At 43.9% G+C, this 60,687-nt stretch overlaps 1 protein-coding gene across 1 annotated transcript; it reads left to right on the forward strand.

Moving 5' to 3' along the window:
* The first annotated feature begins 21,846 nt into the window (after positions 1-21,846).
* LOC135882439 (calcium-activated chloride channel regulator 1-like) lies at positions 21,847-58,365 on the forward strand. Its single transcript, XM_065409343.1, has 14 exons — positions 21,847-21,996; positions 23,236-23,376; positions 23,845-23,995; positions 25,623-25,740; positions 28,453-28,630; positions 33,710-33,937; positions 36,320-36,544; positions 37,463-37,637; positions 39,403-39,509; positions 44,254-44,484; positions 45,050-45,320; positions 51,261-51,425; positions 54,888-55,124; positions 57,941-58,365. The coding sequence occupies exons 1-14, from the start codon at positions 21,847-21,849 to the stop codon at positions 58,363-58,365; spliced, it is 2,802 nt and encodes a 933-aa protein (XP_065265415.1).
* The last annotated feature ends 2,322 nt before the right edge of the window (positions 58,366-60,687 follow it).

Below are 60,687 nucleotides of genomic sequence, written 5' to 3' on the forward strand. Positions count from 1 at the left end.
CACCCATTTCTATATCTTTTGCATAAGGCAGAAATCCTTTGTCCCTCTCTGGGTTCCCACCCGCTCCTTCTCAATGGAAAGACACCAGGTTAAAGATGGATTCCAGTTCAGGTGACATGATCACATGTCACTGTAAGACTTCAAGCCTTCATTCCTCCCAGCCTGACTCACAAGAAGGCTTGCCTGCAAACAGAGCCATCCTCAGTCAATTGTCCTGGTCAAGATGCCAAACCAGCATTAATGGCTCACTCTTTGCATAATTACAATACGTCCTCAGAGTTATATTTCATATTTCTAGTTTCAGATACAAGAGTGGTACATTTATACAAATAGGATGACCACACTCAGTAGATTATAAGCTTTGTAATGATACCTTACGAGAGAACTTTTGCATTAAGAATATTCCAGTTACATTATATTCACTCATTAGCATATATTTATAAAATCATATAGAGTGCAACGTCACACTCCCCTTCAAATGGAGGGACATGGATAGTGGTCTGTGCTTGTAGTATCAGGCCCCTAATGGCCCATAACTCCAAACTCACATTACTTCTCAGTAATAAGTATTTGCAGGATCAGGCCCTTAAACTGTAAGCTCCTCAGGGCAAGAAACTTGAGCCTGATTCTCCAGGGCCTTCCACCTAGTGCAATCGTTTGCATAATAATATAAATAATAATATAATTAATGGAGATATCCCATCTCCTAGAACTGGAAGGGACCTTGAAAGGTCATCGAGTCCAGCCCCCTGCCTTCACTAGCAGGACCAAGTACTGATTTTTGCCCCAGATCCCTAAGTGGCCCCCTCAAGGATTGAACTCACAACCCTGGGTTTAGCAGGCCAATGCTCAAACCACTGAGCTATCCCTCCCCCCTTCACATGTATGTGAAGTGGATGTAAAACATCACCATTCTGCTTTAGTACCATTCACACCCATTATGCATTTGCTTTGCACTTATTTAAATGATTGTGCAAGGCGCAAGGCAGTGACAAATCAGTCTCTTTGTATTTTGTGAAGTGATGTGTACCTCTGTGCTACACCATATACTGTATATTATAAACAAAATGTTTTCTATGGATAGTTGGTCACTTCATAATTTTTTGACTGACATTTCTATATATTGGAAGGTGATTTATACATTGTGTTCTTTTGTGCAATTATCTAGCATTTACTGCTATGATTAATCTAACCTCAGTTACATCACCACTTATTTAATTTACTCACTGCTGTCCTCTTCAGAGCTAAGGCCTCAGTCAGAATCCAACTGATGTCAGTGGGACTCCATGTGGGAATAAGGGAATTCCTTGTGGGAATTCTCCACGCTTGAGAATTGTTTGCAGATGTGTTTCCTGTTTTCAGCTTCTCCTCTGGACCTTTCTTTACTTATTTCCCTGTCTTCCTCCACACCACCCCCAAGTGTTCCTCAGTGAGGTTAGCTGTTGCTTCAGAAATGACACTGAGCTTCTTGCTTCTGCAGTGTGTGGCAGTTGAATCACTTTCAACAATTTCAAAGCACAATTTCTGAGAGGCGCCCAGGAAGAGTAAAGATTTTAATGTGAGTGGTGCTCTTGACTTGCCATCTGTTATATGCAATACATTCGACTACACTTACTACTGGATTGTACACACATTTGGCTTTCTGACATCTGCGCTGATTTTAATGGTGTATAGCTAGGGAAACAAATGGGCTCTGGGCTGTCTTTTGCATGGCCTTCCAGAACAGGTTGTAACTAGGGTTATATTTGGTTCATAGTTCACATCAAGTCGTCATCTGCCAACAGAGAAGTGCAGCTAATAATTAACAAGGATTCCCATAAATATTTTTCACTGCAACCCTATTACCAGGTGTATATGTGCTTAAAGGAAGGAAGTGTGTGGGAATTAGGAATCTATTCTTTTTCTCATAACCAGTCAGGAAGGAGACACTACAAATTGGCTAAGAAACTGGTTACCTGTGTTTTAATGGAAATGGGTATACTTAGTTAATGAAAAATGTGTTAGGTATAACTGATAGTGTAGCACAGGAGTTTATTGAAGTGTTGGTTGTGGATGAAGATTTAAATGGGGGTAATCTGGGAAATTTCTTGAAAAATATCTATTGTGTGGTGCATTCCAAGGCAAAATGTATGTTCTTTGTGAGACCAAGGGAAAAGTTATCTCCAAAAGTGATGGGTTAGCCGTATACAAAAAGGGAGTATGCGCCATCATACACAGAAAAATCATCCCAACCTCCCTTCAGTTTTTGGCAGAATTTTAATAAAGACCTCACAGAAGCTTCCTTCAGCTGCACAACCATGCCTGCCTGTTGAAAGCATAATACTTGCATCATTGTCTTTTAACTGAGCATTGTGGTTTGACTCTGTGGCCCTTTTCTTACAGTGGTCTGACTTTGGCTCACTTGGCTTTAATAATATAGTTGTATAATCATCCATGCTGGGAAGCAATAGGCCCAGAAAATGAAAATCCCTTAACTCTCCCAGGCTGAGAAATCAGCTGCTCCCTAAGTCAGTATCCCTCTAGGGTATGTCTACACTACGAAATTAGGTCGAATTAATAGAAGCCGGTTTTATAGAAATCGGTTGTATACAGCCGATTGTGTGTGTCCCCACATAAAATGCTCTAAGTGCTCTAGTCGGCGGACCGCGTCCACAGTACCGAGGCTAGCGTCGACTTCCGGAGCATTGCACTATGGGTAGCTATCCCAGAGTTCCCGCAGTCTCCGCCGCCCATTGGAATTCTGGGTTGAGATCCCAATGCCCGAATGATGCAAAACAGTGTCGCGGGGGGTTCTGGGTACATGTCGTCAGGCCCCTCCCCCTCCATCAGAGCAACGGCAGACAATAGATTCGCGCCTTTTTACCTGGGTTACCTGTGCAGACAACATACCACGGCAAGCATGGAGCCCGCTCAGCTCAGCTCACCGTCACCATATGTCATCTGGGTGCCGGCAGATGTGGGACTGCATTGCTACACAGCAGCAGCAGCAGCTAACTGCCTTTTGGCGGTAGATGGTGCAGCATGACTGGTAGCCTTCATCGGCGATCTGGGTGCTGGCAGCCGTGGGGCTGCATTGCACCAGCCCTTGCCTTTTGCCTTTTGGCAGTAGATGGTTTATTACGACTGGTAACCGTCATCGTCGTACAGCAGTGGCTGGAACTCCGTATGTCCCCCAGTCCCCCATCCCCCCAGTCATATTCTGCTGCCTTCACAATGACGATGATGGCTATCAGTCGTAGTATGCCATTTTCTGCCAAGCGCCCATCGCACATTAGCAGAGTCTTCCCTGAGCAGCAGATCGTGCAATAGGCCTGAAGGCCATCATCATCATACAGGAAAAATGTGGCTATAACTGCCAAGCGCCCAGTATTTGCTGCCAAGCACTCAGAAGATGCCGAGGGCTATCAGTCATGCTGCACCGTCGTCTTAAGATGTAAAAAATAGATTTGTTCTGTATTCATTTGCTTCCCCCTCCCTCCGTCAAATCAACGGCCTGCTAAACCCAGGGTTTTGAGTTCAATCTTTGGGGGGGGCCATTCTGTGTGACAGTTGTTTGTGTTTCTCCCTGATGCACAGCCACCTTTGTTGATTTTAATTCCCTGTATCTGTACGCCATGTCGTCACTCGCCCCTCCCTCCCTCCCTCCCTCCCTCCTTCCCCTGGTCCATCAGATACTACTTTCGCACCTTTTTTCAGACCAGACGCCATAGCTAGCACTGGGATCATGGAGCCCGCTCAGATCACCGCGGCAATTATGAGCACTATGAACACCACGCGCATTGTCCTGGAGTATATGCAGAGCCAGGACATGCCAAAGCAAAACCAGGACCAGCCGAGGAGGCGATTGCAGCGCGGCCACGAGAGTGATGAGGAAATTGACATGGACATAGACCTCTCACAAGGCACAGGCCCCAGCAATGTGGAAATCATGGTGTTCCTGGGGCAGGTTGATGCCGTGGAACGCCGATTCTGGGCCCGGGAAACAAGCACAGACTGGTGGGACCGCATCGTGCTGCAGGTGTGGGACGATTCCCAGTGGCTGCGAAACTTTCGCATGCGTAAGGGCACTTTCATGGAACTTTGTGACTTGCTTTCCCCTGCCCTGAAGCGCCAGAATACCAGGATGAGAGCAGCCCTCACAGTTGAGAAGCGAGTGGTGATAGCCCTGTGGAAGCTTGCAACGCCAGACAGCTACCGGTCAGTCGGGAATCAATTTGGAGTGGGCAAATCTACTGTGGGGGCTGCTGTGATCCAAGTTGCCAGGGCAATGAAAGACCTGGTGATATCAAGGGTAGTGACTCTGGGAAACGTGCAGGCCATAGTGGATGGCTTTGCTGCAATGGGATTCCCAAACTGTGGTGGGACGATAGACGGAACCCATATCCCTATCTTGTCACCAGAGCACCAAGCCACCGAGTACATAAACCGCAAGGGGTACTTTTCAATGCTGCTGCAAGCCCTGGTGGATCACAAGGGACGTTTCACCAACATCAACGTGGGATGGCCGGGAAAGGTACATGATGCTCGCGTCTTCAGGCACTCTGCTCTGTTTCGAAAGCTGGAGGAAGGGACTTTCTTCCCAGACCAGAAAATAACCGTTGGGGATGTTGAAATGCCTATCGTGATCCTTGGGGACCCAGCCTACCCCTTAATGCCATGGCTCATGAAGCCGTACACAGGCAGCCTGGACAGGAGTCAGGACCTGTTCAACTACAGGCTGAGCAAGTGCCGAATGGTGGTGGAATGTGCATTTGGACGTTTAAAAGCGCGCTGGCGCAGCTTACTGACTCGCTCAGACCTTAGCGAAAAGAATATCCCCATTGTTATTGCTGCTTGCTATGCGCTCCACAATATCTGTGAGAGTAAGGGGGAGACATTTATGGCGGGGTGGGAGGTTGAGGCAAATCGCCTGGCCGCTGATTACGCGCAGCCAGACACCAGGACGGTTAGAGGAGCACAGCAGGGCGCGGTGCGCATCAGAGAAGCTTTGAAAACGAGTTTTGTGACTGGCCAGGCTACGGTGTGAAACTTCTGTTTGTTTCTCCTTGATGAACCCTCCGCCCCCCCCCACCCGGTTCACTCTACTTCCCTGTAAACCAACCACCCCACCCTCCCCTACCCTCCCCCCTTCGAGCACCACTTGCAGAGGCAATAAAGTCATTGTTACTTCACATTCATGCATTCTTTATTAATTCATCACACAACTAGGGGGATAATTGCCAAGGTAGCCCGGGATGGGTGGGGGAGGAGGGAAGGAAAAGGACACACTGCAGTTTAAAACTTTAACTCTTATTGAAGGCCAGCCTTCTGATGCTAGGGCAATCATCTGGGGTGGAGTGACTGGGTGGCCGGAGTCCCCCCCACCGTGTTCTTGGGCGTCTGGGTGAGGAGGCTATGGAAATTGGGGAGGAGGGCTGTTGGTTACACAGGGGCTGTAGCGGCGGACTCTGCTCCTGCTGCCTTTCCTGCAGCTCAACCATACGCTGGAGCATATCAGTTTGATGCTCCAGCAGCCGGAGCATCGATTCTTGCCTTCTGTCTGCAAGCTGACGCCACCTATCATCTTCAGCCCGCAACTTGCTCTGTTCATCCCGCAATTCAACACGCCACCTCTCCTCTCGTTCATATTGTGCTTTTCTGAAATCAGTCATTGACTGCCTCCACGCATTCTGCTGTGCTCTGTCAGCGTGGGAGGACATCTGTAGTTCTGTAAACATGTCATCACGCATCCTACGCTTTCTCTTTCTAATCTTCACTAGCCTCTGTGAAGGAGAAACATTTGCAGCTGGTGGAGGAGAAGGGAGAGGTGGTTAAAAAAGACACATTTTAGAGAACAATGGGTACACTCTTTCACGTTAAATTTTGCTGTTCACATTACACAGCACATGTGCTTTCGTTACAAGGTCGCATTTTTCCTCTTATATTGAGGGCCTGCCGGTTTGGTGTGAGAGATCACTCACGCAGTGCCAGGCCACAGATTTCAGCTTGCAGGCAGCCATGGTAAGACACAGTCTTTTGGCTTTTTTAACCTTCTTAACATGTGGGAATGGTTTCAAACAGTAGTGCTCTCATTTCCCATACCAAGCACCCGTTGGGCTGGCCATTTAAAATGGGTTTGCAATGTAAAAGGAGGGGCTGCGGTTTCAGTGTTAACATGCAGCACAAACACAACTAACTCCCCTCCCCCACACACCCAATTCTCTGGGATGATCACTTCACCCCTCCCCCCCACCGCGTGGCTAACAGCGGGGAATATTTCTGTTCAGCAGAGCAGGAACGGGCACCTCTGAATGTCCCTTCCCCTTAATAAAATTGCCCCATTTCAACCAGGTGACCGTGAATGATATCACTCTCCTGAGGATAACAAAGAGCGATAAGGAATGGATGTTGTCTGCATGCCAGCAAACACCAGGACCATACGCTGCCATGCTTTGTTATGCAATGATTCCAGACTACGTGCTACTGGCCTGGCGTGGTAAAGTGTCCTACCATGGCAGACGGGATAAGGCAGCCCTCCCCAGAAACCTTTTGCAAAGGCTTTGGGAGAACATGAAGGAGAGCTTTCTGAAGATGTCCCTGGAGGATTTCCGCTCCATCCCCATACACGTTAACAGACTTTTCCAGTAGCTGTACTGGCCGCGATTGCCAGGGCAAATTAATCATTAATCATTAAACACGCTTGCTTTTAAACCATGTGTAATATTTACAAAGGTACACTCACCAGAGGTCCCCTGTGTGCCCTCAGGGTCTTCGGTGAGTTCGGGGGTTACTGGTTCCAGGTCCAGGGTGACAAACATATCCTGGCTGTTGGGGAAACCGGTTTCTCCGCTTCCTTGCGGCTGTGAGCTATCTACATTTTCTCCATCCTCCTCTTCCGAACCCTCTTCCCTGTGTGTTTCTCCAGTGAGCGAGTCATAGCACACGGTTGGGGTAGTGGTGGCTGCACCCCCTAGAATAGCATGCAGCTCCGCGTAGAAACGGCATGTTTGCGGCTCTGCCCCGGACCTTCCGTTTGCTTCTCTGGCTTTGTGGTAGGCTTGCCTTAGCTCCTTAATTTTCACGCGGCACTGCTGTGCGTCCCTGTTATGGCCTCTGTCCTTCATGGCGTTGGAGACCTTTTCTAATATTTTGCCATTTCGTTTACTGCTTCGGAGTTCAGCCAGCACTGATTCATCTCCCCATATGGCGAGCAGATCCCGTACCTCCCGTTCTGTCCATGCTGGAGCTCTTTTGCGATCCTGGGACTCCATCACGGTTACCTGTGCTGATGAGCTCTGCGTGGTCACCTGTGCTCTCCACACTGAGCAAACAGGAAATGAAATTCAAACGTTCGCGGGGCTTTTCCTGTCTACCTGGCCAGTGCATCTGAGTTGAGAGTGCTGTCCAGAGCAGTCACAATGAAGCACTGTGGGATAGCTCCCGGAGGCCAATAACGTCAAATTCCATCCACACTACCCCAATTCCGACCCCCTAAGGCCGATTTTATCGCTAATCCCCTCGTCGGAGGTGGAGTAAAGAAACCGGTTTAAAGGGCCCATTAAGTCGAAAGAAAGGGCTTCGTCGTGTGAAGGTGTCCAGGCTTAATTCGATTTAACGCGGCTAAAGTCGACCTAAACTCGTAGTGTAGACCAGGCCTCAGGGTGATAAGCAAGCTTTCTAGTTTCCGATTTCATTCTCTTGGTCACTTTATAAACAGCCTGGGAAAAATTATTCTCTGATTTTGTATAGCACCAAAGTCAATGGAGTTGCATGGGCTATAAGTCAGAGCAGAATTTGCCTCCATCCCTGCCTTTGAGTTTCTTTCTAACAATGAAGAACTAACTAATGCAGTAATTTCTTTGTGCTAATTCTGTTGTTTTTTATGTCTAGGGTAAGACAGTGTCAAGAATGACGGTCTTACCCTAGACATAAATCCTTACACACGGATTTATGTTCTGCCTATGAAAAAAGCAGATGTTGGAAGTTCTCCTGCCTCTACATCTGTAAAGTGCCATGTACCCCATAGCACTGGAAAATCATAATCAATCATCTTACATTCAGAATTATTACAAAGGTTTAGCAAATGTCAAACACTTACCATTTTATGCTAAGTCCCAAGTACTTCACTTTGATATTATTTTCATTCTCATTAATTCAGTATTCTTGAAGATACAGAGAACATACTATGGAGTGATTCTATGCCCATCTTTAAAAAAGGGAAGAAGGAGGATCTGGGGAACTATAGGCCAGTCAGCCTCACCTCAGTCCCTGGAAAAATCATGGAGCAGGTCCTCAAGGAATCAATCCTGAAGCACTTAGAGGAGAGGAAAGTGATCAGGAACAGTCAGCAAGGATTCACCCAGGGCAAGTCATGCCTGACTAACCTAATTGCCTTCTATGACGAGATAACTGGCTCTGTGGATGAGGAGAAAGCAGTGCGCATGTTATTCCTTGACTTTAGCAAAGATTTTGATATGGTCTCCCACAGTTTTCTTGCCAGCAAGTTAAAGAAGTATGGGCTGGATGAATGGACTATAAGGTGGATAGAAAGCTGGCTAGATCATCGGGCTCAAGGGGTAGTGATCAATGGCTCCAGGTCTAGTTGGCAGCTGGTATCAAGCAGAGTCATTAATGATCTGGAGGATGGCATGGACTGCACTCTCAGCAAGTTTGCAGATGACACGAAACTGGGAGGAGTGGTAAATACGCTAGAGGGTAGGAATAGGATGCAGAGGGACCTAGACAAATTAGAGGATTGGGCCAAAAGAAACCTGATGCGGTTCAACAAGGACAAGTGCAGAGTCCTGCACTTAGGACAGAAGAATCCCATGCACTGCTACAGACTAGGGACCGAATGGCTAGGCAGCAGTTATGCAGAAAAGGACCTAGGCATTACAGTGGATGAGAAGCTGGATATGAGTCGACAGTGTGCCCTTGTTTCCAAGAAGGCTAATGGCATTTTTGGCTGTATAAGTAGGGGCATTGCCAGCAGATCGAGGGACGTGATCATTCCCCTCTATTCGACATTGGTGAGGCCTCATCTGGAGTACTGTGTCCAATTTTGGGCCCCACACTACAAGAAAAATGTGGAAAAATTGGAAAGAGTCCAGCAGAGGGCAACAAAAATGATTAGGGGGCTGGAGCACGTGACTTATGAGGAGAGGCTGAGGGAACTGGGATTGTTCAGTCTGCAGAAGAGAAGAATGAGGGGGGATTTGATAGCTGCTTTCAACTACCTGAAAGGGGGTTCCAAAGAGGATGGATCTAGACTGGTCTCAGTGGTACCAGATGACAGAACAAGGAGTAATGGTCTCAAGTTGCAGTGGGGGAGGATTAGGTTGGATATTAGGAAAAACTTTTTCACTAGGAGGGTGGTGAAGCACTGGAATGGGTTACCTAGGGAGGTGGTGGAATCTCCTTCCTTAGAGGTTTTTAAGGTCAGGCTTGACAAAGCCCTGGCTGGGATGATTTAGTTGGGGATTGGTCCTGTTTTGAGCAGGGGGTTGGACTAGAGGACCTCCTGAGGTCCCTTCAAACCCTGATATTCGATTATTCTGGTCTCTCAACTCCACTGAGTTCAATGGAGTTATTCCTGATTTACAGCAGTATAAGTGAGATCAGAATTGGGGTCACAGTGTTTGCAGAGCTCTGTAATGTGAAAATGTTGAGACAAATCCAGCAGGGTGTGTGTCTGTAGGTAAGATCCAGATGAACCCATCAAGACCCTCAGTTATCAGTAACGAAGATATTCAAACCAGAGTAGGTGGCTTCTGCAGAACAGCCTCAGGAGGCTCCTTCATATTGTCTACAGTTCCTACTAGACCCCAGACTGATGTGTTTCCACCATGTAAAATTATTGATCTTGATTCCAGAACAGCTGACAGTATGATTATTTTATCATGGACAGTATCAGAGGATGATCTTGACCATGGGCAAGGTATGTTTGATGGTTTGTCTGCTTGTCATCTGATTGCAATGAAATTGCACAATGACTGAGGCAAATTTTCACTGGTCCTCCGTAACTGTGCTCACAAAAACTTGCATTTGTACAGAGAATGCACACCTTTTTAAGTGTCAGTACAAGTTTTGCCTGTGCAAACCAACATGCTTCTGAAGTATGAGAGCAAGTGAAGAAACTCTGAAAATTTGACCCAATATTTCTGTTGCTTTAGTATGAATAAAATGTGATTACGAACCAGAGTTGTACCCATAAATAACCTATATGTGCCATTCCTGTCACTCAGCCTGAAACATAGTACACCATACAAGTCCCTGGGGAAATCTGGTTCTATTGAAGTCAATAGGAATTTTGCCATTAACTTCAATGGGGCCAAGATTTCACTCCTGGTTTTGGGGTGATTTTGGACTGACTCGGCCAATGGGTTTTGAAAGAATTGCAGAAGTGGTGCTTGCAATTGTGATGGGAGGCCTTACCTTCACTATACTGTCATATTGCTTGCTGAGCAGCCACAGAAGGGAGCCATGTGGTCTCCAAAGGTGAAGGGAGAGAGTGGAGTGAAGAGTGAAAGCTTTTGACTCAATAATTTTACTTACATTTTTACTTCTTCATTCTAGGCTGAATTCAGTGAAGTTGGTAGGGCTGCGAGGCTTTGGGTGAGGACAGAGTTAGCCCACTCTGGCTATTAATTTCAATGTCGTGAATCTTTGTCTTCCATGAGAATTTGAAGTTCACAAGTGCTTCCTCAAGTCTCCCTCAAGTTAGCAGAGCAAGTGTTCTGTTATGGGATCTGTCCAGCATGCAACCTTCACTGTTCAGATGGTTGAATTGGGTGACTGGAATAGGCGCTCACTTGTGCTGCTAACAAGTTGACTGCTTCTAAAGGAACAGATCAACAGTTTTAATTACAGGGTTAAATACATGCTGTATAATCCCTTACATATTTCCATTTTCAGCTGCAAGTTTCTAAATAAGAACAAGTGAAATTCCTCTGAAAGTAAGAGGCAACTTTGATAATGCTATTCTGGTGCATACCTGCACTCTGACACCTCAGCATGCTGGGTACAAGGAAATATTTATATTTAAACCAGAAGCTTTTGCAACAGAAAATATCACCATCATCTATGTGGCTATACGTGCCATCGATAAAGCCTCCCTGCACTCTGATATATCTAATATAGCACAAACAGTGACACTGGTTCCTGCAATGGATTCTCTCGCTGGTAATATTGAGTACAGTGTTTCAAGGACAGTGTTGCTAGGATTTGGGTTAATAACAGCAGTTTGCCTTATTAAAAGTGCAACCATATGTGCTTAAAGAAAAAGAAGAAAGTGATTATCACAGAAACTGCAACAAATCTACTGTGACTTAAGATGAAACTTGGGATGATGTCCACTTATTTTTCTAGGATTTGTTTAGATGCTTTCAAGAAATACGCAAAAATAATTGCACTAGTACAGAAAATGGGTGAATAAAATAGTTGGAAAGCCGTAATGCAGAACTGTATGAAACTGCTGTGATTTAGCAGCAGTATCATACTGCATGTACACTGCATGCCTGAATGGCCAGGTCAAATTAAAACAACATTATATGTACTGCATATATACACCCTAAACTCATGCCACTTAAAGCTTTATGCCACTTGATTATGTATACAGTATGATGAAAAAACTGTAATTAAATTGAATGAGATAGGGTCTTAAATCTGTATGCAAAAGAAGACGTACAATGAGGTTTCCTGCAGCTGCCAATATGGTGAACATCTTTATAATTCAGCTCTCATGCATGTCATGGCATCCAGAGGAAGCAGCCAGCTAACAGTTGGTTTAGAAGTGCACCCATTTGGAGCATGTGTTGAGGCAGGAAAAAGCTTCATGCTGGTCCTCACCTGATTGCTGGTTCATAGACAGCCAAGTACTGTGTGTGTAGTGGAGACTAAAAAGCGCGAGTGAAAGAAGTTTCCCAGGAATGCTGCAACCCAACGTGCTTCTTCACTCAGAAAATGCAACTGCAAATCTGTTTTCAGCCATTTGGAGTCAAACTCTCATAAAAATACTTCCATGATTTAGGAACCATTGAACCTGCAAGTAAGAAATGATTCTGTTTCAACTCAAACAGTAACTTAAACCTAGTCCACACACCACCTCTTTTTGCCCACTTCTACTATTAATCAAGGTTTATAATTCAAGTGATGAGCTGTTAACTGTATCACTGCATAACTGTAACACCTGTGGTGGAGGGCTGAAGCCATTGAATGTGCATGATTTAAAGGGACAGGCCCCATTAGACACCATGAGGAGAATTATTTTTAATAACTCATTATTTTTAATCATGCAGGTCAAGTGCCTCCAACTTGATTTTGTGCTATCACTGTGAGCCAGTCTGATTGTGTTGGGTAGAGAAGAGATGGGGGAAATACGAGAGACACAGGAAGATGGGATCCAGAGGAAAGAAGAGAAAGATAAAAGGGAACAGAACTGACATAAGGGAGGAGATCAAAACAATTAAGGGGGAGGTGGGGTGAGAGAATGGAAGATGAAAAGTGGGGAGTGGAAGCAATAACTGGAAAATGAAAGCAACCCCATTTTATGCTTAGCAAACTTTTTTTGTTTCTGTATTTCTATCTTGTGGGCATGGTGAGTGTTCAGGTGATCAAGGTACCAAGAATTTTTTGCTAAAGCCACTAGTATACTTACCGTTGATCCTGCTATCTGCGTGAACTTTGTCTCTTAAAATGTCTTTGTAAAAGCATTTTCAGTCTTTCCAAAGTGCAATTAGATTACTGATAAGATATAGCTACATCTGCTAGAATAGTAATATAAGGACTTTGTGCATGCAGGAGTCCACAAGTGAATTGTGTGCAGAGCCATACTTCCTTCTTCCACTGTAATGGAAAATAGCATTCCCCGGGTTTTGTACAGTTGGCTTTATGTGCTGTGCTGCACTAAGATTACTTTCTACCTAGCACTGGATGACATTCTTAAATTCAAATAGGGTGGTGCTTTGATCTGTTTTAGGAGGGGGATGGATTGCTACTTGGTGAACTGTATTACTGCAGTGGAGAGGGAAGTAAGACTGTGGAAATTGGTAGGTGAGGCTGCGCAGCAGGTCAAACATTGTCTACATGGCAATCTCCCCATGACATCGCCACTTCTTCAGATAGATCCATGGCTCAGAAGCAGTGATGGTCTCTGTTACAAGACTGACCATCCCAAAACACCCATTCAAGACCCAGCACTGCAGCACTCTTCCTCAGTTTCCCCACAATGATCTTCAACCTGCTCCAGCCATAGAGGTAACTTGGCCTTCTGGCCAAGCCACTTCAAAGCATTCATTCCCTTCCAGGATAACAGAGTCTCTAAATCCAGTCCATACACCATCAACACAACAGTGCCTTCAGTCCCACGCGGTTCAGCCTTCAACCACCTTCCTAACAGGCAGGTTCCCAGCAGCAACAGCCCTCTCACCATCTAACAGCCAGCTGCTGGGTTCTGGTCAACGCATGTACCCAGGTCAGATCTGCCCTCCTACCAACGGCCTCTGGCAGGCTGCAGTCCTCAGTCAATTTCCAGCTCAAGGTTAGTTTCTTGCCTCACATCAGGAACATCCTGTCCACTCTCCTCCCATCCAGCCCTTAGCTGCTGGGCTTTCCTCCTTAGTCACCAAGTTCTGATCCAGCCCATGAGCTTCTGCCATTTCAGTAAACATGCCTGTATTACAATGTATGTGATTTTTAACCTCTGCAGTGCCACCAGCCTCAACCATGGGGTTTAGGGGAGTGGTGGTCAACGAGGAGAGAGCGGGTGCATAGGAAGGGGATTATGGTTTGGCTGATGGCTGTGGAATTTGATATACACCTCTACCCCGATATAACATGTCCTTGGGAGCCAAAAAATCTTACCGTGTTATAGGTGAAATCGTGTTATATCGAACTTGCTTTGATCCGCCGGAATGCGCAGCCCCGCCCCCCCTCCCCCCGGAGCACTGCTTTACCGTGTTATATCCAAATTCGTGTTATATCGGATCGCATTATATCGGGGTAGAGGTGTTTCAGAGAAATAAATGCTGAAGATCTTAAATTCTCCAGGTGCCAGTGCAGTCCCCTCCCAACACTGCTATGCTAGTTGTCTGCTGGGTTCCAGGAGGTACTCCAATGCTGTCTCTGCCTTGGTGTCTTGTGTGGGGAAGACATCCTGACTTTTGAGGGAAATCTCCTCCTCAGAGTTCTGGTCAGGGCTGGGTTTCTCAGCCTCTTGGCTGCCTTTGGTACTGTCTGCAAAATATCTGGTTTTGGTGGTGGCCTCCTTGGCAAAAATCCAGGTCTGCTCAGCGTACATAGGTGGGGCAGGTGCTAGGAGCATTGCTGGAGGTCCTGGTGTTGTCCGTGTTTTTTCTGCAATATTGCCGGAGCTCCTTTCCTTGTTGCGGTACTGGAACTTGTCCCAGGAGTGACCCCACTCTGTCATTTGCTTCAATAAATCCTTGTATACCTTGGTAATCGAGTGGCTGCTGTTATGGCAGAACTGCGCTGTCTCATCTATGCAGATCTCAAGGCAATCCATGATCTCTGCATGGGTCCATGTGGAAGTAGGAGACATGGCTGCTATAATGCTGAGAAGGGTATGCGACTCTGGGAATGTGCACTCACATCTGGGGTGCACCTGACTGTGTGTCAGCATTAAACAGGGAGGTGACATCTGGTCAGCCTGACCCCAGAGCAGCAGAGGACACAGGTAAACAGATGGGTCAATCCAGGTATGACGCAATGCAGTGTGGGATAGCAGTGGGAGGGCTGCCAGAGGCGGAAAAGTTAATCCAAAATACAGATGCGTCCCAACCAGAAATATATACACTTGGTGCTTTAAAAGGTCTAGTTTCCCCCAATTTAGGAAAATTCTGAGTGAAATTGCTTGGGATTAAAAATTGGGACAGAAGTGAATGAAAATTGGGAGCTATATAAGAATAGTTTACTAGATGGCCAAAAGGCCCCAATTCTACAATTACAATACAGGACAACTTTGGTTAAAAGGCTGAGCTGCTTGTGAGGGGAAGTGAAGGCAGCAGTTAGAAATTAAAGAACAATATATAACAAAGGGCAGGGGAGGAAGTAGAGAGCAATCAGTATAAATTAGAAATCATGAAGTGTAGAAAATTGATAAGAGTTGGCTGAGGAATTGCAGGAGCCTGGAAGTGTGCTAATGTCGGACTAATATTCAAAAATGGCAAGTACGACAACCTGGATGTTATAGCCCCAGATGAGGGTGATCACCAGGCTGTATTAGATCCCAAACCTTGGGTCCCATGTTCTTTTAAGCTTACTGAGCTAGTCTCCCCAATAGCTCTTGCATGCCCTCTCTCCAGATTCACCCTTGTGGGTACTCAGAATGAGTGTTTCACCCTTCAGGGATTTCATGACAGTTAAAACAAGGGACACGCAGACTTTAGAGAAGCACTTTTAAACAATCACAAGCAATATACAGATCTATGGAAAAATATTAAACAGCTGCACGCAAGACTCTGCTCAGTTTCCTCATCCTTCTTGTCAGTCCTTTGGATCATCTTCATTGTCTTCCAGGCAGTACAAGAATCTTTTACACTTCCTCTCCTCCAGCCCAGTCTTGTCTCGTTGGGTGGCCAATGAAAGAGTACCACCTCAGAACAGAATTGATCCTTTTATAACATTCCCATTCTGTCTGTCAGGGGACTCCTCTGAGCAGCTTCAATTCCCTCATCAAGTGATTTGTTGCTTAGTTCCAGTCCACCTGAAGTCCAGATTGGGAAACTGCAGCCAGCAGATTGTTCTAGGATGCTTCCATTGAAATAGAAGACTATCCAGGTTGATGACTCTTCTTTGCTCTCCATTATTAGCCCGCTGCCAGATGCAAGGATTTTTCCTCACACCTTAGGTGTGTTTTCAGCTCAAGATGAAGGCTGCAGTGCCAAAGGGAAGGCACAGCATAATTTTATAACCAGAATGGTGTTCACAAAACAGAATAGGGTTTGCAGATTGAAATAGACACATACTAATCCATCACACAGGGTAATTATAGGCTGGTTAGCCTGACATCAGTCCTGGGCAAATTAATGGAAAAGCTGATATGAGAATCAGTCCATAAAGAATTAAATGATGGGAATATAATGAATGTAAATGATGTGATTTTAAGGAAAATAGGTCTTGTCAAACAAGATTTCCAAGTGACCTCCACACAGTTGTCTTTTACTTATATTTTGTAAAGTGTTTGACTTAGCACTGCATGACATTCTGATTAAAAATCAGCACTATACATTATCAATAGAGCACACATTAAATGGATTAAGAACTAGTTTACTGATAGCTCTCAAAAAGTAGTTGTTGTTGGGGAATCATCAAATGAGGGTGTTGCTAGTGGGGTTACCAAGGCATTGGTTCTCTGCCCAAGACTATTCAATATTTTTATCAGTGATTTGGAAGTAAATAAAATCACTGCAGATAAAATGTAGGGATGACACAAAGATTGGGAGAGTGGTACATAATGATGAGGCCATGCCAGTCATACTGCATGATCTGGATAGCTAGGTAAGCTGGACTGAGTCAAACAAAAATACACTTGAATACAGCCAAATGTAAAATCATACATCTAGGAACAAAGAATGCAGGTCATGGAGAATGGGGAACTGCATCTCCGAAAGCAGTGACTGTGAAAAGGATTTAGGGGTCAGAGTGGACAAACAACTCAACATGAGCTCCCAGTGCTGTGTTGTGGCCAAAAGGTCCAATTCAGTCTTTGGGTGTATAAAGGGGGAGTTGTGAGTAGCAGCAGGGAGAAGATTGCCTCTGTATGCGACACTGGTGAGACCAATACCGGAACCACTGTGTACAGTTCTGGTGTCTGCAGTTTAAAAAGGATGTTGGAAAATTGGAAAGAGTTCAGAAAATAGCTACAAGAATCATTAAAAGTTTGGTAAACGTATCTCAGTGTGAGAGACTTCAGAAGCTCAATTTATTTAGTTGATTTAAAAAAAAATCAAGAGATGACTTGTTATGGTGTGTAAATACCTTCCTTGGAAGAATATACTAGGCATTAATCTCTTTAATATACCAAGCTCTTTAATCTCACGGAGAAAGTCATTACAAGAACCAAGGACTGGAAGTTAAAACCAGACAAATTCAAGTTAGAACTATGTCACACATTTTTAACAGTATGAGTGATAAATCATTGAAACAAACTGCCAAGGGAAGTGGTGGATTCTTCATCAGTTGAAGTCTTCAGATCTGGACTGGACCTTTCTGGAAGACATGCTTTAGTCATCATAAAATTCTATCACTTGTATTATACAGAAGGTCAGACTAGATGATCCAATGGTCCCTGGTGGCCTTAAAATCGATGCATCTGTGAATTGTGACTGCAGTTATATGCATTGTTGAAGTAAAACAGCTAAGCTGAGTGGAAGTGTTCTCTCTACAAAAAGGAAAGCAATTTAAATTACACAGAATATAAAGTTACATACAGTACATAACAATTGTCCCTATTTAATTTTATTTATATAGTAGATTTCAAATATTGGCAGATATGACAAATTTCTATAGTATTATTTAAACTAAAGCATCTAATGAAAATTAATAGGTCCTCTGATACATTCCATATGGAATTTCTCTCTCAAATCACATAGATTAGCAGTGATCTGCCTTTGCCACTCAATCTGCATTTGTCCCATTCAGTAGTACATACAGGGCCAATCGGAAGCGGGGGGGGGGGTGCAGGAAGGCTATTTGGCCTGGGCCTCCAGCTCAAAGGAGGCCTCGAATTTAGACACTTGTTAATTTTTTGTCATTTGATAAGTTTCGCAACTTGTTTTTATGCGCATCCCTATCGGACCAAAATGTGACACATTCTCTCAGCTTAGAGCTGCAAATTTAAGCAAATAAGAGATGTGATTTGGTAAAAGACATATTTTTTTTGTTAACTGATAATGATTTTATCATATTAATGAGTGTAAAATGTTCATAAATATTAATAAAAATGTATTGGTTCTGATAGCACAAGACTAGATCGTGATGAATCCTCTCAGATCAGCTGATAATATAAACAAACCACTACTAGTGGCTGGTGCTGGATCAAGTGCACGTTGAAAGGTAGAGCATTGTTACATTTTAGTGTCTTTATAGTTTTATGTCTAGCTGACTAAGGAATTATTTATGTGTGAGAATTCCTCATTATTATCTTCATATGGTAGCTAAAAGAGGTGACTGGTTGGTTGAGCCCTAGCTTGATAGCTTGGCCATCTTCATAGGCTTTCGTAGTCTATAGGCCCAGATTCAAGGTGAAAATTTGTGAGGACAATCTTGTACAGTGAGTTTTGTGAGGACACACGTTTGAAACTTTTGGACATTATCCCTCTGTCTGTATCCATGTCTGTGTTTACTATATGTATGTCATCCCTTTGTTTTCAGCTCAGCCTGTGCAATTATACCTTGCATGCTTGAACTTTGATTCAGTGATAAGGATAATAACCTGACTGTTTCATTTTGTGTTCTTCATTTTAAGTCTTCTCAGCATGTGTATACCATTCAGCATTTGTGTACATGTTTACAGTAGAAGATTTCAAGTGTAGATAAGCTACCTATTTACAGCAGAATATTTCAAGTGTGGATAGGCTACATATTGATCAGATAGATCACTATGAAGAGGAGATTCGAAAGTGGTGCAAGCAAGAGACGGCAAAAACAAGTGAGTGAAGCAGCAGCTAAGAGCTCAAAGCCAATAACTTAATTTCTCAAACCACTGGAAAACACACCTTACCCAACAAACAATGCTACAGATAATGAAAACTCCGCAACTGCAACAGGTGATATTGCAATGCCAATACCTGAACATGAGGACAGTAGTCAAGAAGGAGATGTGCCAACAGTAACAGATGCAGCAGAAGATCCTGTGTACGATCAAGAAACTCAACAGCAACAGGAAGATGTAGATCTTACACAGCAAGAGCAATTCATGAGTACAACAGGTTTGACTGTGACTGACAGTGGAATTATTGACAAGAGCAGTGCTGCCCAAATGCAATCTTTTCTTCAAATTAGTTTTTTTTGAAATTCCAAGTAACATTCCATGAGATGCTGATAATCATGCTTTCCCTACTCATCTGCTGACAAAAACTCTTCCAAATGGTGAGACCTGCACAAGAGACTGGTTATGCTGGAGTATGGAAAAACAATCTCCATACTGTGCACCCTGCTTCATTTTGAACAAAAGTGCTGCAAATGCATCAGTTCTCTCTAATCAATCAGGATGGAGCATCAACAGAGGTTGGAGGAAGTTGAAAGACCAAATACCATCACATGAGAGTTCAACGTCACACAAAGAAAACTATGTTGCATGGAAATCAGCCAGTAGGGCAGCATCAGCTGAAAGTTCAGTTGAGAATTTACTCTTCTTGACTGAACTCTCTACAGAAACTAACAACTGGAAAAAACTTCTTGAGTGCATCCTGAATGTCATCCTTTTTCTTTCTGAGCAGGGATTGGCTTTCTTTGGTTCCAGTCAACGTATTGGTGATCGTGCACATGGAAACTTTCTAGGCATACTTGAGCTCCTCAGTAAATATGACCCACATTTTATCAGAGCATGTTAAATGTGTTTGAGAATCGCAAGAGAGTCAAAAGCACATGCAAGTCCATTGTCTCTCCACACGCATACAAAACGAGTTTATTGAGCTATGTGGGTTATACGTACAAACAACAATTCTTAATGAGGTTCGAAATGCCAAGTATTTTTCAATCATTGTTGATGCCACTCCAGATTGTTCTCACAAGGAACAGGCTACTATGCATATTCGATATGTTAAGATTGTAGACAGCTCAAAATTTTCAATTGAAGAAAGGTTTATTTTGTTTGATAATTTCACAAGAAAAACTAGAAAAGAAATTGCTGCTAGAGTACTAGCAATTCTAGAAGGTTTTAAGTTAGATTTTCAAGTCTGCATTGGTCAAGCCTATGACAATGGATCTAATATGGCTGGAAAGTACATAGGTGTACAGGCAGTTCTGCTTGAGCATAATTCAAACTGTATTTTCTCCAGCTGTGGAAACCACACACTAAACCTTGTAGATGTTGACCGTGCTGAATCATGCAAGGAAGCAATTACTTACTTTGGAACTGTTCAGCAAATGTACAGTCTCTTCAGTAGCAGTCCACAAAGGTGGGAAATTCTGAAGCAATATCTTCCTGTTTCACTGTATGGGATGTCCAAAACTAGATGGTCTGCATGAATTGATGGTGTTCAACCAGTTGCGCAGCATTTAAATTCAGTGAGAATGGCTTTAAATGAGCTTGAATCTCTCAATCTCACTGCACAGGCTCAAACTGAACTTCAGTCTATTCAGAAGCACGTGTCCAAATTTGAATGCATTCTGATGTTATCTTTGTGGATGAAGCTACTTACAATGATCCACCAAATTTATCTGGTAGTTGAAGCACGCAATGCTACACTTGATGTGGAGAGGGATAACATAGAAAGTCTTATCAATGACATTCAACAGATTCGTGAACAATGGGATGCCAAATTAGTAGCACAGAATATTGGCATTTCATCTGAGTTCTCCATCAATCGCAATTTACCTACTGAATCCAATGCCGAGCAGCATTATAGGGTCAATGTCTTCCTTGTCATCATTGAGTGTATTCAATCAGGTCTTACACGTCAATTTGAGTCACTGCGACTAATCTGTACCCTTTTTGGATTTCTTTGGCTGAATAATGAAGATCTACTTTCTGCAGCTGAAAAATTTCAGCAACAGTACAACAAAGAAATGTCAAAAGATCTCAGTGACAAGGTCATCTTCCTCAAACGGATATATTCCACAAACTTTAAATTGGATTGCAAGCCAAAGGAATAGCTTCAAGAAATACTCGAACTTGGACTCTCTGGGGTGTTTCCTAATATCACAATTGCATTGCGCATTTTTGTCAGTTTGCCTGCATCAGTGGCTTCAGATGAACGCACCCTCAACGTGTTGAAGCAGGTAAAGAGCTATCACAGTTCAACTATAAAAACAATGAGTCTGGTGGCACCATAAAGACTAACAGATTTATTTGGGCATAAGCTTTCGTGGGTAAAAAAACGACTTCTTCAGATGCAAGAAGTGGGTTTTTTACCCACGAAAGCTTATGCCCAAATAAATCTGTTAGTCTTTAAGGTGCCACTGGACACCTCATTGTTTTTGTGGATACAGACCAACACGGCTACCCCTCTGATACGTTCAACTATGGGACAAGAGTGTTTGAATGGGCTCGCCATGCTTAATATCAACTGTAACATTGCATGAAAGCGAGATTTTTCTTCAATAATTAGTGCATTTGCACAGAAAAAGGCTAGAAAAGCATTTGTTAAATAAAAAAAATTCAAATTGTCTCACTCGGTTTTTTGTTGCCTTATTTTGTTTTCATGTGTCCTCATTTTTTATTTTTATTGTGGCTAGGGTCCTCAAAAGTTGGAAGTGGCCCTGGCCTCTCTGGATCTCTGAGAGGGCCTAAGTACATAGCTGTTGTACTGATCAGAGTTTTCTCATAGAAGTTCAGAACTGCCGTGTTTGCAAGTTGATTTGTGATACTGTAAAATTTAAATTCCTTATAAATTATTTATAATATATTCATGACAACACGACATTGGTCACTTCAGGATGCATGAAATGGAGGAGGAAATAGTTCAGATTTAGATTATTACAGTCTTTAGGAATTTCCCTAGTGTATTAATATATAACCTGACACCATCAGATTGGATGCAGTTATGCAACCTTGATTACACAGCACATCTGTATATACTGGTACTTGCCATAAAATATACAAACTCTTCTGTGTAAATAAGCAATTGTATAAATAGCGCTGCTGTGCCATCATTTTTATAACAGAAAATTGTGGGGAACGGGACAATGAGGGTGTTCAAGAGCTTGGTTCTTTTATTTCTAGTACCTGTGGTGAGAGGTTCTATGGTACAGCTGAAAAATGGTGGCTATGAGGATATTGTTATTGCAATTAACCCTGAGTTACCAGAAGATCACAATATCATTAGAAACATACAGGTAAGAACATTTGTATATTTGTCATTCAATGATATTCAGACTTTCAGGTTATTTCTACCTCTAGATTAGCAGTAATCTTAAAAGACCAGTTCCAGCTCCCATTAATGTCAAGGGTTTTTTTTAAATTTATTTTTCATTTTTGTGGGAGCTAGATCAATTCTATGGTTACTAAATTGGTTCTTAGCTTGAATTTTTATTCAAGTGCTGCTGTTAATGAAATTAGTGTACTCATCTCTTGAAGGAATATTCTGGCTCAGGGTCAAGCTGATTCTATGTATCACCTCCTTCTAATTACTTCTTTCCAAAACATGAGTACCTTAGACTAGAGAATCTCCAGAACATGGATATTTAATTGCCAATTACTGCACCTCCTTTACAATGTTTGCCATTTGCTTTTATCCCTCCTTTCCCCCAGTCCTTGCAGATATTCTTAAAAACCCTTGGTGTGAGTATATATATATAGATATATAGATATATATTGATATTTCTGTTTTTAGTTATTCTTTAAGTTCTCAGTGTCACAGTGTAGATCTTTGCTCCATGTTCACATGATCTAGTCATTGAGCATTCACTTGCTGTAAAGAGAACAATAAACGGAGGTGGGCATAGCCATTAACTAGTGACCCCCAAACTACTCAGGAGAGGTGGGGAAGGAGCAAGGAGGAGGGGAACAGGAAAATAGTGACAAAGTAATGCCCACTGTAGAGGCAGGAAGAAAGTAGAACCTAATAGAGGTGGAGCAGAAAAATGAGGAATCACAGGGAGAAGAAAAAGGAAACCACAGGTTATTACTTACTATTTATAATTGTATTTGATTCATCAAGCACCGCAGTAAACTTTACAGATTAATTAAAAGGACTGGTCTAGGACAGAACCATCCTTCACCTCAAGCCCATGTAACTTTTTTGAGGATATTTCATGTTTGGAAGGATCTCTTTCAGGTTTTATTTTAAGGGATAGATTGTGGTTTTTATCATAAGCCCTGAGCAATGGGCGGTGTATATTTGTACTGTCCTAGGAGCAATCCAGAGTCTGTCAGAGTTACAATTTTGTCTGTCCTTGCTCCATGAGGGAAATAATCTGTCCCAACCCATCCCTTGGTCAAGGTTGGTTTCTTTCTATGCCTTCACATACTTAGTGTTACTTTATGTACCCTTGTTTCCCGGCAAGGCTAAACTACTCATTGCCTCTACCGTTCAATTTTTAATTCGTAACTCTTTTCTTTTCTTTCCCTACCAGGATATGGTTAAAGAGGCCTCTGCTTACTTGTTCAATGCTACAAAACAGAGATTTTTTTTCAAGGCTGTAAAAATTATAATTCCTCTGCATTGGCTGCCAAAACCTGAGTATTTAAGTGTAAAAACAGAGTCATATGATAAGGTAAGACTTAGAGCACCCTTACAAATCAAAAGTATTTGTTGTGTTCATACGCTTACGACATAGGGTCTTGTCTACAAGGTGGAGTAATGCACACTATGGAGGTATGATTTCTAAAACACACTAACGTGTTGCTCAGTAATTGATCCTTGTAGACCCTGCTGGTGTGCACTAAATGTTCCCTAAGGCACTTTAACGTAGTGCTGCAGTTTAGAAATCAGCCCAACCCCTGTAATGCATGTTACCCCACCGTGTAGACAAGCCCTACGTTTTTCCAATAACGAGGGAATATAAATTGCTATTTTTAGAATTTGTATTGCCCTCTAGTGCCCAGTCCTGCAGTCCTTACCCAGGGAAACAATCAATGGGAGTGTTCTGTGAATAAAAGCTGCAGGATGAGCCCATTCAACAGAACCATCTGTCACCCTCCATTTCCTGATGCTCTTTAAACAAGGGCTATTTTATTTTCAGGCAGATGTTATCGTGGCTAATCCTTTCTTGAAGTACGGAGACGATCCCTACACGCTGCAATATGGAGGATGTGGGGAAAAGGGACGATACATTCATTTCACTCCCGACTTCGTGTTAAATGACAATTTGTATAACATCTATGGATCACGAGGTAGCACCATCTATTCGACCTTAATTTTCTGCTTTTGTTGTTATAAATATGCAATGGCCGAGATTTTCCAAAGTGACTAGTGATTTGAGATGCCTCAGTTTTGGTTGCCCAACTTGCGAAACTTTAAAAGAGCCTGTTTTTTCACACACTGTTAAACATCAGGCTCCCTGGATGAGTCTTAAGTTGAACACTCAGAAACGGGGGCACCTAAAATGACCAGTCTTCTGAAAATACTGGCTAATAATTTTACAGTAAATAAGGGTTGTTTTTCCTCATAAATCATTGCTTTGACTTGGAAATAATCTATATCCTAACATTACAGTGCAGTAAACTAATCTGAGATTTGAGGCGGGTGTAACCTGGTGAGCATGCAGGTAAAACCAGTCCCAGAGGATTCTAGAATAGACCAAACTCTCATGAGCGGATCCTCCTCTGAGGACGTGAAGGTTTTTATTGGAACTTCTGAAAGTCACATTTGCCCAACTACCCTTCTTGTAAGTGTACATTCACAAGGCATTAACAATATTCCCATTTTGATTTCATCAGCATGTTTTTTGACTGCATAGGCATTGCCTATGCGAGGCCATTAATAAGCAAATAAAAAAGCCCCAATAGAGACCTCTCAGTTTTGTGCAGTGTAACCTGCTGTCATTAACAATGAATTTCTCCTATGCCCATTTAACCAATATACTGTCCATACACAAGTTAGAATCAATCATTTATGTGTTTCTTTTAAAACAGAGCTAGGTCAAAACCGTCCCTCAAATCTGAACCCTGGTAAATGTGCAAGGTTATTTGGATTCAAATCCAAGACAAACCTGCATTAGCTTGGATCAAAAATGTAGAGGTTTGTTGGAATAAAATGGTGGAAATCTCACAAGAATGGTCTTTCTCATCAGATTTCTGGCAGTCTGGGACAAAAATCTCCTTAGAATAATTCGTTGGATTCTAGTTAATCAAATACAAACCCAAATTCTAGCCGGGTGAAGCATTGAACTCAAACCTTGAATTCTGTCTTAAACTTAATCTGAGTTGAGCTCTGCTTCCTTGGCCCATCTTTAGTTGAAAGCTTTAGTTAGACAACATTATATACATTCTCCATGTCAATGGCTTTACCAACACCTGCAAGAAAGGGGTTAGATTGTCTTGGTGAGATAGTTTGGTTTTCTGCAAAAGTATTCTCGTTGTCTAACCTTTTACACTTTATCCGCCTTCAACTATCTACGTAATCCTTAGTTTTACCCTGGACTGAAGTTAAACTAACTTCTCTATGGTTTTCTAATATACACCTTTTCCTTTGTGTTATATAAGAGCCAAGAATTATGATTTAAAAAGACATGGGTAACATGAGAAACCTTGCTTAATACCTGGAATAGTTAGAAGCTACTGTATGGAAACAGATCTTTACTTTAGGTCTGTTAATATTCTGGGAGGGTTAATCCGAACACAGTGATCTATTTGGGTTTCAAGCTGGATCCCACAGTGAGTCCTGTGTGGGCACAGGGGTATGTCCAAGCAGAGGCGATTGTAGGATTGGGCCTAAATTTGTTTAAATGATCTACGGAAATATAAAGTAAACTTTAAAGTGTTGTATTTAGAATTCACATATGCTCCTGCTCTTCCACAGCTAAAGTCTTTGTCCATGAATGGGCCCATCTTCGTTGGGGAGTATTTGATGAATACAATAATGATGCACCTTTCTATGTGTCTGTAAACTCTGGATATGCAAGAGTTGAAGCAACTAGGTACCAATGTTTTATATTTTGTCTTCAGCTGATGAAATTTTAAATAGCTCAGTGATATTTGGCACATACTGGTTATCTGTGTTCAGTCTGTACTTTGAGCCCCATGCAAAGAGTCTTGTTGAGTTATTGTTCATAGGATTAAAAAAGAAGCTATAGGACAATGTTTAACTAACAATATTGCTGCCCACAGATAAGTCTCATTGAATCTTCACTATCATTTTGTAATGCATTACATTTTTACCACTAAATGAGCTTTTAATTTAGGTGCACTTACAGATATGAGTTCCCGTTCTCTACGTTTTGATTTACCCTGGCTTTATCAAATAGCAATTAGCATGTAGTAAATAAGAATGTTTTCTCAAGTTCCTCTGTGGGGGATCCTTAAAGTTCCAAAACATTTCTACTCGTTCATGTTTAGTGTTATTTAAATATTTAAAAGAGACATGGTCAAAGTACACCCCCCATTATTACCCTGTTTTAGTGCTATTACTATCTTATGATAATGTTCTCTAGATTCTGCATATTTAAGTGGGGGTTTTTTAGTGTACAACTCTGTCAATGAGAAACAAAAAACAGAGTGAGACTGGATATCTCAGTGGGTTTGAAATGGGATACAGAACTTTTCACCTCTCAGGCACTGGTCTGAACTGGAACTCGTTTGGTAGTGCCTAAAATTCATTACCATCTGCCAGTCACTTGTTGACCAATATGAAATAATTGCTGTTTGGACAATTCCTAATGGACAAATATCAACATCACCAAACTTCTGTACTGCAATTGGCACTCTAATTGGCAGTCACCACTGAAGGAGACTGTGACAGGGCTCCCTGCTCCGCCCTTTCAAACACTGCAAACCTGCTGGACACTTTCCAGGTTTATAAGCATCATTGTGTTATTTATTAGGTCCCTTCCACTAGTTCATCAGTACAGCCTTGGGCAGCAACATACGAGTGTACATAAACTTCCCATAGCCCACTCTCTGGGGTGGCAGAGGGAAAGATCTCCTCATCCTGAGCTCCTGTATCTCCTGGCATCCTCCCTCTTGCACTTCCTTCCTGCCTCTTAACTGCTCCCAGGTGGTGGGTTGATTGCTCTCATTAGCACATCAGCCCTGTGTCTAATTAAGCCATTGAGCACCCATCTCCCAGTTAAGCCCACTCCAGGGGGAATAGCTAGTACCTTGGTGATCAGAGTGTTGGGTGAGCTCTAGCCCTAGAACTCTGTCCCAGAGACAATGATTGAATGGGCATGGAGAATGTAGTACCAGTCCACCTCAGGAGAGGGTCCTTCATGTCTGAATTGAGGCATATTGATGGACTAGCGGAGGCACTTGCATTGTTATTCTTCACATAGATGGTGTTTCACACACAACCTATAAATAATTTCGTGAGGATGCCTCTGGGGAAAAAAAACTACCAGTATTTTATTATTGTGACCACTTGTAAATTTGATTGTATAGTCTTTGGAGCAGAGATGGTGTTTAACATGGGCGGCGGGTATCAAAGGCAGGAAGCTAAGCTTACCCAAACTGCCTGTGTGGCCCCACCCACACTCCTCCCCTAAACCCCCTCCTGCTTCCGGGCTGTGCTCTGCTGTGACTCTTCCTTCTCATGTGGCTGGGGCCCCGGGCCAGTGGTGCCGGAACAAGGGAGGACCCTGGGGCCATAGCCCTCCCACTTTTTGAAAGTGGACGGGCCTGGCCAAACCACACCCCTTCCCCTCCTCTTCCCCCCTCAAGCCCCAGCCCCTGGCCAGGCCAGCATGGAGTCCAGCCAGGGAGCCCGGGCAGTTGTGGGGAGCCATGGCAGACCCTGCATCTGCCCAGGGTGTGGGCGGGGGGTGGGGAGGGCTGAGATCAGCCCCTGAACCATGTGCCTGCTGCCCGGCTGCCCGGGGTAGGAGGAGGGTCCGTGACTCCGCACCAGCTCCCTACAGCTTCTTGCACGACTCTCCCCGACCCAGCTCCGGCCGGGGCGAGCCTCAGAGTTGCAGCCAGACCACAGTAAGAGCCACGGACCCTCCACCTGCCCACAGCTGCCCACCAGGCTCTTATAATGGCCAGAATGCGGCTCTGGGGAGAGCTACGCGGGCAGCTGTGGGAAACCTGGGTCCCTCCACCTGCCCTCCACCTGCCCTGGATGGGGGGCCTGTGACACGAGCAGGGGCTGCTTCTGCCTCCACCTTGGGTGGGAGCCTCCGGACTTCCCACGCTTGGGAGGGCTCCAGGGCCCTTGACCAAGGCTGGGGCTAGTGGGGGCCGGCCTGCAGCCAGGGACTCTGGGCGGCTGAAGCCGGTGCTTGTGCTGCCCACCTACCTGGTGCTCTGTGGGGGTGGGGCGTGCTACCCACCCCCCTCTGTGCTGGGGGCTGTGCTCAGCTGCCTGCCCGCCCGCCTGCCTGCCGCTCTGGGCCTGGAGGGGTGAGGCGTGCTGCCCGCCCACTGGGCGCTCCGGGGCTAGTGAGGGGAGGCCTCTGGGCTTCAGCAGAGGAAGGTGGACAGAAGGGGCAGGGCCCCAGGCAGAAGGGATGGGGCAGCCGGAGGGCTAGCCTCCCCAAGTCCGTGGTTCACCCTCCGCCCAAGGTGTCTAATTAATGCCAATCATTTTTGGAGGCTTTGGGCCCATCATGATTCAAATAATAAATAACAGATTATTTTCTGTTGATTATATGTGGCTTGTTAGCTAAGCCTCTTTCTATCTCACCTTCCTTCAGATGTTCGGCTGATGTCACTGGTCAATATATAGTCCAAAGCTGCATGGGAAACAGCTGCATGACAAGAGAATGCAAATATGATCAACAGACAAAGCTGTATGAAGCTGGATGTAAATTTATACCATATAAAACACAAATTTCCCCAGCATCTATAATGTACATGCAAAGCCTCCCTTCTGTAAGTATTGTTACTGGTTTTGGTCCCAATTGGATAGCCAATATTCGGGGTCTTGTAGGTTGTTTCCATTAGGAGAACCTGATATGGAGTAAAGTATTTCTTTGATGCAATCTTGTTTGTTTACAAAGAATATACACAAAGTCCTGTTACTCTGAAGACAGCAGGAATCAAACAACAGGAGGTATTTTCTTTGCTCACAGTTCCAAGCCTCTTTCCACCCAGTACTCTGCCCAAAAAACTTCCCCTCTACTTTCCGAGCAACATTTCCAGTCCTTCCCTCCCCATGTCCAACATTTGCTGAAGTATAGTGAGGTGGATCCACAGGCTTTCATTAACCTTGTCATTGCCAGGCCTATTTGCCTCATCATCCACCCACCCACAAAGGATATTACTTAGGGCACTGCTTTGCCCTGCAGCTCCCCTCTACTCAGAGAAAAAGTCTACATTTTAGTGAGCAACCCAGTCCTATGCCAGACACAGAAGGAGAAGGTCTGGAGAGAGCCGTATCACCATGAGTTGGGGGCTGATGTCCTTCATGGCATGGAATCATCGTAGAGGTGCAGGATCCACGACCAGGGTGAATTAATTGCCAAGAAGGTAATATTGGAGTGCCTCCATGGCCCATTTCACAGCTAAGTCCTCTTTTTCTATAATGGAGTAGGCCTCTCTTGGGAACAATTTGTAACTCAGAATGGGATGTTCCTCACCATCAACCACTTGGGAGAAGACAGCCCCCATCCAGCTTCAGAAGCATCAGTGTGTAGGAGGAATTTCTTGGTGAAGTCCCAGGCTGTATAAAATGGGGTCTCTACAGAGGTGAGCCTTTGTGGGTGAAAGACCTTCTCACAGGTTTCTGTCCAACGGATCTTTCTCGGGCTTCTGTTCTTGAGCAGATTGTTGAGAACGGGCACAATAGATGAAAACCCTGGTACAAACTGGTTGTAGTATCCTTCCAGCCACTGCCCATGTCCTGCTGCGGACACAGACCATGGGAAGTCCCACCTTGAGGGGTTTGACAGACAGCAGCCCCATGACTCCTGATTGGCTCCCCACCCTATATAAATCTAAGGGGCATTCCAGGAAGTGTCCAGGGAACAGCATGGATTCCGTAGCTGGCCGATCTCAGCTTGATTGGGACTTCACCTTCTGACTTGGACTCTCACCCTTGTACTGACTCTGCCTTGGAACCTGACTATGCACTCCTCAGCTGCTCCCTACCTCAGATATTGAACCTGGCCCTTGTTGCTGCTAACACCACCTCAGCTTTCTATGGCTTTAAGAGATTGACATTCTGACAGGGCAATGTCCTGCTCCTGTCTTCTCTCTGTCTTCAGAGACTCAGGGACCTTAAGTTGTCAAACACCCCAGTGCAGTTTATTTGCATTTGCTCTTCCCACCCACTTACTGATCCATGCACCATAATTGTTTACAGTTTCAGTTTCTCCTCAGTTCTCTGAGGAGAGGAGAGGGAAGGGATCTCTCTACTCAGAGATCCTTCCTGGTTTTGGCTCTGCTAGTCTTCCACTCTCCCCTGCACTGCCTTCCTGTGCCTTTTTCTACCTCCTGTGTTAATGGGCCAATTTGCTCATTAGTCCTCTCCCAGCCCATTCTAATCCACTAATTAGGCCCTGTCAGGTCCATCCTGGGGGGGGATTAATTGGTGTTTAAGTGTACAAAGCAGTGGCTCAGCTGTTGGTTCTCCTGAACCCTCGAAGACCGTTGGGCTCGAGGTGCCTTTGTTCGATCCCGCATCCATTTCCTTTGGGAGATGGATTGCGGCTCCCACTTCTTCTACGCCCTGAAGAAAAAGAAGGGGGCTAAGAAGCATGTCACCTGCCTTTTGGCAGAGGATGGCACCCCTTCATGGATCCGGTGGAGATGCATGTGAGAGCCAAGACCTTCTATTCCAGACTCTTCTCCCTGGTCCAACCGACACCGATGCCTGCAGGGTGCTCTGGGACGGAGTCCTGATGGTCAGCGCAGGTGACCAGGACCGGCTGGAGCTGCCTCTCACTCTGACTGAGTTCTCAGAAGCCCTCCATCAGATGCCCACTAATAAATCTCTGGGTATGGACGGGCTGACTGTGGAGTTCTACCGCGTGTTCTGGGATGTCCTCAGTCTGGACCTTGCCATCATCTGGGCTCAGTCCTTAGGAAGTGGGGTGACTCTCCTGTTGTGCAGGCAAGCTGAACTCACCTTGCTACCAAAGAAGGGGGACCTCCGTGACCTTCAGAATTGGCCTCCCATCTCTCAGCATGGACTAGATGGTCACAGCGAAGGCCATCTTGCTGCGGCTCGGGTCCGTGCTGGCGGATGTGGTCCACCCCAATCAGACCTACACCATCCCTGGCCATCCTATCTTCGACAATCTTTATCTGGTCCGGGACCTCCTCGAGCGTGGGTGTAGGGATAGTCTGTCATTCGCCCTCCTGTCCCTTGACCAGGAGAATGCATTTGACAGGGTGGAACACAGTTATCTCCAGGGCACTCTGCGGGCATTCAGCTTCAGGCCCCAGTTTGTGGGTTTTCTCCAGGTCTTATATGCCTCCGTGGAGCGCTTGGTCAGGCTCAACTGGACTCTGACCGAACCTGTCAGCTTTGGGTGAGGGGTGTGTCAAGGATGTCCACTGTCAGGCCAGCTGTACACTCTGGCCATTGAGCCCTTCCTCCGTCTCTTCTGTAGGAGGTTAACAGGGTGGGTGCTCCATGAGCCAGAGTTGCGGGTGGTCCTGTCAGCGTATGCTGATGACATCTCCGCGTGGTATGTCCTCGGTGACCTGTCGCAGGTTGGAGGCCTGACAGGCTATCTACTCGGTGGCCTCCTCCACTCCAGTCAAGTGGTTCAAGAGCTCTGGCCTGGTGGTCGGGGACGGATGGTAGCGAGTTACCTGCCACCCGTGCTTCAGGTCATTCGGTGGAGCGTGGGGCTGCTGCTCTATCTGGGCATTTATCTTGCTGCCACCCATCCCTCTCCTCTGGAGAACTAGCAAGATTTGAAGGGCAGGCTGGCTGAGCGGCTGAGGAGGTGGACAGTACTGCTCCAGTGCCTTTCCCTGTGCGGGAGGGCACTGGTGCTCAACTAGCTGGTACTGTCCAGGCTCTGGCACCGGCACAACACTCTGAGCCCGGCCTGGGATATCCTGGCCTGGCTCCAGAGGTTAGCTCTGGAGTTCTTTTGGCCAGGACTGCTCTGTGTCTCTGGGGGGGGGGGGGTGTTGAGTCTTCCCCTGGAGACGGAAGGACAGAGCCCGTTCTACCTTTGCAGTCAGGTCCATCTCCTCTGCCTCCAGGCCCTGCAGAGACTCCTTTATGGTGCAGGTAGTTCAGCATGGAGCACGTTGGCGCACGTCTTCCTTTACCAGATCTGAGGGCTCCAATATGACTGGCAGCTCTTTTATCTCCGATGGGTCTTCCGCAAGACTTCTACCAGGGTCTCCTCCAGACCTGAAAGCTGGTTTCAGTGACCAGGTCTGTGTCGGCCACCGGCAGATCTCCTCACAGAGGCCCTACTACACAATCCCCAATTTGGTTTGCAGGTGGCGGAGTCCCACTTGGTACATCATTCCTGGCAGGAATGACCAGAATTGGAGACCTTTTGGACTATAACTGGGGAGATTGGGTGGATCCCCTGATGCTTGGCCAGCACAAAGGGCTCTCCACCCCTCATACTTCCCAGTGTGTACTCCAGGAGGTGCGGGCAGCCTTATTGCCCGCGTCTAGGTTTTTCCTTGAGCAGGTACTGCAGGAGGGTGCTTCCCGCCAGCCCCTGACCCAAGGCCCTCCAGACCTTGTTATCAGTCCCCTGCCCTGCGAGCTCCCAACCCATCCCACACCACCAGCACAAGTCCTGTAATTTCTGTGCCATCATGCAGGACCAGGCCCCTAGAGATATCCAATGAGTTTAAAATGGCCACCTTGCCAAAGGCATAAACCTTGCTATCGGAGGCATAATCTCATGCTATCGCTGGGTCTAGCCCACAATAGGCAGCCTGTAGTTCTGTCCTGATCAAGTAGGTGACTGGTAAGACTGCTCAGTGCTCCGGCGGCCACCATGCTGTCACTGCCACCCATTGAAAATTTTCAAGAAAAGTCACTGAATCATCTTCAGGCCCCATCTTCATGAATTGACTGGTACCAGGGCCAAGGCCAGGTCTGTGTCCACCAGACCCATGGCGGAAGCCTGGCCACTGTGAGAGGCTGCAGTCAGGTCACGCCCTGTTGCACCAGCCTTTGTCGCTGTTGCTGCTGAGCAGCTAAGTCTCAAGTCAGTTGCTGCTGCTGAGTGGCCAGTTGCTGTAGGAGCCACTGTTGCTGCTGGTGTTGCTGGGTGTTCTGCTCCACCATTGATTTCAGTAGTTGCTCCATGTGCAAACTGCTGGGGAGTCTCTTTCTTATGTGTGTTGATTTTTTTAAAATGTCCTGACCTCCTCCCTTGCGCCGGTGCTAGGTCTGTGCCTGCATTCTCCCCCAAGTTTGTTCTGCATGGGCTGCCTCTGTAGTGCCCCCTTGTGGCCTCTCAGGATATGATTCATCTAGCTACAGGTCTCTGATGATATGTTGCTATGTCTACGAGGTCCAAAGTAGCATTGCTTTTTCCTCTGGCCAAGGCTCACTTGAGTCCTACCCCTTCCAAAGGAAACAGGAACAACAAAAATAGCAGCGAAGACATGGTGGCATGGGCACTGGTGCAGGCTAGCAATGTGGAGTATATATCCAGGGTTCTGGGTGGGTTTGTACAGCCCATGCTGCCACATCTTTACTGCTATCAATAGACACACTAGCTGGATTAAAGATAGAACGTGTACGCCCGCCTGAGCGCCAGTCATACCGCTGATTGCAGTGTGGACATACCTGTGTAACCCCTGAGACAGATTCTTTGGGAACAGTCTTCTTTGATGACTTCTTCCAAGGTCCAGGACATAGAAGGATTTTATTCTCTATGGCCTTTAGAGCAGGCAAAGAATTTCTGTATTTGTGGTTGTGGTGAGCAATGGAAAAATAGTAGACTGGGATTTGCTACTACATGTGTTCACTTGCTTTTCAGTAATCATTCTTCTCTTCCAATTGGCTTTTTTTAGGTGGTTGAGTTCTGTGATCAAAGTACTCATAATGAAAAGGCTACAAATCTGCAGAACAAAATGTGCAACTACAAAAGCACCTGGGAAGTAATTATGAACTCTCCGGACTTCAGTAACACCTCTCCAATAAATAGCGCAAGTCCTCCATTTGAGACCTCCTTCTCATTGCTGCAGACCAAAGACAGAGTAGTCTGTCTAGTACTTGATGTTTCTGGGAGCATGGGTTCGGTAAGAATAAACATACGTGTTCTTTTTTTTTTTTTTTTTTTTTTAGCAGAACTGCTTAGAAACAGGCAGTTATAAAACAATGTGGCGTATATATATTACAGTATTTTCTTTAGTCAATATTTCCATAATCATCCTTTGTTATTGAAGAAAAAATTGAGGCCACTATTTCTCCCATTATACCTATTTAGGGATTGCTAAAAGGAAACTCATCAAATTCCTAAAAATGCCAGACTTGGTCTTTTTTCTTTACAAAATATAACTTGTGCTCCTCTTTTTAGTTTCAGATCCAGAATATCAGAACCACTGTACTTCCCCAAAACAGAAAATATATCATAGATGCAAGTTTCATGATATTTTTCATATGTGACTCTCTCAAATTATTTTAAAAATAAATATATGTCACTAGGCATAGCAAAATAAAAATGCAATACTTTTCCTCATAATCATTCATCCTAATGAGTCAAGAATTTGGGTTGTCATAAAGTGATGCTGGATTAACCAGGATGAGGGTTTTTTTAATTTAAATTTAGCACAATTCTCATCTTGCAGAGGCTGCTATAGGTGATAGGAACCTTTAAAGAGACTCTCAATCCGTTTAGGGCCTCAAATTTATCATTCTTAAAGTAAATCCAATATAACCTCCCTGAATAAGGTGTGTTCATATGTATAAATATCACATAGAAGTGAGTCATGTGATAAGTTTGCCACATTTTTTGCAATTTATCCTGTACCTTTTCAAGCTTCACCTGCCTTCTGCCCATAAATCCATCTCCTCAGGTTTTATGCTTACATTCCAAACCACTACCCAGCTTCCAAGAGCTATTTTTATATGAACCTCTGTTGTATTCTTTCCCTAATATACAGAATTTCCTCATCCCTAATTTATTTGTTTCAAACATTCAATCCGGAGCTAGTGACAACGTCTGTTCTCAAATATGTTACAACTTTCAAGTTTGATATCTCACAGACCTTCGGGGCTAGACATAGGACCTTCCCACCGGTATATCTCTGGGAAGAGAAGATCCTCAGCTTCCCTGTGGGAGGCACAACATCCTTTTGTGCCCTGGAGAGACCCCAGATATCTCGCTTTAAAATTGTGGCATCTTAATGTCTGGAAAAACACTTATGTAATTTTTAGGAGTCTCTATGAGCCCTCTATGGGTTGAATAATGATAGCAAAGGCACCTGGCTTTACAGGTGGGGGATATAATGTAGTCCCAATATAAAAATATTAAAACCTCTCTAAAACATTCCAAGAATGCTTTTTTCTGTCATATTGAATATAGTCACTCAAAATTCCATCATCAAGGAATAACATTAGAATCCCCAGTTCATGCTATATCACACTATCATGTATATTATTATATAGTATAAATAAGAGTTCTACTATCACTTTCTTTAAAATACAAATATTTTAGATCTTAAGTTCAACAATCAACACAGGCACGGGATGTAAATGTGCCAACCTTTTCTCTCTAGAGATAATACTTCAAATTCTAGATCACAAGTGAAAATGAATGTAGTGTTCTCTAATGATTATCTATCCCCAACTCACAACCAAATGTTTTGATACAGCTGGCGTTCCTTCTTCTGGACAGATTTCAGATTGGAAAAGCTTATGTAGATTACTACTATGAGCGCTTTCACCGTCATTAGCATCAAATTCAACCCAAAGCTATTGAGAGGCAAACAAGTACTAGATTTCTAGAGATAAAAGATATAAATCAGCCGATCCCTTAATCTTAATATAGGAGAGGAAGAGAATCCTTAACTAGATCAAGAATAATGACAGCTAGTTTTATAGAGAAAGGAAAGCTTCGAGGGGTAAACTTTCTCAGCTGGTTTTCAGCAATCTGTTCAAATATTTACATTTAAAATAAATTCTTTCACTGTAATTACCAAATTTTCAAAGTGCCAGGAACCTGTGAAATAGAGGGGCTATCCTAAAGCATAGGTAGGTTGAATACTGTTCTCTGAGGCTACAGCCATTTTACCTAAACAAATTATCTGAAAGAGAAAACCTTATTTGTGAGGAATATCACCACATTATTAGAATGCTGTTTGGTTGACACACTTATATATCTCCTGGATGTTTCAATATGCAGATACCCTTCCATGATAGCAGAACATAGTACACCTCTCCACTGGTCTGCAAAGAATATGCCTGGGGATGATATGTAAGGTAGTTTGGGCTACCCAGATATTGGGTATTTGTCTAATTTTCCATATTTTCCCTTCAAATCTCTCATCTACTCTATGGCAGGTACATTCCCATTTATCAGTACAAACTGAACAACATTAGTAATTGCTGTATTCTTGCTTTTTGCTATCTCTCTTGAAAAGCCTTGATAGTTCTAAGTATGTCCCTTTCTTCACCTGCAGTATAACCGCATTAATCGTCTGTACCAAGCTGCGGAGATATTCCTGCTCCAGATTATCGAAATGGGTTCCTGGGTTGGAATTGTCACATTCGATTCTACAGCACAAATTAAAATTAATCTACAACAAATAGTCAGTGAGACTGTACGCCAGAATCTTATCACATACCTGCCTACATCAGCTAGTGGAGGAACTAACATCTGCGCAGGAGTACGCAAAGGATTTGAGGTGAAGGAGAACTTGGGGGGAATGTATCCTGGAATGCCGTGATAATGAAATGGAACTAGGAGGAGAATAGTGAGTAGGAGTAAGGAGGTGATATCACCTCTGTGTACAGCAGTACTGAGACTATGACTGAAATACTGTCTCTGGTTCTGGTGTCCACATTTCAGAGAGGATGTTGGGGGAACTGGAAGGGGTTCAGAAAGACAGCTACAAGAACAATTAAAGGTTTGGAAAATGTGTTTTATAGTGAGAGACTTAGGAAGCTCTATCAAGTTAGGCTCTGAAACTGCTCTTATTGAACTAAGAAATTAACAAGGCCCTGCTATGTTTATACTAGCAAAAAAATTAAGAAAAATCTTACAAAAATGCTTTGCCGGAATCTCAAGGCGTTGTGCAGAAGATCAAAATATAGAAAATCCAAATTTTATTCATTTTAACATTGGTTTAAGCATGGTTTTATTCTGAAAAGGGGTTATGTAAAATGGCGCCTTCATGCTCCATGATTTCTCAAGTTACTTTCCAGAACAGAACTGCATTAAAGATAATTTTCCATAGTTTGAATAGGTATCGACAGGATTCCACATGCCCTGTACATTTGCTGTCATTGGCAGCAGGACCTGGAGTGGGGGCCGGCAGACACATGTTACTACTAGTTGGAATGCTGTAACGAGTGTGCTACCCTTAGACACCTCTCCCCTGAACCATCCCTATACAGGCATTGTAATTCAGACACCTTCAATTCAGTTGTTGCCACATGACACAGCCTCCTACACCAGCAAAATTCACAATTGTAAGGAATATATTTTGCCTTACACTTGAACTTTAAGAATTTCTCTTGATGTAGACACTGCCTGTGTTAGAGCAGCTAACATTTACAATGAAGTCCTATTGCTAATACCTGAAATTTTCTTATCAATTCAGGTGATTAAACAAAAATCTAATCTCGATGGTTCTGAAATTGTACTGCTGACAGATGGAGAGGATTCAGGTATGAGCAGTTGCCTTACGGAGGTGAAAAACAGTGGATCAATCATTCACACCATTGCCTTGGGGCCAAGTGCTGCTCCAGAACTAGAACAATTTTCAGACATGACAGGTAAGTAAGTTTCTAAACTAATACTGCTTTTGGCATGCACACCTTAAGCATGAAATGTAAAACTAGAGTGGTTTACAGCTTGTAATATGAAAAGAAAATAAGGTCAACTAATTCCAGTCGTATTTACAGAATGTTTATTTTCAGCTGAATAAACACAACAATATTGGGAGCAATTGTTTCTCTTTATCTGTTCTTGCTTTAAAAAAACCTGTATCCTGATAATAGCGAGGTTTGATAATTATATTACTGGAGGATGTTCCTCTAAACAAAAATATAAGCTTGGTGTTTAAATGATTAACATTTTATTTCTGATGTTTACATAGCAGTGATATGCAAACCTATTAATGTCCTAAGTAGTTAAATAATGACCAACTCACAAACAGTCACAGCTGGAGGGCTCTAGCTGAGGGGTCAGCAAACACAGTCTCTATACTTGCAACTAGGAGGCTCAGTCAGCTCTGCTTTGAGTTGGAGCTGCACTGTTACTTTGAACTTCAGCCATTTTAAGGAAAGCCAGATGGGTGCTGGGTGATGCTGCAGTACAGGGCAACTACCATGGGAATTCCATGTGTTGATTTAGACTGTAGCTTTACTCTGAATAGTGACTATGTATAAATTGCACCTTCTTAGTCAACAGAGATGCTCCTTTTGTGAATTCAGAGTCACATCTGCTTGCTTTAGGGACTTAAATAAGATTGTACTGCTTTTTACTCTTGTTCACACTGTGCAGCTAACATGGCTGTGAGAGAACAACCTGAATTCAGTTCTGGTTTGTGTACTATAACAGAATAGTTCACTAAGTTCTGATCACAGACTCTTTAGTGTTAAGTGATTGATGTGTGAGCCAGAAAGAACCCAGCTGGTCTTTCAGAGCCCAGTCTCAGGCTACGTCTTCACTACCCGCCTGAATCGGCGGGTAGAAATCGATCTCTCGGGGATCGAATTATCACGTCTCGTCAGGACGCAACATTCGATCCCCGAATCGACGCTTGTACTCCACCAGCGCAGGTAGGAGTAAGTGCCGTCGACGGGGGAGCCCGGAGGTCGATTTGCCGCCGTCCTCACAGCGGGGTAAGTCGGCTCGGATACGTCGAATTCAGCTACACTATTTGCGTAGCTGAATTTGCGTATTTTAAGTCGACCCTCCCCCCCGTAGTGAGGACGTAGCCTACGCGGGCAGGACTCACTGTTTGAAATAAATGGCCAGATTTCCGAAGACACTGCGCACCAGAAGTTCCCATTGGCATTATGGGTGCTCAGCACATATGAAAGAGGCCCAAACTTTATATTTGTAAACTAAGAAGATTTGATCTGAGTCACCGAGAAGTAATAATCTTGGAATTCCACCATGTCATTTTGACAGAGGTGTTTTTCAGAGTGGAATTGCACTTTATAGAGTGGCTCAGAGTCCAGACTTACCAAGAACAGCCTATGAGTGGGCACTGTACTTGATGAAGTGCTACAGGTGACAATTCTTAGTCAGACCAAGTTAGGTGGAGTTAAAATGTGAACAGATGGGATCATTTCCCAGGTCAGACTTCCTTTCTGCAGCAACTCTCTGGGTGTTTGTATTAATTGATTCCCCACCACCAATGGTTCCTCCCTGCGCTGCCCCATGAATAAAGGATAATAAAGGACCAACATTTAATTTACCAGATTAACACTGTGCTCTATAGCAACAGCCAAACTAGCATAAGGCAGATAACAAAGACCTACTGTTTTACAGTAAATGACTATTCTGATTATTTTAACAATCACATTTCAGGAGGCTTAAAGTTGTATGCTACAGATACAGTTGATTCCAATGGCCTAATTGATGCATTCAGTGGAATTTCATCAGGAAGTGGAAATATTTTTGGACAGTCTATTCAGGTCTGAGTTTCAAATTTTGTTTGTTTTTCACATTATTAATCAGTTACTTTTAGTAGTCTATAACAGGGGTCGCCAACCTTTCAGAAGTGGTGTGCCGAGTCTTCATTTATTCACTCCAATTTAAGGTTTCGCGTGCCAGTAATACATTTTAATATTTTTAGAAGGTCTCTTTCTATAAGTCTATAATATATAACTAAACTATTGTTGTATATAAAGTAAATAAGGTTTTTAAAATGTTTAAGACGCTTCATTTAAAATTAAATTAAAATGCAGAGCCCCCCGGACCGGTGGCCAGGACCCAGGCAGTGTGAGTGCCACTGAAAATCAGCTCGCGTGCCGCCTTCGGCTGACGTGCCATAGGTTGCCTACATCTGGTCTATAATCTTAACTATTGCACTGTCAGTGACTGATCTTAAAATATAAACTGATTTGGAAATAGCAGTGGGATTTTTTGTGTGTGTGTGTGGTCTGTTATTAACAATAAAATGAAACAAATAATGAAACAAAGAAAATTAAAATTTCTCACAATTAGCTAAGACAAAGGGACTTATATAGATAGAGGTAGGCAGAAATACCATAGTATGTGTGGTCACTCCTGTTTAGAGTGCTGTAAATAAGTGATCTTGTTACTATATTAACGTTATCAATAATGAGGAAACTATCTCAACTGCTTCTCTTCTAAACAATAGATAACATTTTGATTCCCAGCTTTCTTGACACTTCTCATGTTCTATTTCAACTCAGCGATGATTTCTTCTATTTCTACAACAGCTCTTGGGTTGTGCTATCTATAACTTAACAACTCATCCCTCACTTTGTTAAATCTCTGCTATGGACCCAGTTTTGCATTTTATCTGAAACACGCATAGCAACTAATATAGGTTTGGTCATGGACTACTTAGCTTTTCTGCAATTTTATACTGGTCTTGACAAGAACTTAAGAATAGCCATACTGGGTCAGACAAATGGTCCATCTAGCCCAGTAACCTGTCTTCTGACAGTGGCCCGTACCAGATACTTCAGAGGGAATTAATAGAACAGGGCAATTTATCATCTGATCCATCGCCTGTCCTCCAGTCCCAGTTTCTGGCAGTCAGAGGTTTAGGGACACTCAGAGCTTGAGGCTGCATCCCTGACTGTCTTGGTGAGTAGCCATTGATGGACCTATCCTCCATGAATTTATGTAATTCTTTCTAGAACCCAGTTATATTTTGGTCTTCACAGCATCCCCTGGCAATGAGTTCCATAGGTTGACTGTATGTTATGTGAAGCAGTACTTTCTTATGTTTGCATTAAACCTGCTGGTTCTTGTTTTATGTGAAGGGGTAACTAACACTTCCTTATTCACTTTCTCCGCACCATTCATGATTTTATATACCTCTATCATATCTCCCCTTAGTGATTTCTTTTCTAAACTGAACAGTCAAAGTCTTTTTATTCTCTTCTCATATGGAAGCTGTTCCATACCCTTAATCATTTTTCCCCTTCTCTGTACTTTTTCCAATTCTAATATCTCTTTTTTTGAGATGGGGCTACCAGAACTTCACACAGTATTCAAGGTGTGGGCATATCATGGATTTATATAGCATCATTATGATATTTACTTTCTTATTATCTATCCCTTTCCTAGTGGTTCCTAACATTCTGTTCGTTTTTTTGACTGCTGCTGGACATTGAGTGGATGTTTTCAGAGAACTATTCATAATGATTCCAAGATCTCTTTCTTGAGTGGTAACAGCTAATTTAGACTCCATCATTTTGTATATATAATTGGGGTTATGTTTTCCAATGTGCATTACTTTGCATTTATCAACACTGAATTTCATCTGCCATTTTGTTGCCCAATCACTCAATTTTGTGAGATCCCTTTGTAACTCAGCTTTATAACTTTTGCAGTCAAATATTTTGTATCATCTGCAAACTTTGCCACCTCCCTGTTTTGCCCCTTTTTCCAGCTCACTTATGAATAAGTTGAACAGCACTAGTCCAGTACAGATCCCTGGGGAACCCTGCTATTTACCTCTCTCCATTCTGAAAACTCACTATTTATTCCTACCCTTTGTATCCTGTCTTTTAACCAATTACTGATCCAGGAGAGGACTTTCCCGCTTATCCCATGACAGCTTACTTTGGTTAAGAGCCTTTGGGGAGGGACCTTGTCTAAGGCTTTTTGAAAGTCCTCATACAACATGGGCACTAGATCACTCTTGTCCACATTTGTTGACCCCTTCAAAGAATGCTAATACAGTAGATTGGTGAGACATGATTTCCCTTTACAGAAGCCATATTGTCTCTTGCCCAGCATATCACATTCATCTATTAGTCTGATAATTCTGTTGTTTACTATTTTCAACCAGTTTGTCTGGTACTGGAGTTAGGCTTACTGCCCTGTAATTGCCAGGATCACCTCTGTAGCTTTTTTAAAAACTCAGCATTGCATTAGCTATCCACCAGTCATATGGTACAGAGGCTGATTTAAGCAATAGGTTGCATACCACAGTTAGTAGTTCTGCAATTTCATATTTGAGTTCCTTAAGAACTCTTGGGTGAATACCATCTGGTCCTGGTGACTTATTATTCTTTAATATATCTATTTGTTCCAAAAACTCCTACACTGGCACCTCAGTCGGGGACAGTTCCTCAAATTTGTCACCTAAATGGAATGGCTTAGATGTGGGAACCTCCCTCACATCCTGTGCAGTGAAGATTGATGCAAATAATTAATTTAGCTTCTCCACAAAGGTCTTGTTTTCCTTGAGTGCTCCTTTAGCACTTTAATCGTCCAATGGCCTCACTGATTGGTTGGCAGGCTTCCTGCCTCTGATGTACTCAAACAAAACAGGAAGAGGACCAAAACAGTGCCATCATGACTAAACAGCAGAGGAAACAGATGTGGTTAGAAACAAAAAGACATGTTTTAAAAATTGGAAGTCAAATCCTACTGAAGAAAATAGAACAGAACAAACTCTTGCAAATCAAGTGCAGAAGTATAATTAGGAACGCCAAAAAAGAATGTGAAGAGCAGCTAGCAAGAGAGACAAAGACTAACAGCATTTTTTTTTGAGGTATACATATCTTTTGAGCCTCTATCTTAGTGTTTTTTAAAAGTTTGCATGCAATTTGAAGCCATTTCACTCCTCGGACTGTTCCTTTTAATTTCCATTTAACCTCCTCCTTTTTGTTTAGTTCCCATTTTCGAAATTAAATGCTCCTGTGGTGGGTATCTTTGGTATTTCCCCCCCTACTAGAATGTTAAATTTAATTACAGTATTGGTGCTATTGCCAGGCGGTTCAGCTATAGTCACCTCTTGGACCAGATCCTATGAACCACTTAGGATTAATTAAAAACATGCATCTCCCTTTGTGGGTTCCTGGACTAGCTGCTACAAAAATAAATCATTAATGATATCTAGAAATTTTATATTTGCATCCCATCCTGAGGTGACACATTCCCAGTCAATATGGGGATAGCTGAAATTCCCCATTATTATTAGGTTTCCTGTCTTTGTAGCTCCACTATCACATCTATTCAGGAGAAAGAAAACAAAATGTTTCTTTATTTTCTGGGCTATTAACAGCTGCTCTTAAAAGACAATGTATCCTACTTTCTAAGCACTTATATCAGTCTCATCACTAGAGTACCGTCTTAAACACCTGATTCCCAAATGTCCAATCGGATGCTCTTTGAAATAGCGTTTCAGTATCACTTTCCCATTTTTATTCTAAACAGAACGTTATTTTATTAAAAGGTACTTTTCTAATTGTAGGTTTCAGAGTACCAGCCGTGTTAGTCTGTATCCGCAAAAAGAACAGGAGTACTTGTGGCACCTTAGAGACTAACAAATTTATTTGAGCATAAGCTTTCGTGGGCTACAGCCCACTTCATCGGATGCATTGCAGCCCACGAAAGCTTATGCTCAAATAAATTTGTTAGTCTCTAAGGTGCCACAAGTACTCCTGTTCTTTTTTCTAATTGTAGTTTTTCTAATCCACAAACAGAATGAGCAAATCTACTTGCAGTCTGGTAGTCCAGTGGGCCACTATAAAACTCATATTGGTAGCTTATCTGTAAGTTCTGGTGGCCCACATGTGCAATACCAATGTTGGTAAAGGAATCCTGTTTCTCTTCTTGCTGTGTTTTATTATTTCTGTCTGTGTCTCTCATTGCTTTTCTGTTGTCCCTACCTGTGGTTGTATAGCTCTCTCATTGTGCGGTCTTTCTAGAAACAGGCTGACAGCTGGAGAGGAAATGTAGCACTAATCTCCTGCACAGATGTAATTTGATAGCTAGGTGGATAGACCACATATAGGAGAGGAAGGAGACCCTTGGTTACTATATTTTCACATTCTTAAGCAATTGTACTCTGCAAATGGGCATTACAGAAAACTTGCTCAGGGCTTCATCATTCCACTTCCTTCAATGGCTAGTCCACGTGGACCTCGCCCTCCGGCTAGTTCTCCATGTGTGGAGGCTTCTGCCACCTTTCCACAACCCTCAGCTCTGCACAGAACAGCAGAGACCTGCTCATCGTGGTGCCAACAGGCCTGTTACAGCATTAATGCTCCTTTATCCCCTCTTCCAGTAGTGGGCCAGTTGTCCACCAGCCAGTCAAGTTGCCCTCTGAATAAAAAAAATATTGAATTGTTTTCCCCTGTAAGAGGAAAATGAACCACTCTGAAATTACTGGTATTTTAAGTGTTTATCTGCTAACTAGCCATAAAACATATTTTATTTGTCTAATAGCTTGAAAGTACAGCTCAGAGTGTCGCAGTCAAGCAGTGGATGAATGGTACAGTGACTGTAGATAGTACTGTGGGAAATGACACCTTCTTTGTAGTTACATGGGATCAAAGCACATCTCCACCAGACATTTTACTGCGGGACCCCAAAGGAAAAGAATATAGAACATCAAACTTCACAGTTAGTAATCTAAACCTCCGAACAGCTCGACTGAATATAGCAGGCACTGCAGAGGTAAAGACTAAACTTTGTTTTATTATCCAAACATGTTAACATTTTCATAGACTAAAATGCACCTTCTCTTTTTAGAAGTTATAAACACATATTCCTAATGAACCAATTTTATCCCTCGTGTAACTCCACTGACTTGCCATGGAAGTTGGTTGTCTAACTGTAATTTGTGCTGTTCCTAATTTTTTTTATTATGCGCTATACACATCCCAAGTGTACAAGACTGCTGGACAAAATATTGAATTCAGGGGAAGTTAAGGTTGAGAGTACATATCGATAATATACAGGTTCCAGTCGTTCCAAGAATGTGATAATTCTCAAACATCCACCACTAAAACTGACTAAATTCAGATATAAGGTTAAATTTAAAAGAAACCAAACATTTGAGAGCATGAAGAATCATAAGTAAGGTACCCAAATTACCTTAGCTGTGGTCCTGTAGCAATACCCTAACTGCCCTTTGTGCCTTGGAACATAAGATAATAATTAACTAAAGGAAACACAAAGCTGCCCTTAGAATAATGAAGTCTTACATTATATTTTTATATTCTATCTATTTGATTTGCAGGTGGGAGATTGGTTATATTGGATTCAAAATAATCACATAATCTCTCAAGTCATATCAATGATAGTAACGTCTCGAGCAGCATCTTTGGCTGTGCCTCCAGTGACTGTGAAAGCCCACATGAATAAGGATACAAACAACTTCCCTAATCCAATGGTGATTTATGCAGAAGTTAGTCAAGGATTTTTGCCTGTTCTTGGTGCAACCGTGATGGCCACTGTTGAACCACAAACTGGATCTGCAGTGGAGCTCAAACTCATTGATGATGGTTCCGGTAATCTGATTATTACTTTCCTTACATTTTGTCTAGAAATGTATGCACTCCCCGTTTTGTGGTATGTATTTTAGAATGTCTCTGCACACTACTTCCAAACTTGTCACTAAGGGTTCAGTCATGCCTATGCCATGAGCACTGAACAAGGGGCAGCAAGTGGAGGAAGATGGTAACTCTGGTCTCCCCACTGCTTCAGGATGAGAGTAAACTGCACTGGGTCTAAACTGGTGCAGCATGTGTGCCCTGACATGCTGGTGCACTTACACGGTTGGGTGTGTTAGGAAGGAGGAGAGAGAAAAACTGCACCCAAGAAGAAGGGAGCGTCGTGGTTGTGCAGAGCCTTCTCCCTCTCCTGTGCTCTTACCTCTGATGCAAATAGCCAGCACAGGGACAGAAGGGGGTCCATTGCCTTGTGGGTCTGTTTCAGCCATATTCACTGTTTGAACTTGTGTATATTTTACATACTAGTCTGTCCTGCAGAGGGGATGCAGGTGGCAGAACAGGAGAGCGAGAGTCTGTTTCTATAGTTTTTCACATGCTATATAGGCAGTATAGCTATGTTAAAAATATCTCCTTTGAAAGTATGAATTACATAGATTATTATTCTCCTTTTCCAATCTACTGTGCCTACAGAAGTGATGTGATTCAAATGCACAGTTCTATTGTTCTCCAACTTCTCCATTATCTGAACCATGTAATGCAAACTGTAGACTGTCTCCTCCCCACATTCCAGCATTGCTTCAATCTCAAAGTATTTTAATCTGCAGACCACCAAGAAGGGCTCAACAGATCAGGACACTAACGAGAACTACTAAGAAATAGTTGAGAAATACTGACCTATTGGTTACTATTGGAAACAACAGTAAATACACAGTAACATGTTTTAATGCTACATTATCTCCAGTTAAATATGTAATGAGCTCATGTCACCACAATGAGACCGATCCTGTTTTCATCTAAGTCCATATCAAAGCTCTTAGGCCTGGTCTACACTAGGCGTTTATGTCGAATTTAGCGCCGTTACATCGAATTAACCCTGCACCCGTCCACACCACGAGGCTATTTAGTTTGACATAGAGGTCTCTTAAATTCGACTTCTGTACTCCTCCCCAACGAGGGGAGTAGCGCTAAATTCGACATGGCCATATCGAATTAGGCTTGGTGTGGATGGAAATCGACGGTAATAGCTCCGGGAGCTATCCCACAGTGCACCACTCTGTTGACGCTCTGGACAGCAGTCCGAGCTCGGATGCTCTGACCAGCCACACAGGAAAAGCCCCGGGAAAATTTGAATTCCTTTTCCTGTCTGGCCAGTTTGAATCTCATTTCCTGTTTGGACAGCGTGGCAAGCTCAGCAGCACTGGCAACGATGCAGAGCTCTCCAGCAGAGATGGCCGTGCAATCCCAGAATAGAAAGAGGGCCCCAGCATGGACTGATCGGGAAGTCTTGGATCTCATCGCTGTGTGGGGCGATGAGTCCGTGCTTTCCGAGCTGCGCTCCAAAAGACGGTACGCAAAGATCTATGAGAAGATCTCTAAAGCCATGGCAGAGAGAGGATACAGCCGGGATGCAACGCAGTGCCGCGTGAAAATCAAGGAGCTGAGACAAGGCTACCAGAAGACCAAAGAGGCAAACGGACGCTCCGGATCCCAGCCCCACACATCCCGTTTCTACGAGGCACTGCATTCCATCCTTGGTGCGGCCGCCACCACTACCCCACCACTGACCGTGGACTCTGAGGATGGGATATTGTCCACGGCCGGTTCCTCGGACATGTTAGCGGACGGGGAAGATGAGGAAGGAGATGAGGAGGACGAGGCAGTCGACAGCGCTTACCAAGCTGATTTCCCCGACAGCCAGGAGCTCTTCATCACCCTTACAGAGATCCCCTACCAACCCTCCCCAGCATGTAACCCGGACACAGATTCAGGGGAAGGATCAAGCGGTAAGTGCTTTAAACATCTAAACATTTATTTATTACAAAACTGGAATATTAAGAATAAGAACAATATTTGCTTCATGATTTCTTTACCCTGGGCGCTTAAGTAATCAGTTCCAACTATTTAAAAAAAATCAAACAGTGTCCGACTGTGCATGATTCTGCTGCCCAAGCTGCTCCACTCTATAGTCCCTGCAACTGCAGCTATATGAAAATCCTGTCTATATGTCCGGGGATAGAGCAATAATCCTCCACTGACATCTCAACGAAGCTCTCCTGCAGGTAATGGGAAAGCCTGTTCATCAGGTTCCTGGGGAGAGCGGCCTTACTGGGTCCTCCGAAGTAGGAGACATTCCCGAGCCAGGAGACGAGCAAGTACTCCGGTATCATTGCCTTGCACAGCATGGCGGCATAGCCTGCAAAGACCAGGGCCCTTTCTCGAAACATCCTTTCCTTCTCGGTGTCCGAGATCCTCAGGATAGTGATGAAGCTCATGATGACCTGCTTTGAATTAGGTAGGGGACTGTTAGTATTGGGACTGCTTGCAAGTTCCTTTACAGAACTGTAACCGCTGGTTTGCAGCCACGCGGTGGATGCGGGAGAGGGGCAGCATACAGGGATCTTTCCCTGGGACATCCGCGAGGGGGTGGGACAGGACCAGAGTTCATGCTTGGCCGATTGCTGGCAGCAGAGACTGGCATTGCTTTCAATGTGAAAGGAGGCCAGTGGTACTACTAAAGTTTTAAGCAGCCACAAGTCTACGGCTTACCATCTTTGCCTGCTACAGAGATTACGGTGTCCTGCCACGCTTCCCAGATCTGCAGTGCAAAACCCCAGGCACTGAAGGCGAGGTCCGAAAATTCGACCTTGTCCTGAGTGCGCATGTGAAAGGTGCGGTGCATGGTCTTGTTCACAGAGAAAGACTATGTTCTTTGTTCACAACTACATTTATCTTTCAGAGGAATTCACTACCTTTTTCTCATTCCCACAGCCACATCTGCGACTGTCTCCCAACCCAGCCTGGCATCACACTCCCAGAGGCTAGCGCACATTAGGCGGAGGAAGAAGAAGACGCGAGAGGACATGTTCTCAGAACTAATGGACTGCTCCCAAGCCCAGGCAGCACAGCAGAACCATTGGAGGGAGAATTTGTCCCAAATGCACCGGACACACATGGAACGTGAGGAGAGGTGGCGGCAGGAAGACCAGCAGGCGACTCAAACGCTGCTTGGACTTCTGAGGGAGCAAACGGACACGCTCCGGCGCCTTGTTGATGTTCTGCAGGAACGGAGGCAGGAGGACAGAGCCCCGCTGCAGTCTATCAGTAACCGCACTCCCCCGCCACCAAGTCCCATACCCCCCTCGCCCAAAGTCCAAAGAAGGAGGGGCGGCAGAGTCCGTGAAAACTCTCACTCCACCCCTGCAGACTGCTCAAGCACCAGAAGGCTGTCATTCCCCAAAATTTGAAAAGTCCTTTCCTGCCCGCCTCACCCAAGCCCCCGTCCAAGTTTCACCCCCCAGTTTCATGTGTGGTTGTTAATAAAAAATACGTTTCTGTTCATTACTGTTTCAATCATGTTCTTTTGTGGGAGAGTCTGTCTGAAGGGGGGGAAGGGGCTTGGTAATTGGACAGGACAGTCACCTTTAGCAGGGTACAGAGGCGGGGGCAGGTCCAGCAGCAGGGCACATACACAGTGCAGTGACTAGTTACCCTGGTCAGTCTGGGAGGTGGTTTTCATGTTCTGTGCGTGGGGGGGGGGGTTGCACTGTGACTTTGTTGCGGGGGAGGGCAGTTACAAATCTTATGCAGCGGTCCTTGTCCTGGATCACAGAGCCACGCAGCAGGGGATCTGTAACCCTCCTCCCCCTGCCATAAACTCACATAGCCCCCACATACACGCAGTTCCGCTCAGGAGGGCTGGCAGGCTCCGTTGAAACAACCAGTCCGCACTGCGAATCCTGTCATTCCTGGAGTTTAGAAGGATCATTTGCATCAGTACACTACACCCGCTCCCCACCACAGTCTGCGTCCCAGGTTTCAAACATTCCCGCAAAAACAGTACTAAAGACAACGGTGTTCATTAACAAAATAAAACTGATTTTATTTTTTGGGAAGGGGGTGGAGGGGGTCTGTAACTGGAGAGGATAGTCAACATTAACTGGGTAAAGAAACGGTCGCAGGTTCAGCTTCTCTGTACAGAAACTTAAAAGTCATTGGTTACCCTGCTCACTGTGGAACCTAGCTTTCAAAGCCTCCCGGATGCACAGCGCGTCCTGCTGGGCTCTTCTAATCGCCCGGCTGTCTGGCTGGGCGTAATCAGATGCCAGGCTATTTGCCTCAACCTCCCACCCTGCCATAAAGGTCTCCCCCTTGCTCTCACACAGATTGTGGAGCACACAGCAAGCTGCTATAACAATGGGGATATTGGTTTCGCTGAGATCACAGCGAGTCAGTAAGCTTCTCCATCTCCCCTTGAGACGGCCAAAAGCACACTCCACCACCATTCTGCACTTGCTCAGCCGGTAGTTGAACAGTTCTTTTTCAGTGTCTATGGCTCCAGTGTAGGGCTTCATGAGCTAGGGCATTAGCGGGTAGGCTGGGTCCCCAAGGATCACTGTAGGCATCTCCACATCCCCAAGAGTTATTTTGTGGTCCGGGAAGTAAATACCCTCCTGCAGCCGTCTAAACAGACCAGAGTTCCTGAAGACGCGAGCGTCATGAACCTTGCCCGGCCATCCGACGTTGATGTTTGTAAAACGTCCCCGATGGTCCACCAGTGCTTGCAGCACCATTGAAAAGTATCCCTTTCTGTTAATGTACTGGCTGGCCTGGTGCTCCGGTCCCAGGATAGGGATGTGAGTTCCATCTATAGCCCCACCGCAGTTTGGGAATCCCATCGCGGCGAAGCCATCTATGATGACCTCCACGTTTCCCAGGGTCACTACCTTTGAGAGCAGTACCTTAACGATTGCGTTGGCTACTTGCATCACAACAACCCCCACGGTAGATTTGCCCACGCCAAACTGGTTCGCGACAGACCGGTAGCTGTCCGGCGTTGCAAGCTTCCAGAGGGCTATGGCCACTCGCTTCTGGACAGTCAGGGCTGCTCGCATCCGGGTGTCATTGCGCTTCAGGGCAGGGGACAGCAACTCACAAAGTTCCATGAAAGTCCCCTTCCGCATGCGAAAGTTTCGCAGCCACTGGGATTCATCCCAGACCTGCAGCACTATGCGGTCCCACCAGTCCGTGCTTGTTTCCCGTGCCCAGAATCGCCGTTCCACAACATCCACATGACCCATTGTCACCGTGATGTCCTCGGCGCTGGGTCCCGTGCTTTGTGACAGGTCTGTGCCACTCTCAGACTTCAGGCCCTCACCGCAGTGCCGTAGCCTCCTCGCCTGGTTTATCTGCATCTGCCTCTGGGAAAGGTGGATGATAAGCTGCGAGGCGTTGACAACGGCCACAACTGCAGCGATGGTCGCAGCGGGATCCATGCTCGCAGTGCTGTGGCGTCCGCGCTGTCACTGACCGGAAAAGTGCGCGAACTGATTTCCCGCCGGCGCTTTCAGGGAGGGAGGGAGGGCGGTAGTGACGGACGGATGACGACAAGTACCCAAAAGCACCCTCGACCCTTTTTTTTTACCCAGAAGGCATTGGCGGCTTGACCCAGAATTCCAATGGGCAGCGGGGACTGCGGGAACTGTGGGATAGCTGCCCACAGTGCACCGCTTCCAATGTCGACGCTTTCCCCGTTAGTGTGGACTCACAAAGTCGAATTACTGTCCTTAGTGTGGACACACACGTTCGACTTTGCAATATCGATTCCACAAATTCGATTTAAGAGAAATCGAACTACCCTCGTAGTGTAGACATACCCTTATTGATTTCAATAGAAGGAGGAGTAGGCCCTATGTGTTTATGAACTGAACAGCAAAAAATGCCCTTGCTTAACAAAGGTACCTTGTTTGGATGGTTAATTATTACTATTTGTATGTCTAGGTGCTGATATTACTAAGAATGATGGAATCTATTCAAAGTACTTTACATCTTTCAAGGGAAATGGTAGATACAACTTAAAAGTGCATATCCAGGGGAGAAATCAAACTGTCAAACTTGGCCGCAGGCAGAGCCAAGCCTTGTATGTTCCAGGCTACACAGAAAATGGTAAGGAACATTTATGAAGTAGAAAATACACTCTGTGTGTGTGTGTGTGTGTGTGTAAAAATATGGGTGAATGGGAGATCATTTAGCTTCACAAAAAGCTTTTTAACCTTAACATTTGTTACATGTATCTTTTTCACAATTGTTTATACTTTTAGAAAACAGTAGCTGGAACCACAGTAGTTTTGCTATATATGAACGCTGGGTATAGTACCACATTTTATAAAAATATATATATATTATAATAATTAAGTGCTCTTTGGACCACGTGGGAGTTACCAAAGATCCTGGAACTGAAAATTATCTAAAAAAACAGCTGAAGTTGGAAATTTTAAATTTGTATGTTTCACTAAGACTTAAAAATGAGGTTTCAGGGAATCAGTGTCAAAGTTACGAAATTTTAAAGTTATCAGTTTAATGCATCCACATGAGAATTTTTCTGTTCTTCTGTTGGGTTTTCTGGACACATTGTTCAGGACTCTTTCCATTAGGCATCTGTGAGTTAAAGATTCTCAGTTCCAGAAACCACAGGTATGGATACTGCTATTAAGATCTTACTGCTTAAGCCTTCTCAATCAATGGAGCTTCAGTTAATGATACTTTTACAGTGAGTCTGTTACGAGTGTGTTGTGACTTAGTATATTTTTTCATCTTTCCATTATTTTTGTATTTCTCTTTTTTGATCTAAAGGCCCCAGAGAAATCAAGTGCAAAGAAAACAGTTAATTCATCATTAAAATATAGTTTTATTCTGAAAAGTGACTTTGTAAAAATAGTATTGTCAAATTCTACACTTGTTTTGTCAGTTGCTCCAGAACAAATTTGCTCTAGTTACAGGTTAGCAACACGGCTGTTTTAACTCCCAGCCCTGCAGACTCAGCCTAGGATCTGAAAACCAAGTTGTGTTCTTTCTGGCTTGTGCATTGTCACCAGGGTCTGCAGGCCAAATGCCATGCTCCGTATATCTATGCAACCCTCTGACCTTCAGTGGGATTGCACAAGTGTAACTGGGGGCATAATTCGAAGGCACTAGTTACAGAGTTTGCTCTGCAAATGGAACTTGGTTAACAACGGTTTGTTTGGGGGGAAAAATAGTAACTTACCTTTTTCCATTTAAGCCAGCAGATCTGACTCTGGGTAGACAGAGTGGCAGCTCTACTGAGTAAGAACCACATTCTAAGCTTGAGATATTAGGCACCCAAAACCCTCAGGAGGTTCCAACAGTTAAGATTTGTACCTCAGTGTTCACTTGGCTACATCACACAATGTAGTATTTCCTATTCCTGTTTTCCTTGTTAAATATACACCTTAACGTTATTTTACCAGTAAACCCCCCCACCCCCAAAAAACCCCACCCCAGCAAATTGTGCAATATGATGGTAAATATATATATTATTACTCCTGGGGGAATTCTGCAACAAAAAATTGAAAATTATGCAACAAAAAATTAAAAATTCTGTGCACAATATTTTAAAATCTGCAAAATTCTACATATTTTATTTGTCAAAATAACACAATATAATCACACCAGTTTCAATTATTTTTGGTCATTTATTTCAAAATACCTGTCAGCAAGTATGTCTGTAACAATACAGACAACAAAAAAGATTCAGGAAATGTATTTTGACAAGTAGATTACTTACTAGGCATATTAATACAGAACTCTGAGTAATAATTCATGTAAATTACAATACAGAACCATATTTCCCACACCCCTCAGAAGCAGTGCAAAGGCTTGGGGGACTCAGGGGTAATGGAGGAGCTGAGGGACAGGGAAGTAAATTGCTGAGAAGGAGCCTGGGTGTGAACCTGGAGGGTTGTTGGATATGGGTGGGAAAAGTATGGAACAAGGGTTTTTTGCGGGGCCAGGGAGGGATTGTTAGGGAGCTTCCCCCATGCAGACCCTGGCTGAGCCCTAGCCTCTCCCATGCAGTCAGGCACATCTGCCCCTGTCCCCATGTGTTCCTGCACCCCCTGTCCACATGTGTCCCTCCACCCCCATTCAGACACCCACTCCCCATGTGGCCCTGCACCTCCTCCTCCTGTCCCTATGTGCTCTGTACCCCCTCCCCTGTCCCATGTGTCTCTGTGTCCCCACCCAGCCACTCCCCTGTCCGTGTCCCTGTACACCTCCCCCTGTACCCATTTGTCTCTGTGTCCCCACCTAGCCACTCCCTTGTCATTATATGTCCCTGTACCCCCTCCCCCTGTTCCCATGTGTCTTTGTACCCCCACCCAGCCACCCCAGTCCCTATGTAGCTCTGCACCCCGCCCATCACCATGTGGCCCTGCACCTTCCTCCCTCCCCCTCCTGTGGCCTTGTGCCTCTACTCCCATTCAGCCCCTACCCCAATCTGTCCTCCCCCACTAACCCTTATAAGCCCCTGTCTGACCCCCCCAACACCCCAGGGCCACATGGGGATGGGGGAGTGGGTGTCTGATTGGGGGTGGAGGGACACGTGGACAGATGGTGCAAGGACACATGGGGGTGCAGGAACACATGGAGACAGGGGCAGATCTGCCTGACTGCATGGGAGAGGCTAGGGGTCAGCCAAGGTCTGCATGTGGGAAGCTCCCTAACAATCCCTCCCCATTCCTCCGCTGTCTCCTCATAGCCTCCATCTCCTGACCTTGCTTGACAGGCGCTTGGAAGAAGGCAGGCTTTCTCTTCTTTAGCTGGCTGTGAGCTGCTGCTTTGTGCTATCACCACAGTGCCCTCTGGTGGACAAAAGGCAAAACTGCAGCAACATTTCAGCAGAAGCTTTTTCTGCTCCAAAAAATAAAAATCCGTGGGGCTTATTAATTATGCATGCATGCAGTCATGCAGAACTCCCGCAGGAGTAAAGATATATATATAATATGGTAATAGAAAACTTAGCTTTTTGAATTTCTTGACTTTTGAGTGCCTGATTTCTCAACCTTAATTTTAGATTAATGTTAGCTTTTGCATTTCATATCCTCCTTCTTGCACATGTGTGAGCGCACACACAAAAAAACAATTTTCTGTATTCCTAGAAAATTTGAATATACTGAATTAAAGAAGTCTACCTAAAAATGTCTCCAACTTACAGAAAAGTAAGGAAATTCCTACAAGGTTGTAATTATTATGCTGCCTGCAATACCTAGGAAGAGATGGGTGGAAGCTACCTTATCACAACCACTTCCCACTGACACCTGCTTAATACCTTAAATACCCTAACTGATAATAGGCACTGTTGCTACTTTCAACTGCACTTGAAATCTGGTTTGCTTTTGGGGTCTGCCTTAGTTTTGTGCAAAGATGCAGGATCCTGAAGTTCACTTTGGTTTTTAGCCTTGCTAATTTTTGCACTAAGCTTGAATAAACCAAAGAAAAAAAAGTAGATTAAAGAGAGAGGGAATGCTAGATAAAAAGAAAGTGTGTTATGATTTGGAGTTTTGTAATATTCAGATAGCATCAGCAATTGTTTTTTCTTTTTGGGGGCAGGTGAAATCAAAATGAATGCACCGAGACCTGAAGTTAGTGATGAGGAAATTCAAGCAAAGCTAGGAAGTTTCAACAGAGTTGCAACAGGAGGTTCTTTTGTAGTGGAGAATGTTCCATCAGGAGGAACTACTGATGTGTTCCCACCCTGTAAAATTACTGACCTTGAGGCTCAGTTTGAAGAAGATAAAATTCACTTGTCTTGGACAGCTCCCGGGAATGACTTGGATGAGGGACAAGGTAAGGTGAAGTTTTGTTTTAGTCAGCTGGAAGTGATGCAGTATTGTCAGTTATCTGAAATTACATACAATGAGCCAGCCAAGGAGAGGTGAGGAAAAAAGCTATGTCTTTCCCATCTGCAAAAAATATGACCATCACTATGGCCTGACCTACTCTAGATTTTCTCTGTAAAATTTCCTAGTGTAGATCAGGACTCAGTGTAACCAATAAATTCCCTGTTCAATATGCTATTTACATTAGTCTCACTTAATGCTTAAAAAAATGTTTAAAGAAACATGGAATACTCCCAAACATAGGGACCAAGTGCATGGGTGCTCCAGGCTCAAGCACCCCTGGAAAAAATAGGGGGCACTCAGCACCCACTAGTCACAGTGGTTCGGCGGGTCCCAGGGTTGGCTGCCGATCAACTGTTCGGCAGGGCCCCAAGGCTAGCCGCCGATCAGCTGTTTGGCGGACTGGGGGAGGGGGTAGAGGGAAGAGAAGGGGATGGGGCAGGGGACAGTGGGAAGAGGAAGGGGAAGAGAGTGGGAAGAAGTGGGGACTCTGGGGAGGGGGAAGAGTGGGGGTGGCAAGAGATGGGGCGAGGGTGGGGTCTCAGGGGAAGAGGTGGGGTGAGGGCGGGGCCTCAGGAGAAGAGGTGGAGTGAGGGCAGGGCCTCGGGGCGGAGCGGCGGTATCGGGGGGGTTGTTTTTGTTTCAGCAGGGTGGTGCTCGGGGGGGTTGTTTTTGTTTCGGCAGGGCGGCGCTCGGGGGAGGGGTTGTTATGGCGGGACGGCACTTTTTTTTTTTCCCCCTGTGGGGAAAAAGAACTAGGTAGCCTTCTTAATGACAACCAAAGTAACACCGAAGGCCCAAATTCAGGCCCTCTGACAGAAGCTGACTGCACAGACGGCCTTTACGTAAGGCAGTACAGGCCAGAACCTGAACTAAACTAGGCTGTGCAATCCCCTGCCAAATACAGTCATGGGCCATGACCAGAGGAGGGAGGGGAAGGAAGCCATGCGAAAGGCCTTAGCAACATGATAACCACTGGTTGATGGAAAAACATGATAACTGCTCATTGATGAAACATAATAACGGCTTATATGAAGAAATTGCTTCTAGTAAAGGCCAGCTACCTGCCACCAGCCAATCATATATCATCTTTGGGCGTCCTAAAATAAACCCCCCGTCCCCCCAGAAAACAATATGTACCCTGACGAAAAACAACACCCCGCTGGTGCCAAGTACCACCCATGTCAAAACCACCAAGAAACCTCCCACCAAATAGGCACCCAATTCTCGTAAATAATGAGGAAGCTACCGGGAAAAAGGAACAGACCCCTAATCTTATTTCACATAAATTATGTGTTATTTGTAATATGCTTGCGGTTTGACGGAATAAAGGCAGCCTGCGTGCTGTGCTAAGAGTAGCAGTTTTCGGACTGTTACCCCAACGCGTTGGTATGTATTGCAATAAATTGGCCTCCGGCTTGAGTCTGTGAACTAAAATCAATGCGTGGGTGACTTTTTCCATGACACCCCCTTGAGGCGGCAAAAAAGTTAGAGCCAGCCCGGCTTCCAAGGCTTAGCCCCTGTCTTCACTGCAACCGTAAATAAGTCAGGAGACCCAGTTACAACATGGACAGTCCAAGGCTTTAGTCCATTTATGGAGACACAGTTAGGTCTCATTTATAATATATATTTTAAGTATGTTGTAACCAGGTTATGTTATAGTGTGCACATCAGCACGAGCCAGAGAGGTTAAGATAGACAGTCTGCAGTCACACAGAGAGCAGCTTCAGATTAAAATCTTTACATACACCTACAGCTCTTGCCAACCAGCTCACCAGGGAACAAACCAACAACTCCATTAAAGCCCAAAACACTGGCCTACGTTCTTCTATGTGGCTACTTTGCGCTACTCGTCTGGCTCAAAACAGCCTTACAGCTAGAGTAGCCAGCAATGGAAGAATAACCTCAGTTAGGAGGATCTTCTGATGGTGTAAAGTTGGAATAGCACTCTTATGCTACCTCTTACCACATCTCTGAAGGGATAGAAAAGAAGATGAGGAGCAGGAAATAGAACTCAAATCAAGCAAAGAACTAGAAAACCCACGAGCAGAACAGAACCATACAGCCTTGAAATGATATCTGTGGACAGTGAGAAGCCAGGCACATTTGCAGCAAGATCCCTGACACACTAACTATGCTGGCAAATGGAGCAGGCATTTTGCTATCTCTCAGCCTATGCTTTAGAACCTGCTCACATTTACAGAGGGAATGCTGACCAGGATGCAGGGATCTCTCCCTGTACTGTTTGATCTTATACTTGACCTGAGACAAGTGAAAGAAATCCTATTTTCATTTCTCATCCAAAAGTTATGATTCTATTTTAGTACTAAAGAGACTTGTGTGAAGTGTGGGGGAGAGAGGCATAGATGGGGGCAGTTTAATAGCAGTTCTCTGCACTGCCATGTGGAAGACTCATCTGCCCAGCAGGAGCTAAGAGTGCTGGTAATATAATGTGGTTAGTGCTCATGAAGGGAGGAAATGCCCCACATCAGTTAACAGTAGACTATTGACCCAAATAAAATGTGGAACTGATAAGTTCTAACAGGAATCCTGTCCAGAGCTCTTCAGAGAATGGATGTTAGTCAATTAAGCAGGCCCATCAATAATGAGGGTGGGGAAAATGGTAGGGATGGTAATGGAGTATCATTGGAGTTCTTATAAAGATACAAAACTGTTCTATGAATCCTGTACTGTTCTTGCATTTACAGATAGTATAATAGGCATTACTAACACACTCTTACTTGTATTCCTCATTTTTTCCAGCTGACAGATACATAATAAAAATGAGTGAAAGTCTTCTGGATCTAAGAAACACCTTTGAGGATGCTACTTCAGTCAATACCTCTAGTCTGGTACCTAAACCTGCCGGCACCAAAGAATCATTTCAGTTTAAACCAGAAAATGTCACAATAGAAAATGGCACCATAATCTACTTTGCAATACGTGCCATTGATAATGCCTCCCTGAACTCAGAGGTGTCTAATGTAGTACAGGCAGCTCTGTTTGTTCCTCCAAAGGAATCCTTGCCTGATACACTTCCTACTGATGTTATCAATGATGGTGTCAATGTTTCAATAATAGTATTAATAGTTACTGGGTCTGTAATAGCTGTATTAATAGCTGTAAGTATAACTGTCTGTATTTTACATAAGAAAAATAGAAAGGGAGGCCCTGAGCTCAGAATGTAATAAAACGAATTGTAAGATGAAAGCTCAGTAGGTATTTATCCTAATTTGTTCTATTTGTGATTTACAAAATACATAAGGAAAGACAAATTTGTAATAGATTTGAAAAATTAAGTGCATTGACTTTAAAATAGAGGTGGATTTATATGTATTTTGATCTGCTTTCAATGAATGTATAGTATGTTACAGTACATGTATGTAGATTGAACAGTGAATTTAAAAGTATGTACTGAGTAAACTAAAACACATCAGTATAATGTGTAGCATATAAATGACAATCTAGATGTATACTTTAATTCTAATCTTGCAAGAGTTCTGCAACGTTAGATATTCTGTGCTTTATTTTTTAAAAAATAGGAAAAAAATCTTTCTAATTTTGTTTTCCAGTTGCTTAGAAATCAAGGGGGGGAGATTTAAGAAGAAATTAGATCTGTAATCTTTGGTTTTCATACATTCCTTTCAGTTATATTCAATGAGTAGGAAACATAAATGTATACATCTGTTGGTCCTGAGGATGCAACTGCTTAGGTACATGCATAACTTAACTCTCATCTTATGACTAATGCAGGTGTTTAAATATTCACAGGATCAGGGCCATATGTTATCCACAAATGAGCATATGAAAAACACTTTTTACCTGACATAATCATCAAACACACATGCAACATTCCAACTCTAAATGACAGAACAAAAGCAAAATAGTAGAAGAGAAAACACTAAATTCTTAGGTAGCAGAAATGCAATTTAGCACAGCATGTGACAGAAGCGAAGGCATGTAGCACCCAGGAAGAAAAGCTACTCAGCAGGTGACTTTTCATTGTTTTTTCCCATCTCCTGCAAGCCCAACTTGCAACATCATGATCTGTGATGTGACGCTCCAGAAATGGGAAAGGATCACCCATTCTTTGGATAATGAAAACATCCATCATTACATTAGATGGGATCAAATTATTTTATAAGGTATATAAACCCTCATGCTTCAGGTCATCAGCTAATCACTAGCAGGGGCTAGGGAGGAACTTTTCCATTGCTAATTATTCCATAATTGTCCATTATCAGATTTCTTGCTGCTTCCACTGATGTATACTTAGTAATACTGAAATATTGGCCAACATGGGTATGCCTACACTCAGATTTTTTACAATTTTAATTAACTGACAATTAGCTCAAGGTAGTTACCAGATTTGGACTATGCCTGGACCAAACATTGGGGAATGTCCATGTTAGCTTTTACAAACATATTAAGTGAAAATCACTAGTGAAGACAAGCCCTTTCGGAGATGGGTATCTGGGCTCATATGGACCATAGATCTGATTGGGTAATGCAATTCCTATGTTTCTCACATGGTTTTTTATAGCATGAAGTGAGAGTAAGAAATTGAATTGATCTCTTAGTTGCTCTTCCAAATGTAAAGGCAATATAACTCCCAGTTTTTGTTTTGGCTGGTGCATATTGGTTTTCTTCACTTCTCTTGGGGATAGGTGAATGGGACAGAAGAGAGTGATTAGTAGAATATCTGTGTAATAAACAGAAGCCTTGGACGCGTTATGCATAAAGACCAGTAAAACAAAACAGACCATGGGAATTGGGGATTGTGTTTTACTTTTTATTTTTTAATTAATCTCTAGTCCTGGTGAGAAATATTCTAAGAATAGGAGATTTCTCATGTGATGATCTGCCCAATCATATATATATATGAGCTTTTCCTGATAGAAAAATTGACCTGGGAGCCTAGGAGCATTTGATTTAGTGATGACAGCTTGATTACCATCTGGAGATCTGTGTTTGAGGCTGGTCCTTCATTCCTGACATGGCAAAAGCTAGGAGCACTGTAAAGAGAAAATGCCCTCAACCTAGGGAGGGAGCACCTTATAGCACTTTGCAACAATCTCTCTGGCTGATTTGAGAACAGCCCTGATAATCTCTGGAGGGAGCCAGGACCACTCCTCAATGTCTGGAAGAATAGTCATCGCATTCTGAAGAAAAGCTGGAAAGACCCCTTTCGGGGAGGAATAAAGTGAAAAATTACAACCACAAAGCAACATTCACAGGTATCAACCCCCTCAAGTGCCCCTAGTTTTACCTGCATTCCACCTGTTCAGTAGCACTTCATTTTGCCTGCTCATCCTACCTCTAAACTGGAGGGTTCTACCAGCTCATCATTCTCAGAAGTATTTACATTCCTACTCCACAGAAGTTGTATGGGTAGGAAGTACATCACAGAGTCAGAGTAATCAGTTGTGATATTGTTTGTGGAAATATTTCCTAGAGTATCATAAAAATGTAGCAGTACCCACATGTATTGTGTCCATGGGGCAAGATAG

Source organism: Emys orbicularis, chromosome 8 (assembly GCF_028017835.1).
Source record: "Emys orbicularis isolate rEmyOrb1 chromosome 8, rEmyOrb1.hap1, whole genome shotgun sequence".
Taxonomy (NCBI): Eukaryota; Metazoa; Chordata; order Testudines; family Emydidae; genus Emys; species Emys orbicularis.

Bases quoted from the DNA above. Each gene is read 5' to 3' on its own strand.
- LOC135882439 (XM_065409343.1), top strand. From the start codon at position 21,847: ATGAGGGTGTTCAAGAGCTTGGTTCTTTTATTTCTAGTACCTGTGGTG. The intron at 28,631-33,709 runs GTAAGTATTGTT...GGCTTTTTTTAG, and splicing joins ACATGCAAAGCCTCCCTTCT to GTGGTTGAGTTCTGTGATCA. The intron at 37,638-39,402 runs GTAAGTAAGTTT...ATCACATTTCAG, and splicing joins ACAATTTTCAGACATGACAG to GAGGCTTAAAGTTGTATGCT.